Source organism: Mizuhopecten yessoensis, unplaced genomic scaffold (genome assembly GCF_002113885.1).
Source record: "Mizuhopecten yessoensis strain PY_sf001 unplaced genomic scaffold, ASM211388v2 scaffold11039, whole genome shotgun sequence".
NCBI lineage: Eukaryota > Metazoa > Mollusca > Bivalvia > Pectinida > Pectinidae > Mizuhopecten > Mizuhopecten yessoensis.
The window spans coordinates 561,739-633,827 of record NW_018408848.1 but is presented as its reverse complement, the minus strand read 5'-3'; the positions used below and the strand labels follow the sequence as shown (position 1 = coordinate 633,827).

Here is a 72,089-nt window from a genome sequence, read left to right as displayed (position 1 = left end):
TCCACGGTAGGTCTGTTTTTTTGACCGAAGTAGATGATGCTCCTCGCCTATAGTAATTAGTAAACGCTGGTATTTTTTTGTAGAATATTGCAGGGGTTATGCTTTATGGTAGTCTCCCGGATACAAATTCCACATGTGTCAAACAGGGTCGCACGTGATCTATAAAACAATTGTGCTTCAAAACATTACATACGTATATTGTCTTCAATCAATGTTGTTTTATTTATTTCAGATATACTATACACTTGTAACGGGCGAACTCTACACGTCTTTTTAAATATTTATTAGCTAAAATTCTTGGTGCACGTCTCCGTGTGGAATTTCATATTTGTGTCTGAAATTCTAGCGCTATAGTGTAATCAAAATATCAATAAACGGGATAACGGAACTATATCATGATAACAAAAACAAATTTATAATATTGCACACTCCTATAGTTCTTGAAGTCACTGTTAATGTATCGCCCGAAAAATCCAAACGAGAGTCAAATGTGACTGCCGTATTGCTTGCTTGGTTCTTGGTCAAGTTTCTACTTCTACTCATTTGAGTTTATAGTCTGATAAACTTAAATGAAGTTTTGGTTTGTATAATTTTAGTGCAGCGAAAGTATAAATAAACCAACATATTGAGTCCCCAATCAGGGAGACGACAGACTCGGAAACGCCTATCGAACATATCTATTTTAGGGTCGCACTCATGATACTATTTGGGACGTCACGACTCTGGCCCTTGCTTATACCAACGTACCCAAAGATGTAAAAATGTAATCAACACTGTAAATTTATATAATAGTAAATAATAATTATTTTTTGACTCCATGATGACCAGCATGACAGACAGGGAGAACATAGCATGTATACCGACAACCTACAAGTAGGAAGTATTGGCAATAGTGAGTACATTGCTGTAAGCATCGGTATGAGCAACGCTGCTGTACAGTGCATGCATAACAAAAATGAAAAATTGAAAAAATACTTAAACCACCATGGGCCAGTGACAATTCTGAATGAAGAAGGTTTTTGACAACCAAAGGCCAGTAATATATATATATTCCTTCTGATTTTCTATTGATCATGACACCCACATTAGCCAGTACTATTTTCAAAAGAAAATAACTATAGTGGCATTGATGCCATCACAATATCTAAATTTACCAGCTATAACAATTATGATGAATTTGATTAATGCTGTATAAAAGTGTAGTACATTACTGATATGAATTGATTAAAATTATGTGGCAAGGTTTTACAAAATTTCTAAACTTGTAAAATGTTCATTGGTACTAATTGCTTAAAACTGAACATATGCAACAATATTTAAGAAAATAAAACAACAACAACAACATTAAAATGCAACAAAGATAGTGTCTCTCATGATATGACGTGAAGTGAATTACTAAGTCTACTGCTATAAGGGAGGTAACTCGAAGAAAAGTCATTGTAACGTTACTCGGTCGATCTAGAATTGTGGGTCATATCAATCGCTTTCAGTCCAAATAAAACACCACCTCGGACAGACTTGAAATATGGGTGTTGTCGTCTAAAATGTTTTAAATCTGCCATGCGGTCATGTCGCCAAAAAACACTCCCGTCGAGGGCGGAACAAAGCTTGCTGTTTAACTCTTTTACTCTCTGGTTATACACATGACTGTCTACATCACCTCTATGAGAACGAGTTCTCAGACGAGTGAAAAGTTCAAACACTACTATATATTGCACAAATGGGGCAGCGAACAACTGTTCTATCAAAGAAATAAAGTTTTTAAACACAACGTCGGGGGTAAGTTCTGGACGGGTAAGGTCATTTCCAGCTATTTGTAGACAGATCACGTCGGGTGGGTAGAAATGAATATCGCCCATAGGTCGTCGTAATGTGTCAATGGTACAGCCTGATCCATGGACGGCAAAAGTGTCCTAGAGTATTCGTTCAAACGAAATAAGTGAGTTATAACGCTAGGTGAAAAGTCCTCACTCAAGATCAATGATGAAACCATATCAGTTGACCCCCAGCTGCTATTTCAACACTTCATCGCTGCTGCAAACAACTTTTACGAAGACCAAGCTGAGATTTTCTCAAACGAGCTATGTGGCCATCCAAGTGCAATGTTTGAATCCTCTGGCGTTATGAGATTACCACAGAAATCAACACTACTTGATTCTATATGGAATCTAGGTGAATGTAAAGCACAGGATTTAGTTACAGATGGATTTCGTTATGTCATTGATGGAGGCTCCCTTCTACATCGAGTGAATTGGCAAACTAATATGACGTTCGGCCAGATATGCCAGAAATACATCGACTACATACGGCGCATACACATAGAAACAACCGTCGTCTTTGATGGCTACAGCTCTGGCCCTGACACTAAAGATGGAATCCACCTACGACGCATCGAGGAATCGTCGGAACCAAGGTAAATTTTAACGAGAACACTCCATTCCGGTCAACGAAAGACGTGTTTTTGGCAAACAGTGAAAATAAGCAGAACTTCATTAATATGCTGAGTGAAAAGATAATTGAAAGTGGCATGGAGACAAAACGCGCAAACACAGATGCCGACGTCTTGATTGCAGACAGCAGCTTCATCTGCAACGTCAAAACCCACCGTATTTACTTGGTGAGGACACAGATTTGTTGGTACTCTTGTTGTACCATATAGACGTTACTGTACGACAGCTCATTTTCAAATCCAATCACTCACTAAATGGCAAATTGAAGGTATGGGACATCGGTAAAACACAGAGTGCAAGATACTCCCCGTGATACATGCCATAAGTGGTTGTGATACTAACTTAAAAACCCAAGCTAGTGTTTCTCTCTTCAAGCTCTACTAAAGAGCATGGCATAGCTTCTGGAGAAATTATTATCAGTACTCTGTACAATGGTTTGCCAAACAAAAATCTGGATGCTTTAAGATACAGAAAGTTTGTAAATCGGGTCATGACGAACAAAACATTCCTACAGATGCAAACCATTCCTCCAACTTCCGCGGCCGCAGCATACCATAGTTTGAGAACATACATTGTACTTACAAGTACAAACATGGATATCGGAAATATCTTTGAATCCAAGAGAATGGGGATGGATGCTCTCTGAAGAGACACTTATGCCTATCAAAACCAACAAAGCTGCTGCACCAGAGTGCTTCTACGCATCATCCGATGTCAGTGTAAAACTAATTGTGATAATAAGAGATGCACCTGTAGAAAACATGGATTGGAGTGCTCCACGGTTTGTGGGGAGTGCAGAGGCAGCAGTTGTTCAAACTCATCAAAACAAGTGGCTGAGAAATTAGAAGATGATTGATTCAATGACTGGCTGGCTGATGTTATATCGTTAGTAAAACAATGGTAGTAGAGACATGGCTCTTACGAATATCATTCTTGAACAATCACGCATATTAATCTTTATCTTCATAGTTTAGTTTCCTTTGGGGACATTTTACTAACGTATAGTTAACAGTTAAAGTATGGTTATGAGGGAAATATCAAGTTTATGATCCCTCGAGGCCAGGACTATTTCCCGAGGCGAAGCCGAGGGAAATAGTCCTGGACGAGGGGGATCATAAACTTGCTATATCCCGAAATACCAATACTTCAACTGTTTTATTATACCGATACAAACACTCCCTCACAATATTCTAAATATTATTAGACAACACATTTTCAACAGTTGGGACACTTTATGAGCAAAACAAAAACAAATCTCGAGAATTTCCATGTCCGCGATATCCAAACCCTTTTCAGTGAGGTAGCTAGTGAGCAATGTAACGGATGGCTGTATTGTGTTTTTTTATGTTCCAACTGTCTTTTGCCTCCAATATGTCCGACTTACGACGTGATTTAAGACTTACAACCAACTGTAGAAGGGTCCAAGTATAGCCACTGCATAGATACATAACTTTGGACCCTTTTTCAAACGTGTGTCGTTAAAAACTTTGTTAAAATTTGTGTTTTCTTTGCAAACTGAGAAGAAAAAAAATGTCAGAAGGAAAATTGATACTTGTTGGTCAACTCGCCCACAAAAATGTACCATGTACAGTATTCATCTGATAATTGATTGGTTTGATAGTCCTCCTAGTGAAATGGTCTAATGTTTAGAATAGATGTACTGTTTATACATCGAATGACAAAATGACGTCGTATTTCATTTGAATTGGTCAACTCGCCCACGTATAATCGTGGAACAATATTTTTTTTTTTTCATTGAAAATGTCTTGTGACAGTTTTTTGATGAATTGTTCAAATCACTAATGAAGAATTGTTTCTGAAATGATCCCAATTGCGGTGAAATAAATCACAATAAGCTGAAACACATGTTTACTAGTTTTCATTGGTTTTTATTTAGATACGTGAGTTGGAGGCCCTAATTTGTCAATTTCCCTTTAATTTCTAGATGTCGATTTTTCAGTTAAGACGTAACGGATTTACACATAGCACATCTACAGGTTTTGCCGTTCCAGCTTCCCATACATGCCTTGAAACTGACAACATCCACAGCATTTCTTGCCTCAGCCGGAAGATCTTGCCATAGTTTTGCCGCAAGGTATGAGAAACTGTTCCGTCCAAACTGTTCCGTTCTTACCGTAGGTACTTTTAGCATGTTACCATACCTGAAAGAATATTGTTCATTTTTATTAGTTTGTATTTGTTTTTTAGATACGGTGGACATATTCCATGGACAATATTAAAAGTTTCAATGGCTATTTTCCTTAGTCTCTCCACATGTAGCATGTTTGTCTGAGACTTTCTTTAAAGGACCTCATAACTTGAGTCGAAATCCTGGTAAATAAATTTCAGGGCCTTATAGTTTACTTTTTCAATTTGTCAGTGCTACCTTTATTACAGAAATGCCACACTAGGGGACAGAAGTTAAAATTTGAAAGTATAAAAGAGTTATAAATTGCCTTCCGTCCTTTAAAAGTGAGATGTTGCCCAATGCGTTTCAATACATTTATCTGTCTAGATGTCTTGTTGCAGATATTTGTTATATGTTGAGAAAAAAATAGGAGGTAGTAAATTTCGACTCCAAGTAGTTTTACTGATTCCTCACACGGAATACTAGTGTCGCCAATGCAAAAAAATGGGTTTTTGTTCAAAAGTTTGTTTGCCAATAGCTAGGGCCTGATTATTTTCTGGGTTTGCTTGCATCTGATTTACATCAAACCAATTTATTAAATTTAAACTTTCCCTTTCTAAAACTTCTATCATTTTCTGATAACAAGAATCTGCATATGATAAAATATTGTCGTCTGTATATTTTAGTAATGTTGCATCATTAATGGTGTAAAAAATGTCATTTATGAACACATTAAAAAGTAGGGGCCCAATGATAGAGCCTTGGGGTACACCCTTTACAGTGTATTCATATGTACTAGAAAAGTTACCTGTTTTCACACACTGCTTTCTGTGTGAAAGATAACTGTTTATCAGTTGTAAGGCATGTTCAGAGAGACCATACGCTCTCACCTTCTCGAGGATGATACAGTGCGGAAGGTAGTCTAATGCCTTGGATAGGTTCATAAGTATGGCTCCAACATAGTCATTTCTATCCAAGGCACACCGCCATTCCTCTGTTATAAATAATAAAGCTGATTGACAACTGTACCCCCCTCGAAAAGCAGATATGGCTCTCTCAAACAGTTTGGACATGGCAGGTTAAATACTTACTGGTCTATAGTCTCCCTTGCAGAGGGAATCCTTTTTCTTATAGACTGGTGTTACCCTGGCCAATTTTAATTGATCAGGGAAGCATCCCCCTGCAAGAGACCTATTGATCAGAAAAGTGATTGGATTTAAAACTTCACCTTTAGTAAGGTGCAATATCTTTGGTGAAATGTTGTCTATCCCAGTTGCCTTCCTAAGTACCTCGCAACATCGGTTTCTTAAACTGGTCCGAAACAGAGAAGCTCTGTTGATTTTAGTGAAGTTCGGTTTATTACAATAATACTTGGATGACTGGGCCAAGGAGGGGGAGCATTTCTTCCAATGTCATTTGCAATGTTTACAAAATAATTGTTAAAAATAGTACATACTTCATTTGGATCAGTTACTAGTGTATTGTTTTCTTGTAGCTGAACATTTCCCGGTATAATGTGGCCTTTATTTGTCAGGAAGGGTCTGATGGTGGGCCAGAAATCCTTCGATCCCTCCCCCCCCCCTTCCCCCCTTACATCTTTCCATAAAATAACGCCTAATTTATTTTATTTTTATTTTGGTGACCTTATTTCTTTGCTTTCTGAAAAGATGCCAGTTTGCATCAGTTTTGCACTTGTTAAATTTTCTCCACATTGCTTTTTTGTGGTTTAGGGCTTTCCGAAGTTCCGAATTCATGAATGGGGCTTTTGTCAATCTTTGCCTCTTTTGTTTTATAGGGACATGTTTATCTAAAATGTCGTTGTAAAGAGATTCATGTGCCCAATACCAATACACATCACTAATATCATCAAATACATGGGCAACATGAAAGGGGACGTGTTTTAAGTCTTCCATGAATTTTGTTTCATCAAGATCTTTGAATGATCTGTATTTAATGTCACTTGGCTGGGCTGTATGTACCTCGCCCTTTGTGACACTCAAAATGAGATGGTGCCAGTCGCTAAGAACAGTGTCTATTACTTTAACATTAAAGGACTTTTCTGGTCTGTTTGTAGGTATTACATCTACCAATAAGGGAGTTTTCCCTTTTACAAAATATGTTGGACTTTTCAAGTTTTTTAAGTCAAATGTATCACATTCATCCTGTAATGACTTACATTTAGCCTGTATGTTCATATCGAAACTTAAGTCACCAATAACAAATACATTATCATACTTGGTGACTGTTTTATCCATTTGTCTGAGGAAATCATTTTTAAAAACGGTATCCTTCATGCTAGGTGGTTTACAACGCCTTTGATAAGCCATTTCTGTTTGTTTAGTGTCACTTCGGCGCTTATTTCCTCAATATTTGAGAACTCAAGTTCAGGTACCCGTTTTGATGGTATGTCACTTCGAATATACATAATGATACCTCCCCCTCTACAGTTTCTGTCCTTCCTGTACCTTGTATAATTATCAACTGCGAATTGAGCACTTCGGAAGGATTCGTCAAGTTTAGTTTCCGTTATAACAAGAATATCAATGAGTTTTTCATATAGTCGCTCTTGTAGAGCAACCTATTTGTTTCTAAAACTGTTTATATTGATATGGCCAAGAACAATCTTCTTCTTATGCATCGACTTTACCTTTCGGAGCTCGGGGAAAGTGTCAGGCTCCGAACTCTCTGTAGAATCTTGTTCCGAGCTCAAAGAGCTGTCGTGTTCAGCTATGGAAGTGAGAAGACTTCCCAAATCATCGTCGACGTCGCTGGTTTGATCGGCCAGTGATGTTGTTTTGTTCTGCGGAAGTTGAAGGGAGATACATCGTGTCGTCATCAGTAGTCACTTCCGGTGTCTTCCGCCATGTTGTTTTACTGCATGACCAGTGGTCACTTTCGGGATCAGCTCACTTAAAGCATACATTTTGTCGGATGGGTTCTGATTTATGGTGAAATCTGAGCAGGTATTTAATCACTCGTCGGGTGTCAGCGGATGTCCATCACAGGTTTGTATTATTTGTCTTGCGATCAGAAAAATAGCGGTCATCTGGAGGACTCCGAAAACTCCTGCCAACTTGCCCAGAAGTCAAACGATTCTGCCCCCAAACCAACACAGTTTTATTCGCCATCGCCAAATCGAAAAACTACAGATATAACGTTACTTAAAATGTACATACAAGGGACAATTAAGACAAAAAGTCTACTCTCCCTGTCTGTTTGCTTCTTCCACAGCCGTCATTGGGGGAACGGTTCCTGTAGTGTGCGTACCGCCGCCATGTTTGTTTTTGATCCTGTTGCTGGCTCACAGTTTTGATGCATGGGAAGCTTCACCGATTGGAATCTCTTCGCGGAGAAAACAAAATGTTCGATCAAAATTACCAACCAGTCGTTCGTAAGCAAACTGATGCATAAACGACAAACCAACAAGCACAAGATGTTGAAAATTCACATTACATTGCTGTGACTGTATAATTATAGATGGCGATCTTCTGAAAAATGTTTCTTCTAAATGTTTAGCTGTCAAGTTAAGCTGACCAATAAGCGTTGACCTCTGATCTATGAACTCGGATGTGGCAATCGCCTTTTATGGGTTAGGGGGCGTGGCGATGAGCTAGCCCGCTAATGTAAACAAACACCTTGAATTAAAGCAAGATGGACAGTTCATGCAAAAACACGTTTGCAAAATCTCATTAATTTTATTTGTGATTTATGTATCCAGCTTCGGCATCTAGTACTAAAAGTGGAAACGCTACTGTTTTGTAACTGCCATCGAGACACCTTGTAGGTGGTCTATAGTAAATCACTATACTGTCACACAAAGTTTGAAAAATACCTTAACAATACTAAATTCGACTTGATAAAATTATATTCAACAGTTTGGTCATGATATTAGACCTTTGTGATATATAGGATAAAACAGAGATAACACACGTGAGCATTTGATCTATTTCGTCACGTGTACTTCTCTATACAAATTAAAGGCAATAGTTTAAATGACGTACACAATAGAACGTATTGTCGTGACATACCTAATAATGTAAAAGGGCAAAAATCCTAATCATCATATAAGACCTTACAGTCGTCACTTTCCACTGTAGCATTTCACTCACATGACAGGCGCTCACGTGACAGCTATATATATATTTATATTAAAACAGTTAATTTAAAAGACCCTCAAAACGTTATACGTTTACTTGACTATGAACTTTTGTTTTTGAAATCATTGTTCAAATGAGACAAAACATATTTTATGAAATGCGCTTACCTGGCATACACATGTGGAAGATATCATGAAAAAATAATCAAAGTAGTTCATTCTGTTCCTGTTGTTTATTTTGGGACACATTGGTAATAATGTTAATAGAATATAAGATAGCTAGGGGACATAAAGTACAACGGATGAATCGAGAAACAAATGAGAACAAGACTAAAGCGTAAAGGTATCTATTGTTTCGAAACGTTCTAGAATTGAAAAAAAACCACATTAATCTATGCTACATTGTACGACGATGTATGCATCGTTTCTATAGTCAATTTGAGAATAAATATCTCGACTAAATGTTATCGATCAATTTGAATAGATGTCAACTGTGTCGAAATACATACATATGTATGGTACTTAGAGAATATGTCGACATCCTTTAAAAATAACGTGCATTGTGAAGAGCTTTCCATGAAATATATGCGTACAGTAGAAAGCTTATTCTGTGGGATGTAAGTAAGGCACAGTTTATCATAAACTGATTGTAAAAGCGAAAAAGCTGAAATACCAAACAAACAACCCCTTCATGCAACTGTAAACACATGAAGCCTATACTAAAACTATGTATAAACGAGTACAGTAAAACACGGTTATAACGAATCCCACGGGATCTGCTTAATCCGTTCGTTATAAAGGTAGTTCGAATTACGTGTATGGCGAAAATAAATTGGTATTTTTAGATACCTCACTATATGAAATTACCTTAAAAAAACGTACACAAAAATCAAATGGAACATTTTAATTTATCTTTACATGTATGGATATGAACACAATGCTCACAGCCTGAAGATCATTTGAAAAATCATGTTATCGTGTTTTGCTGTAACTTGTCACGACGGAGAGACTGTACATGTACCGACCACGATCTCCAATTGAGCCCCGAGAAAACAATGCACATCGTTAATATAAGTATTCGCTATGGAAACACTGACGACCGAATCTACCTCCTCTCTTTCCCTCCTCTTTACTGTAAAAACATTGAGTATATACTATACAATCTAAATATATTCTTCGAGTTGATAACATCACAGTCGGTATTGACGAAATCCACATCGGCGATTGCTGTAAAAAATCGCAATTTGATAGTAAAATTACACAGAAGTAAAAGGGAGAATAGCTGGGGATTCAGAATCAGTGCGTAATACCCATAAAATCGCAATAAGCGTGTTCGTATTAACCTTGTTTTACTGTAACTGGTAAATCAGTAATAATCCTAGTTTGAATCTGTTAGCAACCGTTATAGGTACCATAATAATAATAATAATTCAAGGTTCTTATAAACCGCTTTATCACAACCTTGTCCGTAGGTCTTCCAAAGCGGTTCACAAATTATTATCCGTGGTTATAGGGCCTTTGCAACCAGCCAATATCTTTTTCAACTCCCTGGGGACCATAAGTCGGTGCTGCCATTTCGGCGCTCGGAGCTAGCATTCAACAATTCTAGCAATGCCCAACCAGGTTCGAACTCATTTACAGCTGAGTAGACTTGAACAAGCGGAGTAAAGTATCTTGTTCAAAGATACAACACAGTGCCTCGACGTGACTCGAACCCGCAACCCTTCGGTCACGAGCCCGGGTGTCCTACCACTAGACTACCGTGCCTCCAATAATATAGCCAGTATCCATGGTCCACAAACATAAGCCAAGTCGAGATTATCGTATAGAATTAGTCTTGACCAGAGCCATGCATATTTTCTTTAATTAATTATGTAAACGAATAACTCGTTTTCAAAAAGAATTTTGAGTTATCTAATAATGGACACTACATCCGTTCTAATGTTGACCTCAATAGCTGTTTTATAATCTAACTCTACTTTAAATTGTTGAACTCCTTTCCTCGCAATCGCCTGAATATTGACTCAAAGACTGATGTGTACCACTTACTTATGTGACTTTATGAGTACCGGTAACAATGAAAACTCAAAAAAAGTAAGACAACTGGCATTTTATTCGTTTAATTTTTTTTCTCGGATCTGATACTTATTCTCCTTTAGTATCAAAATCAGAACAATATAAATTTCGCCTTCTGTCACACGTTTCCCCGTCAAATAATCGTACATCTAATCATAAGCTGCCTGTGTGCAATTCGTAAATGTTGTGTTGATCATACATCGACAAGCAAAAGGACAAGAACTGAAAAAAATAAAACTGATGCATATCTTACTGAAATTATAGATCACATGGATAATACATTATAACTTCTCATGTCCAAAGGTGCTTCTAAAGAGAAAAAACGCAGTTTTGTGTATGACAATAGTAATTATTATCGGGGAAGTATCATACAAACGAAACATGGTGAACATGTGAAGATGAACCATGAACTGCGAGAACTTGTGATACATTACAGACTTAGTAAGGTTAATACACGAAAGCTGGCGGTACATCACTGATACGTAACAATACGATATCTTGTCTACAACACATACTTGGTAAAAATAACCATAACTCGCGGTACAAAACAGGCTTGGTAAAATCAATGTTAGATCAATGACGACAGCTGGCTGTTCAACACAGATACAATACAACGACGACATCTGGAGTACAACACATACTTGGTAAACGAAATGATGATGACTTAAGTACAACACAGACTTGGTAGATTTCATGTGAGTTAAATGACGACAGCGGGAGGAACAGCACAGATACATTACGACAACGACATCCGGGGTACATCATATACTTGGTAACAGTAACGATGACAACTTGCGATGCAGCACAGAACCGTTACAATGACAACATCTGGTGTACACCATATACTTGACGACAGCTGGCAATTCAACACAGACTAGGTACAGATACCAAAGACAGCTGGCAGTTCAACACATACTAGGTACAGATACCAAAGACAGCTGGCGGTAAAATAAAAAAATTGATAAAAATAACGACGATGACTGATAGCAGTACAACACGGGCTTATATAACGATAACAGCTGGTGGTACATCACTGACAACTGGGAACCGCCACATACCTCGTTAAGTTAATGACAACAGCTGATGGAACAGCAGACTTTATACGCAAAACGTCACAAATAAACGGAATGAACCTTTGGTACATTACAGGTTTGGTTTGCTTTATTTCGTTTGTGTTTTACGTCCTATTAATAGCTATGGTCAGTTAAGGACGTGCAAGGTTTTGGTGGTGGAGGGAAACCCCGATGAAAAACCAACGGCCAGTACCTGGCGACTGCCCCGGGTAGGTCTCGAAACCGCGACCCAGTGGTGGGAGCAAGTGGTAGCAGAATGTCAGACGCCTTAACCACTTTCCCATCGCGGCCCCTTGTGCATAACAGGTCTTGTACAAGTAATTATTAAAACAAATAGCGCAGCAGAGGCGTGGTAAAAATAGCAACAAAACTAATGTAACCTATGGTTCAGAAGCGATATGTTAAGTTTTATGAGGGAAGCTGATGGTTAAGAAAGCACATTGTTAAATTCATGACAGCAGTTGGTTGTACAGGACACATCTAGTACAATTAATAAACTAAAAGATATTAAACAGGGCAGAGCTGATAAAATCAAAGACCTAACCTGAGGCAGTAGCACAGTGAAAGTACAATCTATGATGGTTATTGATTGTTCGGCACAGATCTGATCAAATTTTGAAAGAAATTCTGAAGATAAAAGTGCATTACAAGTGACGATCCATTTTGATTATTGCATAATATAGAACAAAAATGTTACAAAATGAACACATATTCAAATACTAATTGGAACGCACGGTACATGTATCAAAATCGATACATGTACATGTTATTGTGCATGTTATCAGAAGATAATTCACTGTTATACATAAAAAAATCTGTCTCACAATGACACTTTATATCTCACAATTCACGTTAAGTCTCACAATTACACTTTTGGCCTTGTTGTACTTTTAACTCTCCTTATCACTTGTACATTCTATCATTTGTGAGGCCCCCAGAGTGATGTTGTCGAGTTCGTTGCCTTGATTGTCATTCACTTCCTTAGCCTCCAAGTCAATATCAGTCCGAATGTACGTCACAGGGAAAAACACCAACGTCACAAAGCCTAGCATGGAACACACGAACATAATCCACGTCATCCATCGATAGTCTGAGGAGAGGGAGATAGGTCATATTAGACAACCTCAAACCAAACAATTTATTTGTGTTGTCGTGTGATCACAATATGCTACACGCATACCATTCAGCGCAAGAAATCGTCCATTTTGTGAGTTACAGTAGTTAAAACAATTAAATGAGAGGTTGAGCGTGTTGGATAGTGGAAACTTACAACCAGTACTCGGCTTTTCAAATTTTGGTTGATTTTATTAAAGGAATCTGTGTGTATTTTAGTTGAAAGACTTGATTATCTTAATTCAAAATATCTTTGTTTAGGAAATATGTTCGAACTCTCGGGGCCTTTCCGTATAACGCTCATTATACTCACCTGATACAGGTATATACATGAGAACAAAAAAGACATTGGCGAAGATAAGGAAGATGACATCTGATATTCCATTAATGATACCGCCTGGTATAGGGAAGGACATTTCGCTGACAATCTCGTACCACAGCGGGAAGGACGCGTTGAGCAGGGAACCACCCACAATGGCGGATACATACAACTGCCCTGAAAACAACGAAATCTTAATTTAATATTGTTATATCCTATTTTTGACATTTTACTGAAAATTGTATTGGTCAAATTATATAAACACGAAAAAAGTCGGTATACATTTATATTGACAAGATTTCATGATATAAATTGAAAATTTAATTTCAGGATAAAAAAAAATGGTGGAAAGCGACGGAGGGGTATTGGAAATGAGATGAAAAAAGTAAATTTAGTTGTTTTTTGGGTAGTTGTAAATGATTTCCTAAACATAGCGGCTGCCGTATACTCATTTTTACGATGCCTGCTTCAGTGATAATTGTATTGCTCTGAATATTTCATTAAACATTTTAATATGATAATGGTGTGATTTACTGAGTAATAACCACATTATCGGATAGCTAGACTGGCTGCCGACTCCAGAATTTCGTTTACTTAAGGAATAAAACAAATACAATATTTTTGATCACTTTGATGTCAATTTTTAAGTCATCAAACTAGAGGGAGAAAGAAAGGCTAATAAATATGAAATAAATTACATCTCGGAAAATCGATCTTTATTAAACCTTAGCGGCTGGTGGTCAGTATATTGGATAACTAGTTATATTTCTATTTTGGATTTGTGTTTTAATCGAGATATGATGAAATGAGATATAAACTATTTAAATCCTGTTTTAATTTCTGGTATTAAATATACAAACATATGAATCTGACGGCTGACGAGTCGTTTCATTACTATGTTACATCACCGTTGCCCAAAAACATAATGTAAACAACATGTATTTAATAAGTTTTAAGTCATATTCACCTGAACGTTTTTATTGGTTTGTTCAAAAACAGAATATCATGTATTCGAAACATTTCTCTAACAAGGCATTCCAGCATTTATGGTAGCACTAGTGCCTCAAAATACATCAAAAACACGTATTGTACAGCTAGTAAAACCGAATCATCCAACCCAAAAGTACATGTATGTTTGACATCAAAAACACATATCGTACAGCTAGTAACACAGAATCATTTTAGCCCAAAGATACATGTATGTTAGACATCAAAAACATGTATCGTACAGCTAGTAAAACGGAATCATTTTAACCCAAATATACATGTATGTTAGACATCAAAAACACGTATCGTACAGCTAGTAAAACGGAATCATTTTAACCCAAATATACATGTATGTTTGACATCAGGCTCCTGAAAGATTCATATTAGAGAAACGATGAACCAGTGTCCTTAAAAGTAAAATGTACACAAAAGACTTACATGTAGAATAAGGAAGGATTTCACTAGCTATGAGTGCGATCCACAAGAAGGCTGTTATGGTGAATACAAACAAAGTTAATAAAATGGGCTTCAGTCGCTTCATGAATATATCGGAAAACCTGAAAAACACCCAACAATGAAATAATTTCTTCTATATTCACAAAAAAGCAATTTCATAGAAGTAAATTAAAAGTTAGAAGATGAGTCATCAATGATAATAATGAGATTCTCAAAATTTGTTTAATTCATATGCAGTATAAACCAAATCAGCCATACCAATGTTACTAAAATATTCACACAGCCTTAAGTATTGGATTTTTGTATATTTTGCACCCAATATTACCAAGCAAGGTATTACCTCTGATATCACACTTACACTGGAAATGAAAGTTGAAACACGCTAAAGCTATGTAATCGGTAAACTGTTATATTTAAAAACACTGGATTCTAATTTTCTGTTTTTGTTTATGTAGTACGTGAAATTCATGGTACGGACAATACCGAAATTTCGAGAGGTTTTACCTTGCTATAATGAACCCAAGTATACTGCCCGTTATAATGGTATAAAACGTTATCCATCCCGCGTTCAACTGAAAAGGAAATCAATAACGTACAAAATTATGATTGACCATCAAAAGGAATATTGACATCACTACAGCATGTTATTTATTCAAATTTATATAAAGATAATAAGATAAAACTAGTCATTCCTTACTGGGCTCTTCAGATTTATCCAATAAAATATGATATTGAACCAATTAATGACTGATAATACACTCAAAGAATATATCTGGCTAGCACATTCGCCCACTTTTGGGCTCTTCTTGCGATTATATTTCTTATTACACATGTAAAGCATGTATTTTGATATACTTATTTAGCATATGTTCTAGTATTATCCAAATATAGATATTTAAGATTGAGGCCCGAATTTGACTGCATAGCCTTAGCGATTTAACAAAATGATTATTTTGTCAATACCAACATTGTTTTCATGAAGGTTTTAAATACACATTAACATTCGAATTTTTCTTGAATTTATATTTTGAGAGGCTTGTTTTGAAGTCTACGTGAAAAATATGGTCAGGACCACGTAATTAATATTTTTACTCAAAATGATTTGAATTCAAGATCAAGATGGTTGCCATGATGGCTTTAGTCTGATTCCAGATTGTCTCAAAAATAACAGTAATTGTCTTTCACTACGCACTTTTCATTTTCCCATAAAGTTAAATTTATCAGCAAACTTTATTTTAGGTTTCTGATTATAACGTACAACAATCAGGATGACAGATAATTGGTTCCATCATGTGTCATCACATAGAAAACGACAGTCAACAGTTAGTAACGGATAACTGGTAAAAGATAACAAAACAATACGGAAAGGCATATCTGAGAGCATTTTATCCTTTACCACAGGAACAATGAAAGATATGCATTTAAAAAAAAAATCTTACTTAAACAATTATGGTTTATAAATGCCTTTGAGCTAGAGCCGTCGTGTAGTTATTTCACCAACCTGGCATCATCTTGAACAGGGGCAAATAGAAATTACCTGTGATATGCCCATGGGGTCGAATATGATGTCTATTACCATGATCCAGGACATGTATACCCCAACCATTATACCGAACACAAGCACCAGGAACACCAGCCGTTTGTTTCTGTAGTAATAGTATCAATGTTACAGGGGATCAGATTATCTTACATATTCATAAATACCAAAACATAAAACAGATCATTTCCTCTCGTTAATTTTAAAATAAGCACACTAAGACCACGTTGTGCTGTGGAGATACAATACAATTAGTAGTATTCTATTTATACTGACATGGATTAAGTTATGTTTGTTTCAGTCATTTGAGGTGAGTTTTTCAAATTTCTCTATCCTTCCTGTAACCTATCTAATTCAATAAATGGATTTTGTTGTTTAAGTATACTTGGTATTTTAAATGACGTATTTAAACAATATACTCCATGTTCCATTTACCTTCCTAACTAGAAAGTGCGAACAAAATATTTTCTTATTCAATAGTGTGAATATAATATTCTTTCCGTCATTAGTTCGTTCGTGAAAATATTTCATAAAATATGTTTTCCTCTTCAAATGGATCTCGAAAATGACTTAAAAATTAATAAACCCTAGCTCGCGTCCAAGACAAATTCAAACCACTGACATTGCGCAGTAAGGCAGAGGATGGACTTTGGTTTACGTTACGAGTTTCCAGAACGATTCCCTGTAGTTGAGGCTGGACATTGCAGCTGAAGTACTGGGAGCTGAAGACGGTTTATCAGGAAAGTATGCAACAGTCGCAATCATCAACACTGCCGACACTCCACACTCTGGAGAAAATATACAAATTACAACAATGCTAAGGTACCAGTTTCAGATCAGAGGTGTAAATGTAATACACATAACTGTAATATTGTCAATACCCCACACTTAATGGTATATACACACTGTAATACTGTCTACATACTTTTAAAATATGACAATATACTACATGTTGAACGCAGTATATAGAAGCACTTAAATCAAAACCAGGAAAGATATAGTTTGAACCAAAAGATGACAACTGCTAAGAGCTGTATTCCATTTGGATTTGTGCGGGAGGTGTGTCATACATCTTAGACACTTATCACATATAGACAACAGACGTGTTAGATGCCTCAAAAGACGTTGAACGCATAGCAGGTAATAAACAAATATTTTGTCTAGATAATTTGCAATGGTATCGACACATATGCCATTTATAACACATGGTCATTTAGGGAGGTGCTACATGTACTTCATAATTAAAATGAATTTGCTTCAAACATATATAAGGAGATGAACGTGATGAGGTATGTTATTCCCCATGGACTTATGAAATGTCTGTTCAACTAGGGCATTACAAAATATACATGTATCACAATATTGATTCTGATTTTGAAAGAGAACTGAAAACGCAGGGAGAGGAATAAAGGAACATATCTTGTCATATGAATCTGCAGCGATGCAGACAGACAAATATGCAACAAATAAAGAGATACGACGACCACATAAACACATAGCTTACAAAGGAAAATACTAGTAGTACAATTTAATGGTTTCGAAACATGTTTTATTCAAGCAACAATAACATGTCTAACCTTTCATGAAGATAATTATGCATTCCCTAATACGTTCTACCTTGTTATAATAAAAAAAATGAAGTTATTATTCCAATCAAGTGCTAGTAAGTTTACAATAGATAAAAAAAACTACCATAAAATGAGTGAAGAAGATATAAAAATGTGATTACAGTGATTTATTAATAACACTTTATGAACGTTATCACAAAGGTGATCACATTTTAGGTCTCGATACGTCGCACTCGGTCAATGTATGATTCAGTGCTACATGATACTCTATTTCATCTAAACAGAAAAGCAAGCCTAAAGGCTTCACTATGTAAACCATTGTTAGCATATACACATCAAAATATATCTATATGTAACATGGTACTTATGATCTAAATAATACACTCAGTAATACTTATAGATGAACTAACGAAGCATGTTGTTGTCTGATTCATATGTTTTCAAATTACCAAAGTTTTGATAACTGTTGTATATTGTACTGTTATATTTGATTTTGATGACAAATCTATTCAAACCTAAACTTGACATTTCAAATACAGTAACTATTAGCCGACACTAAGCCATTCTAAAAATAGCGTAAACCTGTCCTTTCGAACGTTTCAAACGTAAGACTTGTCAAAAGCATTCCTTTTTGTATAATAAACAGCGCTTTAATATGTCTATGGAAAACATCGAATGCTTACTCTACATTTATAAATCGGATTAAGAACAGCCAATTAGCTTCACAAAAGTTAACGAACTTTAAACCACTGTTAGACATTGACTGACAGTACACTTCGGGAATCTAAATGTAACGGCTTAGAATTGTACGAAAAGTAATCAATTATTTATAAGTTGTCTTACAATTGCTTAACAAATGTGCCAGCACACACAAATCTAGTTGAACTGTATTATACCCGACCTTTCAGTTTCTACAATAGTGCCCTTTTCTCGAATAATTGAATAAGAAAGTTTCAAATATACAACCGGAAATCGACACGTCATACATGTAAGACATTAACTTTTCGAAAGCTTGCTATTGGTTCTTGACAGTGGGTATGAAATAGCCTACATGCTGGTTAACATCACATCAGCAAATAGAAGTGGCGATATACAGATTTTCAGTGTACTTTGAATATACATAATATCTATCCCTTCCATAGGACACGTCCTCACTCAGCCTTGACTTAATAGATGAAATATAGATAAAGGGGGTATAGATGAAGGTGAAATTCAGTCTTTATCACGGATGACCTGATCTCTATACAAAAGGTACAGCAAGCAGGCTTCATCACTTTAAACACTACATTAATTTAAGTAGTAGTGCGTAGGTGTGTAGTCAATATCAGTGCGTTTTGTTACATTATAGTCCCGCTTGTTATACGTTTGAAAGATGTCTGTGTATTTCATTTTTGTTAAAAAAAAATATTTGCTTTTTGTCTTTGTTTATGTTTTTTGTTTTTGTTTGTTTTTGTTCTTTTGGGGGGGGGGGAGGGGGATGCAAGGGGAAAAGTTGTGTTATTACGATAATCTCGTTTCGGTTAATAAACTATCTTTCCCTAATCAATATTTATTATTGTTACTTTTTTTGTTAGTATCATCAAGATAACACACCTTCCTTATTTTATATATGATTGATACATGTTCCATTGTCTTAGCCAGAACTTCCGGGTACTTGTAAAATATTCAGTTACATGGAAACAAAACCTTGCGTTTATGAATTTCTATCATGCTAGGATTTCAGATGGAGTTAAATTTTAATAATGTTAATGCCATTACATTTCTGTCTGTCATCCAGCCACGAGAATGTTTCCTCAAGTAGGACAATAATCGATGTGGTTGTCAAAGACTGTGATGGAAACAAACATACGAACACATAATTAACTAGTATGCATACATATATACATTTTAGCATTTGATGAATATTGACGTACTTACGTATATAGAGAAAGATCATCACCTCATCCAAGATTTCATCGGCATTAGCAACTAGCAAGTCTACAAATAAAAGAGTTTTAATTGTCAACTGTAAAATATTAAGTTTATTTTATTACTAGTTATACGTTATAAGCAGCCGTAACCCGATAAATATTTTCTTCTTCCTCGTAGCGTATGAAAGAGGCCCGATCTTAAAAGTCTGTCAATATCACACATGATATCGATTTTTTTTATAGAAATGAAAACAATGATTATAACCTATCAGATTTAATTCATCAAAAATAGGTACTTTACCGCTTGTAGTACCATTTGTCAGTGTCGAGTCATTCGCAATGCTGAAACACAGTACAAATAAAAATCATTTACAGTAAACAAATCTGTTTTCAAATTTTTTTAAAAAGTTTCCTGTTCCATTGCCTGTTCAATGATTCTATGAAAATATTTTATTTTATAATCCAAATTTTGATTATAAGTTACCGTGATAACGGAAGTATTCAAAAAATGTAATTCTCTTTTTCAAAAGTAGAGTTTATATATAGATATATATATATACCTCATTCGATATTTAATGTCTTCTTGTCATCTTTCTGATTACCTAAGGGCTTATACTACATGTATGTATCACGATACATGTAGTATAAGCGATTTATAAAGAACAAATACATGTAGTATGTTTTGTTGATTTACAAACTGAATATAAAAGTAATAACAAATCGGTTGATCCACATAATTTTAAGTTAAATGTGTTCTGTTGGCCATTGATACATTCCTTGTGAGGTACATTTGTAACTATATAACAATTCATATGAATTCTTTGTGATAGCATTTACAATTTATATATTTCTCATTTAGAAAACTATAACTCTACCTGTTGTTGGCAAAGTTTGGTTTCTCAACAATCACTGGACCTGAATTAAGGGGAAACAATACTCTTATTAAGATTTAAAATCCTTAACCGAATGACGAACATATTTTCTACTAATATGGTTACAAAAATGAAAATAATAACACTATTCAACATTATTTTTGTATGATACCAGTTATACCAAATACATGTATGCGTTTAGGGGGCTCTTTATAACGAAAACGTCGAAATATTTCAGATTTCTATTTTCAACCATATTTTCAAATTGACAAATGTTCTTTAAAGGAAGAATTCGTTACGTCAAAATATAGCGTGAAATTTATGTACCCTGTAAGTAACGGAATTGAAACTTTCGTTATCAAAATCCTAATTGTCTTAGACGTGCTCATTGTTTTGGTATTGCATTGTGCTTCACATTCATTAATGAACGCCGCCCGTTGTCGTAGACATTGTCATTTGTGACTTGTAATCGACGCTGTAGGTATAAGTCACAAAGGGGCTAGTGGAACACCGCTACATACACAGCTTATGGTCACTCACATATGTGACACGCATTAGGTAATGACTTTCTAGAATAATTGCTGGTGTCTGTCACCTTTGATGTTGAATAAACCTTTGCAATTGTTCAGCGTATTTGTTTAACATTTTTACACAAAAACAACGGACTGTCGATGCTGGGAAGCTTTTTGTCTTACCTATGAGACTGGATAAGCCGTCCCCAACATATGCAGAAAGTACCATAATTGCTGAGGCTGTAATTCGTTCCCCAGGTGGAAACCACCTTGCTGCTAAAATAGGTGGCGCTGCGAATGATGTGACTCCATTACAACCATTTAGAAACTCACCGATGGTAATGAGTCTTGTAATAAAAATCAGTCATGTATCATAATTGTATCTATAGCAATTAAGGTTAACCTTTAGAATCAAAACAATGATGACAACATACTCGATAATTCCAAAATCATTAGGTAGATTTGTTTTGCGATGTTATGGCTTATCAAACATTGAATGTATCGATGTACTTAGGTAAGACAGATGTGATTCATTAACAAATATAGGTGGAATCCATATCCCTTTATGAATTCAAAAATCAAAATGATGTTCATCTGAACATTGGACCGCTTGTGTAAGAGAGAGAACATAACGTGTGAAAATTATATGCGTTTGTAGAGAAACTAAAACGATCTAACAGTTTAGGCATCATAAAGTCAAGAGGACGGTCATTGCTTTTAACTATTACCATTAACATACTTACATAAACGAGACTTCCTTGTTCTTGCTTAGTGACCGCAAACTATTACTTATTAACATATTGACTGAATATGTTATCATTGCAACACGTAATCCTGAAACAAAATTATTAGTTTACCTTATCATAAAAAATACACTAATGTTTATCTATTCATAAGTTTGATATTTTACAGTCAATTCATATTCTCTCTTCTTTTTGAGAGCCATGGGAAATGTAAGAAAAAGCCCAAACGTCGCTAACAGACGCATTTTGTTGTCCTTTACGAAAACCAAGGACACATATTATGTTCGCCTTCATGAACTCATAATGAAATATGCTATTTCTTTGTTTATTCTCATTAGGTACATGTATGCCATGTGTTGTTGTTACGACCAGAGTTTTAGATGTGATGACGTACCATTTCTTGGATTTGATTTAGATTTACATAACGGGTGATGTCGGTCTTCTCCTTCCGGAACACTTGGTTTAATTTTCCTTGTACTTTGTTTTCAAGGGTCGCCATGTCAATCTTTCCTATTTTCATGTTTGCCCTAGTTTTATCATTTTATTTCGAATAAATGTTATGTTAATACTTCGGTATTTTCTTGTTATTTTAAGCCATATTGCATTGTCCTAACTATCCCATACGTTAAACAAATGTATAAAATACAATTAATGCCCAAATAATGCCAATTAATCATTCAACAGACATTACTTTGGATATTTTATCACTGAACTATTCTTTAAAATGCGGGGATTATGAAACGATATTTTAAGAATATGTATTAGCTGACGTACCGGCTTTGTCTAGTAAATATGATCCGATACAGATGTAGAGGATGCTTCCCAATCGACCCATGTTGAGGATAAACACTATAGTTGTATCTTCCCAGTCATAGGCTCCTTTGGCAGACTGGGCTATTGGTCCCCACGTGTTGAGGCCGACATTCTGGTGCATGAAATGGAATGAAGACAACATGAGAATCCACCAACGCGCGCGGTAGGTCCGACTTGTCGACTCGAGTAGTAGGTTCTCCTCGCCCATGGTTACTCAACAAAGGATCGAAATTTAATTGTGGGTAGGTCTCTGTAGAATAGAATGAAGATTTCTTTTTCAACGGTGTTTGTCATATTCATTTGTACCGATGATCAATTAAAAGTAGAAAAAGGAACTTATTTTTTTTGAAAATAAGTTAAGGTAAAATGTTGGTAATTGACAAATATACGTCAAAGTTTTCGAAAAATGCATTCTATGACTATTAAAGTCACAATTATGATAACAATCATAGATCAATAAGGACAGACGTTCTTTCATTTTTTTGAATTGTCTGCCTTTGGTTTCGTCGTCGCTACACCCGGTCATCAACTTGAGGTTATGACGTCACCACATGGGTTTGCCCACGATTAACACGAGGAGTGTCGTGGGTAAGCAAAAGACAATCAGCTTTGTCTTCTTCTCGTTTTAGATGTCTCACCAAAAGCATGTACAATCAACCTATTATGAATATTTGTTATGGATTATTTCTCGGAACGTTATCTCTGAAATATCGGATGCACTCCTCTAATGTTCTTTCCTTCCCTGGGTTATTACGATCATATAAGTATTATATATATACTATGTTGGATGATTCTTACTCCTTTATACACTCTTTTTTGGTACGTTACAAGTTCAAGATCATATATTTTTAAGACAAACAGATTGTGTTTCATTTCAATAGACATACGCATGATAGACGTTTGACATTAAGATAAAATCTCACATGCTTGTCAAAGTTTTCTTACATTCAATTTATTTTTCCTGTGAAACTTGAATGCGTCTGAGGACCTATGACACCTTATACATGTATGACGTCTTATTATAATACAATAAAAACGGTAATATGAGTATTAGAAAGAATTCACTTTAAAATACATTCATAAAGAATTGTATGTTAAACGCGTAGGAAAATGACACGCGAAACATGATTTAAATAAATCATCAATTTAGCATGTTTATTATAGTTTACCATGTAAAATATCTTTAATTAGAACGTTTTCATTCTATTTCTGTTTAAAAGAATATGCATGTACTTACTCTATTTGAACAGTTGAAAAAAGGACTTAGGCACAGCAAATGAAAATTGAGATATTTTTTTCTTTCTTTGTTTTCTGTAGTAATGCAGTTTCTTCGCTGTACCAAAGTAAACTAACAAGGCCAGAAGCAAGTATGAGTATAAATTACCTCTATTCCAATGCTAGATGAACTTATAAACAAGCTACCGACTTTACATTTTTTGGTAATAATAAGTATGTTATGCTAATAATTTTATTTAACACACTTGTAAACGATGGGATAATCGTAATAAATGATTCGTAGAAAAGTTATCATATTAGACTAGTATGAATTTACACAGACGTTTTTTTAATTTATTATTCTTTAAAAAACTTTAGATTTTGAGTCAGTTCATCGTAAAAGTTGTACATGTATGTTTAGAAATAAAAAAAACACAAATGTATCTATCGAAAGAATTGCAGTCGGGACACAATATGATGTCGAAGGATTGTACACATTTAAGTTTTCACTGACGTCCTGCTTATTATGTAAATGTCAAAAAAAAAAGAAAAGCTGAAAGCACAAAACTAGATTTAAAGTGTAAGTTTTGTACTTTACGATACTACTTACATTGATTTTTTCAAGTTTCCATGTGTGCACCAACCGATCCTATATGTCATGTCAAAGATATACACAGGAAGAGTCCATGTGACATATATTGAAGTAAAACCTGAACATGAGTGTATATCGTATACCTTCCGACTGTGGTCGTCGTATACACACAATGTTATTAATATGACTTCCACCCAGTCCGTCACAGTCCTGTGCCCTGGTATACCTTCAGCCTTAAATCACACACCTACGATAGAACTGAGATATTCAAATACAATTTGTAAACACAGTTGGTGGCTACAAATGAAAGACTGCTTTTGTGTTACAATCCCGATTAAATTAGTATTGAGTCTAGAATATATATCATGCATTAACTTAGCAGTGAACATCAATTTACAAGTACGACATATTTATTTTAACATACTGAATTTGAACTTACTGAAAGCATAACAGATAGTATTTGACCTCGATGACGCACATCAAAATGCGTATAAATTGAAACTTCATTAACATAAAATTTATTAAGAACGTACAGTACCAACTTCATTAACTGATCATGGGAGGGTTTGGTGTAATTACTGAAAAAAACGTATTTAAAACTGACAATTAAAACGCAAATATTTGCTTAGGGGAAAGTAAATCGTTTTGGGTGGCATATTTGCGATAAGAGCATGACATTTACTTTGAACTACCAAATACTAAGTTCATTTTCTTAAAACATAGTGTTTATCTAGCTATAAGTATATAGTAAATCGTAGTAGACATATGAACTATGTTTGTGACGTGTCACTCTACAGCGAACTGACCAATCAGTAAGAATGTCGGTCATTTACCGCGCTCGACTTGTTTGTAGACGAGGCGGAAGTTTTGGATAGTTTGTCAACCTTTTACTTTCTCGAGTTTATCAGTCACAATACATACATCCCATTTTGTCAATATAACTACACGGTTCCCTATAGAACATGCAAAAACATTCATGTCTTCTTAATTAGAAATAGGCTGTGGCTTAAATACAGTGGATGGGGCTTAACTCCATTGAACAATGGTTCTACCGCAGATAACGTCCGTATCCAATCAAAACACACATTGCAAACGGATCCACTTAGAAAAGCGATAATCGTAGCGAGGTGGTTTGGAAAAGATTTGAGTAAAATGTTTACACCTCTGACAAAATATCTAAATTTGTATCTAGGCTATACTCTATCTTTCAATTTTCAATAGGAGTCACTTCCTTTACACTTTGATGGTGGCGATCTAGAATTTGTTTTTACCACGTAGAGACATATACTCATTTTTAAAAGGCTGCACTTGAATGAAATAAAATCAAAACTACAGTTTTACCCCAAATATATAGGGATTGAACGGCCTTTTTTAAAATTTCATTCCGGTATGAACGCAAATCGGTTAGTATAGATGTAACCGATTTGCGTTCATACCGGCATGAAAATTAAAAAAAAAACGTTAATCCATATATTTCCAATTTTACCATAGAATAAGTATTTATTTTTATCTATTTGTTCTTAAATAATTTATTGATTTACTGCGTTTTATACATGCTTCGTCCTTTAAACGATATTGACGGAACAGCCCATTTTGAATAGAATTGGCGCCAATAATTAACCGTAGTTATTTGATCGTTTGACGTAGGGGCATTTTCCACGTTATCCGAAGCAAAGCGACAATACTTTCATTGAGCAATGTTAATCTATTACGTCCTAAGTAAAGAAAGTGTTACGTCACGAGAGGTTTTGCTTTCATACTCAAATGAAATGTATGTTTGCTGTTACTGTTCATATAGTAGGTTGCAGCGCAAATGTAAATAAATAAAAATGTACTACAAATAATGTGATATTTTACCATGTCCAAAATTCTTATTCATCGATAAACCGCTATTTCTACAACATGAAATGGCAGCTCACCTGTATAGTGATAGGAACGTACTTTTTTTACAAAGAAAAAAGTTTGAATGACGTACAAAATAGAAATAAATTATATCAATGAACGTATTGTCGTGACATACTGTTAAAGGGCAAACATTCTAATCATCATATCAAATCTTACTGTCGTCATTTTCCACTGAAGCATTTTAATCACATGACAGGCTCTCAATTGACAGTTAGATATATAGATATATAGATATTAAAACAGATAATGTAAAAGATCCTCAAAAAGAAATACGTTAACTTCAGTATGTACTTCTGATGTTGAAAGCAATGCAAAAGTGGAAATAGAAAGGTTTGAATTGGATATCGGTCCAACCAGGTAATTGTTCAAATTAGACAAAACATATTTTATGGAATGCGCTTACCTGGCATACACATTTTGAATATATGTTGGAAAATAAATAAAGTCGTTCATTCTGTTTCTGGTATTTACTTGGGACACATCGTAAATATCTTCAAGAATATAAAAAAGTTAGCGGAAAAATAAGTACAACAGATGAACCGAGAAACAAAGGAGAACAACACTAAAGCTGAAAGGTATCTATTGTTTCGAAATTATAAAAAAAAAAAAAAAAAGGCAACGATCTTGTCTGTATCTTTTCCATAGTCTATTTGAAAATAAATATTTCGACAAAATTTTATCGAGAAACCTGTGTACATGTCAACATCATTCCTAAATTGTGTAAATTGTGTACTCTGAGAATATGTAGACATCATTATGGAAACTGTGAATAGTAAAGAGCCTACCAGGAAATATCTGCATACAGTAGCAAGCTAGTTATATAATAATAATAAATAATAATATACAACATTTATATAGCGCCCTATATAATTTGTAAAATTACTCTAACGCGCTTTACAACATATGGATAATAGCTATAGTAATGGTTATAATTGTAAAAACAAAAAAACAAAGGCTTACAATCACTTTTATACATTTAAGCAAGAGGTGTGCACATACTTTACCAAATAAAAGGGTGGTTTTACATAACGTCTTTGCAAAGATTCTAAAATGCAGACGTGAAGAGGTGAGTTTTGATGTCCCTCTTGAACTTGGCCAGGGTATTAGACTTTCTAATTGCAGATGGTAAGCTATTCCACAACGTAGCCGAAACCCTCCCAAAGCGTCTGTTTCCGTAGGTCACAGTACGAGATTTTGGGACACACAACAAAGATTATGACTCCGACCGCAGTGATCGTGACGGCTGATACAGGGTAACAAGCTCCTGTAATACAGGGTAACAAGCTCCTATATGTGGGATGTTAGAAAGACAAAGTTTATCATAAACTGATTTCAAAAAAGAAAGCACAATATCAAGTATTTACAATGAATGATATGAGTTCAAAAATAATTTCGAGCTATTTATGTAAGTATTAAACTATTTTTGGAAACACAGAGTCCTAAGCCTTATTGTTGAGTTATGATATAGGTCAAAGTAAAAGTTACAGAAACATAACGTCAGAAAAAGGTTTGTATAAACTTCATTTTATTTCATATTTATACAAATGTATAAAATCAGCACTAAACTTGGCATATACATGATGAAGTGTACTATGCGGGCTTCATAAATGTTCAAAACAAAATATTGGTTTGGGACTACAGTTTTGGGCATTTGCAAATCTGTGTCTACACAATAAAAGCAAGCTTTTCATGTACTCTTTTTTTGTACTCAGCACATGTGTAAATACTGTAAAAAAATTCTACCGGAATGACCGATGCTAAAACGTGAGTATTTCTGTTACCGAGTAGGCAATATTTAATTTATGACAGGGTTTAAGAAAAAAATGTACTTGCGGGGGTCAAGTTTTTGGTTAAAAATCAAGTTTTTTTGCATTTTTCGGCGTTTTCTTCATGTGGTAACCATGGTTATCACAAGTCACAAATCTGAGGAAAACAGTTTTTGAAAAAAATAAAGTCTTCTAAACATAATGTATTCAAAATGTAGTTTATAAATAAATACATTTAGCTGTGTTGTCCAGGTTGAATCCACAATCCATTTTTATCTGAGACATTCCCTTTGTGTTTAGGATCAGGCCGTTTTTACTGTACTCTGCTACCTGTAAATACGAGAATTAGGCAGCAGGCGGTTAAAACGCAGATAGTATTTGGGAAATCTACCACATCGGCGATGCAACGACACTTTTTTCTCAATCTGATTAAAATCATCTGTAACATGGCTCCGCCTGAACATCACAGTACGAAGTTAACGAAGCCATGCAACAGACGATTTCAATCAGATTGCTTCTTCCTGCATTTATAACAATTTATTAATTTGAGCCGAGGGTTAAATCATCGCTAAATGAAGTAACCTTTAAAAAACGTAAACAAAAATCAAATGGAATATTTTAATTTATCTTAACGTATATGGATATGAACACAATGCTCACAACTTGAAGCTCATTTGGAAAGCCTGGTGATCTCAAAATCGACAGCTTCGGTCTTAACTCAACATGAAGATTTTCATCGAAAACATAATTCATTGTATTAATTAGTCTGCTTATATCACATAAAAGCATTTGAAGTTATGGTAGATAAACAACCCAACACTTATTGTCATTGAAATCACAACTCACTTTTGACGTATATACGCAAATAGCTAACAGTTTCCCTTTGGGACCTCTCGGTGACGATCGAGATTAGAAGTTGGATGTTAAAATAACATTGATTCTCAACTGAAGGGGACCGCTGGTATGCTTCCTAGATAGTAATTCGCTTGATGAAATTTGCACTATGATAATAAAATTGCACGAAAGTAAGAAAGGGCTGAGGAATCAGAATCAGTTCGCAATACCCATGGAATTGCAATAAGCGTGTTCGTACTAACCTTGTTTTACTGTAACTGGTAAATCATCCTATACATAATCCCAGTTTGAATCTGTTAGTAAACGTTATAGATGCCATAATAATGATAATGATAATAATAATTCGAGGTTCTTATATACCGCTTTATCACAACCATGTCCGTAGGTCGTCTTAAAGTGGTTCACAAATTATTAGCCGTGGTTATTGGGCCTTTGCAACCAGCCAATATCTTTCTCAAATCCCTGGGGAGCACACAGCTGGTGCTGTCATTTCGGCGCTCATAGCTAACATTCTACATTTCTAGCACTGTCTAACCACATACTCATTTACAGCTGAGTAGACTGGAACAAGCGGAGTAAAGTATCTTGCTCAAAGATAAAACACAGTGCCGTGCCGTGACTCGAACCCGCAACTCTTCGGTCACGAGCCCGGGCGTCCTACCACTAGACAACAGAGGCCAGGTCGAGCTTATCGTATATAATTAGTCTTGACCTGAGCCATGCACATTTTCTTTAATTAGTTATGTAAACGAATAACTCGTTTTCAAAAAGAAATTTGAGTTATCTAATAATGGACACTACATCCGCTCTAATGTTGACCTCAATAGCTGTTTTATAAACTAAATCTGCTTAAAATTGTTTAACTCCTTTCCTCGCAATCGCCTGGATATTGACTCAAAGACTGGTGTGTGTCATTTACCTATGTGACTTTATGCATGAGTACCAGTAACAAAGAAAACTCAGAAAAAGTAAGACAAATGGCATTTTATTAGTTTACATTTTTTTCTCGGATCTGATACTAGTCGTTTTAAGTTTTAGAATAGACTATGTAAATCAGGAATCTGTAATTACTTTGAAACCTCTAATCAGACGCTACCCGCGTGCCATTCGTAAATACACAACATGGAGGATAGTAGAATCGTTGTGACGATCATACATCGACAAGCAAAAGGACCCGAACTGAAGAAAATAAAAACTGATGCATATCCGACTTAAATTACAGATCACATGGGATAATACATTATAACAAATCATGTCCAAATGTGCTTGTAAAAAGAAAAAAAAAAACAGTTTTGTGTATGACAAAAATAATTATCATCGGGGAAGTATCATACAAAGGAAACTTGGTGAACATGTGAAGATGAACCATAAACTACGAGAACTGGGGATACATTACAGACTTAGTAAGGTTAATACACGAAAGCTGGCGGTACATCAATGATACGTAACAAAAACGATATCTGGTCTACAACACATACTTGGTAAAAATAACCATAACTCGCGGTACAACACAGACTTGGTAGATGTAATGTAAGGTAAAAGACGACAGCGGGCGGTAAAGCACAGATACATTACAACAACGACATCTAGGGTACAACATATACTTGGTAAAAGTAACGATGACAACTTGCGGTACAGCACAGAACCGTTACAACGACAACATCTGGTGTACACCATATACTTGACGACAGCTGGCGGTTCAACACAGACTAGGTACAGATACCAAAGACAGCTGGCGGTAAAATACAAATTCGGTAAAAATAACGATGATGATGATAGCAGTACAACACGGGCTTATATAACGATAACAGCTGGTGGTACGTCACTGACAACTGGGAACCGCCACATACCTCGTTAAGTTAATGACAACAGCTGATGGAATAGCAGACTTTATACGCATAACGACACAAATAAACGGAATGAACCTATGGTACATTACAGGTTTGGTTTGCTTTATTTCGTTTGTGTTTTACGTCCTATTAATAGCTATGGTCAGTTAAGGATGTGCAAGGTTTTGGTGGTGGAGGGAAACCCCGGCGAAAAACCACCGACCTACGGCCAGTACCTGGCGACTGCCCCGGGTAGGTCTCGAAACCGCGACCCAGTGGTGGGAGCAAGTGGTAGCAGAATGTCAGACGCCTTAACCACTTTCCCACCGCGGCCCCTTGTGCATACCAGGCCTTGTACAAGTAATGAGTAAAACAAATAGCGCAGCAGAGGCGCGGTAAAAATAGCAACAAAACTAATGTAACCTATGGTTCAGAAGCGATATGTTTAGTTTTATGAGGGAAGCTGATGGTTAAGAAAGCACATTGTTAAATTCATGACAGCAGTTGGTTGTACAGGACACATCTAGTACAATTAATAAACTAAAAGATATTAAAAAGGGCAGAGCTGATAAAATCAAAGACGAAACCTGAGGCAGTAGCACAGTGAAAGTACAATCAATGATGGTTATTGATTGTTCAGCACAGATCTGATCAAATTCTGAAAGAAATTCTGTAGATAAAAGCGCATTACAAGTGACGATCCATTTTGATTATTGCATAATATAGAACAAAAATGTTACAAAATGAACACATATTCAAATACTAATTGGCACGCACGGTACATGTATCAAAATCGATACATGTACATTTTATTGTGCATGTTATCAGAAGATAATTCACTGTTATACATAAAAAATCTGTCTCACAATGACACTTTATATCTCACAATTCACTTTAAGTCTCACAGTTACACATTTTGCCTTGTACTTTTAACTCTCCTTATCACTATCGTTGCCTTGATTGTCATTCACTTCTTTAGCCTCCAAGTCAATATTAGTCCGAATGTACGTCACGGGGAAAAGCACCAACGTCACAAAGCCTAGCAGGGAACACACAGCATAATCCACGTCACCTCAAACCGTACAATTTATTTGTGTTGTCGTGTGATCAATATGCTACACACGTACCATTCAGCAAGAAACCGTCCATTTTGTGAGTTAGTTAAAACAAGCAATACACACATATGCATGCAAACGTTTCTCTTTAATTGAAAGAAAATGTAATTTTAAAAAGATAAATCATTAGCTGAGAGGTTGAGCATGCAATCAGGACTCGGGTTTTCAAATTTAATTGGAAAGACTTGATAATTTTAATTCAAAATATATTACTTATTTTCTTTGTTTAAGATAGACGTTCCGATGATATGAATCTTTGTGAATTTCAGTGGAAAGACTTGATTATTTTAATTCAAAATATCATGGGAAAGATGTTCGAACTCATGGGGCCTCTCCGTATAACGCTCATTATACTCACCTGATACAGGTATTTACATGAGAACAAAGAAGACATTGGCGAAAATGAGGAAGATGACATCTGATATTCCATTCATGATACCGCCTGATATAGGGAAGGACATTTCACTGACAATCTCGTACCACAGCGGGAAGGACGCGTTGAGCAGAGAGCCACCCACAATGGCGGATACATACAACTGCCCTGAAAACAACGAAATCTTAATTTGATTTTGTCATATCTTTTGTTTTTACATTTTATTGAAAAAAATGCTATTGGTTGAAGTATCAAAACATGGAAAACGTCTGTGAAAGTTTATATTGACAAAAGTTCATGATATGAATTGTTGTTTTAACTTCATGATCAAAAGATTGACGAGAGCGACAAAGGGGCATCGGAAATGAGATGAAATAAGTAAATTGAGTTGTTTATTGGGTAATTCTAAATGATTTTCTAAACATAGCGGCTGCCGTTTATACATTTTTACGATGCCTACTTCAGTGCCAATTGTATTACTCTGAATATTTAATTAAATATTTTGATATGATAATGGTTTTATATACTGAGTAAAAAACAAATTATCGGATAACTAGACTGGCCGCCGTCTCCAGAATTTGGTTTATATAACGGATAGAATAAACTAAGAACATGTATCACTAGGATGTCTGATTCTAGTCATCAAACTAGAAGGACATAAGCTAATAAATATGTAGTAAAATGTAGCTCGGAAAATCTTCATTAAACCTTAGCGAATGATAATAGTTTTATTTATGATTTAGCATTGTGTTTTAATCGAGATATAATAAAATGAGAAACAGACTATTTGAATTCTGTTTAATTTCTGGTATTAAATACAAATGTATACAAACATATGAATATGATGGCTGACGAGTCGTTTCATTACTATGTTGCATCACCGTTGCCCAAAAAATTTAAACAACATTCATTCAATATGTATTAAGTCATATCCACCTGAACGTTTGCACTTGTTTGCTTAAACACAGAATAGCATGTATTCGAAACATTTGTCTGACAAGACATTCCAGCATATATTTTTTATCACTAGTGCCTCAAAATACATTATAAACACGTATCGTACAGCTATTAAAACAGAATCTTTTCAACCCAAAGGTACATGTATGTTAGACATGTTTCCTATGACCGATCACATTACTTTAGATATATCATATATATATATATATATAAATAAATAAACAGAAAAATAAAGTAATTGGTCTAATTAACAGCTGAATCCTGTTTTCCCAAAAATGATCACATGTTAGGACTCGATACGTTGTAACCTGTCAAGATTAAACCATGTCATCTAAACAGAATAGCAAACAAAACTGCTAAACAATGTAGACTGTTGTTAGGATATACTCATCAAATATAGGCAGCAGAAATACATAATCTTTTATCGGTCAAGTCATTCATAAAATTCATTTGCATGGCATTATATGACTACACTGACATGTTCCATACAATTTATAAATATAACATCGTACGTATGATATCAAAAATGCATTAAGTGATATGTATGTTCAAGCTTACGAAGAATGTTGTAGTGTGATTCACTTGTGTTGGCTATAAATCTATCAAAGTATTATAGTTTTTTTTATCGCGATTGTATATTGTACTATTACAATTGAGTCTGATTACAAATCTATCTAAAACCCCAACTTTCAATTTCGATAACCATTCACAACGCTAATCAATTCTACAAACAGCTTAGACGTACTCCTACAGAACGTATCAACAGTAAGCCTGGGCAAAGACATCAATATTGTTATAGTAAAGAACTCTTCAACATATAAAACATCCAATGCTTACTCTATATTTAGATATCAAGTTAAGAACAACCAACTAACTTCCCAAAAGCAGACGATCATGAACCCCTTTTAGAAAATAGGTGACAGTTTACATCAGTAATCCTTACGTGACGGTAACGAAATCTAAGAGTAATAATTATTTATTAGTTGTTTTATTTCCGATTTTTCGGTTTCCACAATAGTGTCTTTTCCCAGCGAATTGTCATCTGATATCGAGACTACATCTATGTTAGATACATATACTTTTCGACAGCTTGCTAGTGGTTTTTGACGTTGGATATGAATAGGAAAGGCCTACAAGCTAGTATACATCACATCGACAAATAGAAGCGGCGACATACAGGTTTTCAGTGTACTTTGAACGTACATAATATTTATCCTTTTCATAGGACACGTCGTCACTCAGCCTTGACTTAATAGATGAAACATAGATATAGGGGGTATAGGTAGAGGTTGAGGTGAAATTCAATCCTTATCACGGATGACCTGATCTGTATACAAAAGGTACAGCGAGCAGGCTTCGTCACTTTAAACACTACATTAATTTAAGTAGTAGTGCGCAGATGAGTAGTCAATGGCAGTGCGTTTTGTTACATTATGGTCTCGATTGTTATACGTTTGAAAGATGTCTGTGTATTTTATTTTTATTATATTTTATGGGGAGAGAGCTGGAAGGTAGTTGTTACAAGAACCTCGTTTGTAAGACATACTCGATACTCCCAAAATTATAAGGTAACTTTTCCGATGTGATGGCTTATCAAACATTGAATGTATCGATGTATTAGGATAAAACAGATGTGATTCATTAACAAATAAAGGGGAATGCATATCCCTTGATGAATTCAAATGATGTTTATCTGGACAGGACATTGTAGCGCTTGTGTAACAGAGAGAAAATAATGTGTAAAAATGGTATGCGTTTGCGAAACTAAAATGATATAACAGTATTGGCATCATAGAGTCAAGAGGGCGATCAATACTTTTAATTAGCTATTGCAATCAGCATACTTACATGAACGAGACCTCCTTGTTCTTGCTTAGTGACCGCTTTTCGTTACGAATTAACATATTGGAGGAATATGTTATCATGGCAACGCCTAATCCTGAAACAAAATTAATATCTATTCATAAATTTGATATTTTATAAACAATTCATAATCCCTCTTCTTTTTGAGAGCCAGGAGAGATGTAAGAAAAAGCCCAAACGTTGCTAACAGACGCATTTTGTTGTCCTTTACGAAGACCAAGGACACGTATTATGTTCGCCTTCATGAACTCATAATGAAATATGCTATTTCTTGTTTTAATATGAAGGTCGATGTTTTTGAGTATTCTCATTAGGTACATGTATGCCATGTGTTGTTGTTACTACCAGAGTTTTCGATGGGATGACGTACCATTTCTAGGATTTGACTTAGATTTACATAACGGGTGTTGTCGGTGAAGCATAAGACACTCCTTCCGGAACACTTGGTTTAATTTTCCTTGTTCTTTTTCAATGGTATCTATGTGAATCATTGCTATCTTTATGGTTTGCCCTAGTTTTATCATTTTTATCTCGAATTAATGTTTTGTTAACACATTTAGGGCCATATTGCATTGTCCTAACTATCCCATACGTTAAATAAATGTATAAAATACAATTAATGCCTCATGTAAATGTTCTGTCATTGTATTGTAATCATTAAACAGACATTACTTTTTGTATTTTATCACTATACTTGTCACTTTCCCGTAAATGAAACGATGTTTTACGAATATGAATTAGCTGACGTACCTGCTTTGTCTAGTATATATGATACGATACAGATGTAGATGATGCTTCCCAATCGACCCATGTTGAGGATAAACACTATAGTTGTATCTTCCCAGTCATAGGCTCCTTTGGCAGACTGGGCTATTGGTCCCCACGTGTTGAGGCCGATATTCTGGTGCATGAAATGGAATGAAGACAACGCGCGCGGTAGGTCCGACTTGTCGACTCGAGTAGTAGGTTCTCCCCGCCCATGGTTACTCCAACAAAGGATCGAAATTTAACTGTGGGTAGGTCTCTGTAGAATAGAATGAAGATTTTACATTAATTTGAACATTGTAAACAAGCAACGTGCAATCACAATGCCGGACAAAACATTCTACATATAAGAGGTCTCTTACTTAATGCTGTTTCCCATATCTATCTATATCGATGATCAATTAAAAGTAGAAAAAGGAAGTTTATTTTCTTTAAAACACGCGTTAAGGTCAAATGTTAGGTAATTGAAAAATATACGTCAAAGGTTCCGAAAAATGCAGGTTACTGACTATTAGGTCACAATTATGAATATAATCATAGATCAATAATGACAGACACTCTTTTATTATGCTGAAGTGTCTCCCTTGGTTTTGTTGTCACTACACCCCGGTCATCAACTTGAGATTATGACGTCACAACATGGTTTTGACCAAGATTAACAAAAAAGGTGTCGTGGACAAAGCAGAAGAGTTTCACCTTTGTCCTCATCTGGTTTAAGATGTATCACCAATAATCAATTCACTTGCCACGATGTTGTTGTTGAAGAGATTGAATAGGGTTTAAAAACTGTACATCAGTTTAAGAATAATCTGTATGTGTTATGGACAATCTTCTGCATTACCCCTCTGCCATCAGACGCATAAACATACAACGTTTAGAATTAAGTACACATACAATATTATACTATAAGGATGACATTTATAAACCTCAATAACTTTAACTATTATATTGCAATGTTTTGACAGTAATATGATGAAATTCATAAAAGTACAAGTAGTGAAATCTGTAAACATTAACAAATCATTATGGTATTCCACAATGATAAGTATAGTAATTATATGAAATGTATACACCTCAATAAATTGCAGTACTCAAATAAATAAATAAATAAATAATCAACTTATGTATGCCTCTACAAATGTGAATGTCAAATACATTCCAATGATGCAATACTTCATCAACATTTGTTAATCTCACCAGATGTTACATCATAAAACATGATGCATATCCCCGCTGAAAACCTTACAGCTAGCCCATTTTATGGAAAATGCATGCTAACAACCTTATAGCACATTGATATAAGCCGATATAATCCAAATATTGACACGTGGATTGACTGTGTAATATACAGCTAAATGTACAAGCATAAATGTATGAGTGCAAGTATACTGGATGTAAACAATCATGTTAACCTACTTCCGGCAATACCCAAATGACATTGAAAAAAATGGCGTCACAACGTAGCTTCGCTGTGAAAAGGTGCACCACCACAAAAACGATTCCCGAAACCAGTTCGTTTGGTTCCATTTTTGTTTTTACTCCCCAGAAAACATAATTTAATATAAAAATGATGGTACTATCGATATGTAACAAGTATAACCAATTTTGAGCAAAAAACTCAGCTCAATGAGGTGCGTACAACATAAAATTGGCCTCAATTTACGAACACATGCTCACCCCTCTGGCAAAAATAAAACAAATCCTCGTTGCCAATATTGTAGTTCTACAACATGACATGGCAGCTCACCAGGATAGTTCTGTACAAACGTCCAGGTGAGGTCCGAAAGGATATCAAGGGAGTCCAAACGGAAACGATGAGACTGATTTGTACGTGGGTCTTCGTTACAGGCTTGGTCGGCGCACGTAAACCTTTGCAGTAGGCAATCCTCAATGGTATATTATAAACAAAGATCGTGGTAAGAAACTGATGTAGAAGAGTCAGTAATGTTCTTTATTTCAGGTTCAAAAAGGCATGGTCAGGACCCTCTGTCAAAATTGCAGGAAAATTCCATTCATATTTTTGAGGTAGCCAGCAAAAGTCACACTTAGTCTTCGAATTTTTTATTCTGTGTTGATAACGAGATTGACATCATCATCTTCAATTCCAGTTAAAAGTAAGTGACGATTGGAGTAGCTATGTTACCGTCGTTTGTTGTTGTTACGCCCATTTTTCCATATTCATTTAATTTATTTGCAGTCGTAAATTATTCTTTTTGTTTTTGTTTTACATTAATATGTTTTTACAGAATAACTCACATTTTTTATTGTCGATGATTTTGCATAAGCGTCACAACATGTTCGAAGTCATTGTATATTGTTACACTGAAAACTGACCAGCGTTTTATGAGCCTTACCAACCACATAACAGTCAAACCGTTAAAATGAAAAGGTGTTTTACAAGTATAATATATTTTTCAGTTCATTTCTCCGTTTTTAATAAATGTACGTAAAACAACACGTTAGTGGTTATTTGCCAAATGTTGATTCTAATGCTTTAAATATAATCCTTTATTTAAAAACGAAACACTGATGGAATAAGCTCGTAAATTACGTAGTAGTTACTTGTAAAGGATTTCTGCATAATTGTATATACGAATGTGTAATTTCAAAAAGATATATATTGTCATTATTTGCCATGAAAACATATTTCTGGTTATTGTACATTGTGCCTTATAGAAATATATTTGGATACCACGACGGGGTTGTAAGGGTAATTCAACAAACATCATGTGTGGACATTCACATTTGATTTAACAAGATAAGTGTGCGATTGCATAACATGGAATGCCAAGTTCAGGAGCTAAAATATTGAATATAATCGTATATTTTACCCTTTATTCAAAAACCTTTTTTAAAAACGCTTATCTAAATTATAATACCAACGCGAAGGTTTGCCATATAGATAGCCTGGTGTTGGTTTTAACATATCTGTATACAAGTTTGCTTAAGTCGGCTTTGACATTTTCGTTAGTGGCTGAGCTTTTGTAATTATATATGATTTGAAGTTTTAGATGTACGATATGTACCATTGTCTCTCTACCTAAGGATTTAATCATTTCTACACCATCATAAAATAAATAAATTGTACATCATAATACGATAGAGAAGCTTTTTGGCCTATGATGATGAACACCCGTGTTTGTAAACATCAATAATTATAATACAACTACGGCATTGAAGTCATTGACATTTCAAATAGAGTTCGATTTATTTCTTGCTGATAAATCATTAAAGTAATGCATAAATAGAGCTCTAAACCCTATAAAATGAATACAAAATTGCTCTGAATAGCATTGTTATTCTTTTGTGTCGCAAAGACGGGCGTCAACATACCAGTTGCTGTATTTGAGGTCGTATAAGGATAGGGGACACAACACATAAGCGTAAGCGATGTTATTAAATAGTTCAAACATCGTAATTGCTTGTTATACAAATGGAACATCCATTTTCTAGAAAAGGTTTCAACTTAAGGACATTGCAATCATAACTGATTAAACCAAGTTTGTTTCAAATTATTGTGTCAAATGTCCATGCAATGGCAAACATAATATCACTTCAAAATGTCGAAGCATTTTTAGTTGTCATTAGTGCTCAAACTTGCAGATTGTGTTTCCCCCTTCACCTTGATTTTTCATACATAATTTTGCGGAATTAGTTTATTCATAAACTTCATTATTAGTTGCGGATTGAAATTTAACGTTAATACTGTTCTGTGGACTACATACACAAACCTATGACAACGGACTACTGCTTTGTGTAGTCAGACAGTTTATGATATATGGTTAGTCGGAAAAGACATAAACGCGCACCCCCTATTCGAACAGGTTAAATATGGTAATTATTGACACAATGTGTAAGATTCACGATGGTGTGCATGTATAACTTTCCAAACACAAATAAAAAAGGAAGATAACTATAAATAGTTGATACATTTGTTAATCTATTTATAGATAAGAAATTATTAACATAACAATATACATGTAAAGAACATTCTTTTATATCCATTTGTACAAACCATTTCAAAATAGAATCATGTAATACATATATTTGAGATGTGATGGAGAGATAAAATGAGTTAACATAAATAAAAATAAAGGTTAATACATTTCCTGCAGAGATGTACAAGACAATACGTAAAAGTATATATACATGTAGTGTGCAACAGATCCTGTAATAACAAATTACGCATAAAGGAACGATAAAAAACGAGAAGTTGATATAACTAGATTTCAAAACAGCCCGAAATATTATACAGAGCGGAGTTCGATGTATTCCTGATTCACAATCAGCAGTTCATATTCTTCTTATTTTCAGTTCAAAAATTAATTGCTTCACAAAATTGTAACTGGCTCTCATTAGAAGGCTTGCTCCTAAACGTTGTTACTTATTTTGTCACTTAGAAATCGTCTGTCGTATACCATACAAGATATCAAGCGTTTTCTGGAACTTGGTTCTGTGACACATGTAAGTCTGGCTGATCTGTTCCGAGTCTTTCATAATGAGCGAACTTAGTGACACGGACCGACACGTCAAGGTCTGCCCGTCCGTTCCTCTGAGGGGTGATTAGTATGACAATACACCCGACCACACATAACACTAGTAATGACCATTCCAGCCACGAATTATCTAAAATAAAAAAAAACATGAATATTGTAACAAAATCAAAGAAGAAAAACGTTGATTCAAATTTAACATTTAAATCAGTATAATGATGCTAAAAACTAAATTTCATTAATATTATATAAATTTGGTGTTATTGCTTGTATGGTGGTATGTGAATATGACAAAGGAATCTCTTTAAAATAGCTTTATCCTATGTAAATAACAAAAAGCATAACAATGATGTATCATAAATTAGCACTTACTGTGAAGGAAAGCAGTAAATCACACAAAACATAATGAATCAATTCGGTATAAGTTAAATTTCAAAGCTATGCAACTGCTTCAGTAAAAAATAATAGCGTTTATTAGTGTCTTGAGAATAAAAGTCCTTCTCCAGAGAGTTGATTACTTAATGCAAGCAATGCAAAAGAAACAGTTAGCTGAAATTGATTGCATTTAAGAGTCTTGTTCTGAAAGGAAACTTTAATTCACCTTCAAATTCGATCAGGGAGAGTGGTAAGATATACAAAATGCCGGCAAGTGTTGCTACAAGGGCAGATATTCCAACAATGATTCCTTCTGGGATAGGGAAGGCGGCGTTGCATATCTGTTCATACAGTAATGGCACACAGCCGTTAAGGAAAGCACAGCCGAGCATAGTCGACACGTACAGTTGTTCTGTAAAATAAATGTTCGGTATTTCTAATTCATGATTTTTAATAAGCCTGATTGGTGCATAAACATTTACTCTTAGAAGTTTGGAAATATTTATAACATTATCATTAATATAAAGTCATTCTGCCTCAATGTATTTACTACGATAATAAACAGGTTTTAAAACAATCGTTGCTGATGTTAACACAGATGTTACGTTTACAAAATTGTTTCTTCATATCCGGTCACGGAATATATGGTAAAATTGGTAGAATCAACAAAAATAATCCCTTATACCTTTGTGCTAGTACCTGAATATAAATACATGAACTATATTAAGTACCATAATATGGAAACGATCTAAATATTTTCGTGAAGGCTAGTACCATAAAACTGTTTTTCAAATCATTTACTTAAACCACAGAAAATTAACTAAATTTCCTTTTCCTTTTTGTGATGCACAATTGCCGTTTGGATTCATTTATAATGAGGAACGTCACGTGTCCCGTATCACCGTACCTCTACTATATTCGATATACTGGCTACACAACAAGGAAACCCACAGGAACATCAAACTTGAAATAACCAACATCACCATCAGAATTGTCTTCAACTTCCGAGCGCAGACGTCAGAAAACCTGTAAGGATATAGTATGCGTTTAAAAGCCAAAATTTAATTTCACATCTATTTGCGAAATATGCATAAGACGAACAACATAAAACTGAGAGTTGCTCAAACAGTACATTAATAATTATCATCATTTTATAAAGCATCTTAGGACTAACAACTTACACACGTCTAATAGCAAAAAGGTGGACTTAAATGTACATAAATACACCTATTATTTTGTTTTACCGTTGGAGAGGAGGCAGAACATTTCAAGTTATTACAATAAAGTTCTGTTGAAGTTACGTTTAATGTTGTGTTTAACTATACTCAAAAGATACACAGGCGGAGGGAAATCTTACCGTGCACATGTAAATCCAACAACACTGCTTGCTATGAGGCTAGCGAACCCGAGCCACCCAGCTTCTTTCTGTTGATAAATTATTAAATCAATATCATCGTGTGGACATTCAACTGGTGTTTTTTTTTTACATTGACTGGTGTTTAAAATCTTATGTTAAAACAAGCTCTTGTTATGGTACACAAGTAAAATAGTCTCGACGTACAATCATACAGATTTGCTTCAAAAAACAAAGTTGACATAATGCTTGGGCCGCTCGTTTTGGGAAATGAATGGAGTAGGCATAGAACATCACAGTTGAATGAATTTGTCTCAAAACTAACACAACATGAACGTACAATTTACAATACTGGACACTCAAAATATAGTCATGCCTTTGAAAAGAGAGAATGCATATGTAAAATGTTGTTTTTAATGCTTGATTCATATTGAAAATTAATTGATAAGAAGTAAGTTGTTCATATTGTTTGAAATATTCAAAATTTAAAAGCGAACACGTTTACTTATGACAAGTTTATTTATTTCTATTTTGTATCAAATCTGAATGTTTCGACGAATCTAGTAGTATGTTTGCAAATCTTCCTTCAATTGGATATATTTGTCACATGCTCGTGTTATGCTATTTTGTCAAACTATTGTATTCTGTCGTCAACAACATCTATAAACGGCGGATCGGCTGTGTAACGATATAAATGTTTCCTTTGAAGACCATTATTGTCAATGTCACGCTTGACTGATTATTGCCCTGGCTTTATAATTGGTAACATTTGGTCTGCATCATGTATGTTGCAGGTAATATATGCATCATTTCGCCATACACATATTGCATTGTTTTACAATGATGGCCAAGACTCTTTTGGATTGCCGAGAAAGAAACTCCATTTTTGAAAGTACTTATCGCTTTTAAAATAAACATATATACTGTTCAACCAATCGATAACGTACACATAAGCAATAGCCGATGCCTTCTATTAACTATTGAACACTATACTTTAATGCTTATAATATAAACAGGTATTGGCAAGTCAACATTCCTTCTCAAAGCTAGGCCACATTCACGTCAAATGTTGTTATTTTGTTATTTTTTAGACCAAATGTTTACTGATTTGATCGTGTAAAGGCAGTTTGCAAAACAAAATATTCATTAAATGATAAGAAAATCTAAAGAAATAAAAGATACGAAAAACCTGATGGTAAAATCGACATCAAATTCGTTACTGTCAGTTTTGAAAGAGACCATATATTCTAATATTAATATAAATAACTTTAAATTATAGGTGTGTTACCTGGGAGACACCGAGGTGACCGAACGTTATTTCAAATATGGAAATCCACGTGGAATACATGCCTACCAACACCCCAGTGAAAAGGAGGAGCAGACACAGGAATCCATTCCTTAATGAAAATGAAACAGAAAACAACAATAATTAACCGGAATTTGTTTTGAAATATTTCATTTAACAGCCATATTATCAGAAGCGTTTGTGGCTGTTATATAACTAATAGATAATTGTCAATACTTGCAATACAAGTACAGCTAAAGGAAATGCCATGCATTCATGATAAATGTTTCCTAATAGTTGTTACGTTTTGTTTGTTCCTTTTAATTTACATTGACGTGGAAATGCAGATAAGGTATTCATAGGCAACTTATTGAAAATGATAATATACAAAGTTGTCATTAGAGATGTGAAATTCAGTTTACGAAACAACAAAGAATAAAACAAATAAGAATGAACAAATGGAAATAATATATATAATTCCTTCAACACGAGGACAACATATAGGTCGGTGATTGATTCAAGAGTCTGCCAATAGTTTTCTACAGTTAGAATATTAGTTACCATACAATATCTAAACAACTGATTTTCTTGTACAAACGTACCTTATGACGTGTAACAATACTTTGGTGTATCCCATCCTGATTGCGTTGGCACTATTTGAAGGTGGCGTAGGCGGCGCTTGTGGGACTAGAGCCACGGTTACTACCACAAATGCAGCTGCAATCACCGTCTCTGTAAACAAGCAGCAACCATTTACATATCCATAGATCATATGATTTTTAATTCCTACCAAATACGCGAATCTGATAAATCACTGGCTTTCGTACCGCTATGAAAACTGTCAAAACGCCATTTTCAGCCTATTGCACTTTGACATAAGATGTATTGCTGACGTTAAAACGTGAGTTCATCAACAACATGCCTACCTATGTATATCAGTGTCATTGTTTCCTCCTTTATGATATCTTTGTTCAAAACTGAAATGAGAAAGCATGTAGAAATATACAATTATGAAAGTTATCAAAAATACATTTTGTTTTAACATAAAGAAAGGAACATCTTTGAAAAAAAAGTTCAAGATTAATGTGAATTCATGTCATGCAAAAAATCTATATGAACAAGAGATTAGTGGTTAATGATACTGATCACTCATGTAGCTTCGGCGTTAACATAAACAAACATCTACAAAATTCCTTAATAATACTACAACTAAATCGTGATAGGCAACTTGGAAAGTAAATAAATAATCAACACAGATACAAATATATATTATGCATAATGATCATTATTTAAGGAAAGCAACTAGGAACAGTTAACACTTTTAATTGGGACATCCATAAAGTGGGCTCAAATAACGGGTGGTATTCTATTGTTTTGATATGAACATAAGAAGCGCAATAGAGGTGGTATCTCTGTCAGTTTTGATTTAACGACGTAGGACCTTCGAGGTCACTTTACTTTATGTGCAAGCTTGTTAACGCCGTTTCATAGATTGACTATTAAAACGAATTGAAAATGAATAAGTTCGAGGTAAACGTTTTACATGTTCAATAATAAGCTTTGGGTCGTTGTAAATAGCAAATGCATACTCTTCGTAAATAAACACACAATCTGTCCTTACACTCCAAGAATAATCACAATATACAATAAATGAAAGCATTTCCAATCCTTTACCATACATACCAACATTAGCCGTACTAACATTGGTCGAGTTAGCGGCAAGACTAAGGTCATGATCGGTATAGTTCGCGAGTTCACTGTAATTCAGATAATCATAAAACTGTCTATAAAATAATTTTAGATACTTATATAAATCATTGGTAAAAGTTTAACGTATGAGTAGTACAAGAACAGAAATGGTTCGTGAATCCTCAAATCAGTTAGACGAATATTATTGACTTTAACTGACAATTTCAGAATGGGTGATTAGATTGGCCAGTTCTGACTGTCATAATGCCGTTTTATGTTGTTTATACGATTCAGTAATAGTAGTTGAAGAATTGTTTTTCCTCACCAAAAAATAAGTGGAATTAGTTTACATTATCACAATGTTCATTCATAGCCCGTAGACTCGAAAATGTAATATCATTTATAATACTTAATTAAATAGTATGAAATCACACATGGAAGTTTCTTAAAATATTGACCTTGATTAGTATTGTAAGCTTTAAACTTGAACGAGATATGGTATGTGCCAGTATGGCGGCGAGATCAATATGAAATATAGGTCGAAGGGTAACAATTGAAGCACTTACTTTTTAAAATTGTAAATATATATTTACACTTTATTTAAATGTAAACATAATAATCATAGGATATCTTGTGTAACGTAACATTCACGGGCGGGACGATGATTTCGATGCACGTTTATTTTGTTCACTTTAGAATGTTTATTGTTATATATCATCATGCTACCAGTACATTTACTCTGACTTGTACACGTAACTAATGTAGCTTCGCCAGTTGCACCTTCTAACAAGAGGTAGAGTTCAACACAAAGACAATGTTTTTTAAGGAGTTCAATCAAGATGAGGAATTGGTTATGTTTTTATTTTTTGATTTATTTCTCTGATGTGATTATTTTAGTATTTTAAGGGGTACCACACACGTACATCATATCAAAGCAAAGTAAAACCTATAATCATTGAGCTGCTTTTAGCTGGCATTTTTCGTCATTATGAATTACAAAAAGGTTTCAAATATTTACATAATTGATTTTGTTTCGATTTTATTTCAATGTCAGCAGAAAGCAGTATCGAATGCAGCTGCAAATAAGGATGACTTACTTTTGATTTCGATGCGAGAACATCTCTGCACCAAATACGGGCGTTGACACGAACAGAGGATCTATGAGAAAGATTTAAAGATGTTAAATAAGGTTATTCTAAGAATTGCTAAAAGTTGTGAATTACAATAATACAGCGTCATTATTTATGAATTTATTATAATTATGATAAGCTAAGAAAAGCGCACTATGGTACTGTAACTTCAACAAATACATTAGAAATAACTTTTGTGATATTATGTATATTGTATTATCTTTAAATATATTTTTTAGTTCATAACATGAAAGAATATAACGACAAAAGACATATTACACATGGAAAACACTATACCTCGTTTAAGTTCCTGGATTCAATCATTGTTTAGGCACTACTGCAAGATCCAGTTCTGCGAACGTAATTAATTACATAGACGAACAATAAAGGAATGTAACCATTACGTTTTCAGGTAGAGTGATCTGATACGTACGGATGACATAGGCGATCCCATAGCCAAGATATGTACTCATGACTGCAATAGATGTGGCTGAGGTACGCTCTTTCGGCGGGAACCATGCAACGGACATGGCGGCTGGCCCTCCAAATGTGATTCCCATTCCACTTCCGATAACAAACTGTCCCAGCAGCGCTAGCCTAAGAAGTCATTCATTCATTACAAAATTTATATATAAAATTATCTAAATAGATATATTTAAAATCAACTATACAAGACAAAAGCTATATCTCCTGTTTTTGTAGATGCAAATGGATTATACAATTAACAACACAACGGCACAAGTCTCAATCTATTTTTCGATAAAAAAAAACAGTTGGAAAGAATTTACTTATCAATTGATAAATCGTTTATAATGATACACAGAAGTAGTTATATGTTATTTTGTTTTACGAAGTACGTACCACGTTGAAGTTGACTGGTCAATAAAACAGCGTATCACATATCCCATCAGTGTAAGAGTGGTGCTGACTATCATAACTAGACGAATTCCTATCAACAGCAAATATCATTGTTAATTGTGTTCGGAACTTAAGAACCTTTAATTTCGTTTCAATCAAGTTTTATTATCACAAAATCAAAACTTATTGTACACATTTGAATATCTATTGTATCTTAAACACCGATCTCGATTTTAAAATGATTTAAATTTAAATGTCCTGGACTTATTTCAATTAGGACACCTCATAATGGTTTCTAAGTGTTATATAGTTCCCATGCGTTTCTAGCTAAATGAAATGAAGTGAAGGCGAAATATACCAAATAATAAGTTATAAAACCTGTAACGTCACCATTGTATAATGTTTGTATGTGTAATGTAAAATAGAAATAGAATGGCGAGGTACAGTTTACCAGAAGCATATTTGTTCAAACCAACATTGATTGCAATGTAAACGTAAGGTATAATAAATATAAGTGAATAAAGAGGGGCAAACTAAGGTCACATAGTAGGAAGCAATGATTCATCTCCTTGATGACATTATCAATAAATCAATAATGAAGTAATATAGAAATGTTTTACCTTTCGTATCCACTAAGTAACTCAGCGGGATGATACTGCCGATTACTCCAATTTTTCCAACATTCAAGATGTCTGCTATGATGGAGTCGTCCCAGCCGAAACCATACTCAACCGACTGACTTATCGGGCCCCAAGAATTCCAGCCGAGCGTGATAAATATATATGCTAAACTGACGTAGATGAGGACCCACCAGCGGCGGGCGTACGTCCTCGGCTTCACGCGCAGTAATGGCTTCAACTCGTTCATTATGGTTGTTTTAAATTCTGAAAACCGTAGACTTTCTTTGAAATCATCATGTGAAAATGTTTTGCAGATACAAAAATATAATATGTATGCATATAAAGAGAGACTTAATGGAAAGCACAGGAAAGTGCTAACTTAATGGTTATATACACTTACGTCTGCCACCACCTGATAAAAATGTCGAATTCATTTCAAATATTTTGACGCAGAAATCCAACTTTTTGACCCTGTAATACTACCTTTTCGTAACCTTGCGTTAGACCGCATGTTAGTGTAATGAGATTAGTGCTGCTGGATATTTTAAATCTAGGACGCCCAATAAACATTGTCAGTATTGCGTAGTTTCTCTTCATATTTGCGAAAAGGGAAAACATTGTTATCTCTTTTCTAAGTGATATTTAACATGCCAAACCATTTAGCTTTCGTGATAAATAGACTTATTTATCTCACACAATTAACGTGATATTGACTTGAGTCAATCTAATTATCTTGCCACAAACGTTAAGTGGTGACAGAAAATGTCACACTATAAGACATTAAACCGTTGACATTCTTGTAAAACTAACTGTATACATACTCTGGTTTCTTCTGATGACGTGGAACGTTGACTGTGAAGGCAAGGAACGAACAAAAGAAATATAACTCTAAAATAAACCAAACCGAGCATGTGTCGATCATTTTATACTGTAGCTTCTTTACATAATATCATTAAATACACTCTCAGTGGTGGTTATTTTATTGCATTGTGTTAGCTTGAACAAGAACTGACCAGTTATAACTGGTTTGAGGGTTAGGGGAAGGACATTATACATTTACCTGAGTATTGTTTATGGAGATGTATGCTATTTAAACATCCTTCAGTTACGCGTGACAATTGTTCTTTTCAATTTGTAAACAATCTCATATGGCCTTGTTACTACAGTGTCGTGCACAAAAATATTCGCAGAAAATGGCGGGTGCAATTTAAGATTTGTCGCGCTTGCGACTAGCAAAAACAAGCATGCTAACTTACATTAAATACTTAAAATGGTGCCATTTGGATTGAATACATTCTATGATAGTCTTGAAATTGGTTTTTGTATATTTGGAATATATTTTATTGTACACCGTGACATATTTATGTTGTGTATGACTTAGATCAGCTGATTTGGGGGGTCATTTATTCATGGTTCAGGATCGTCCTCTTAATTGTGTGCCAAAAAATTCCAATAATATGTATGTCTGGAGACTGAGCAGTCCACAACATACAACAGATATCACTATAATGCTTATACAGTTCAACGATACCTGTCCTATATACACGGTAGCATTGTCACAAACCGCATACATACAAGCCGGTCGATTGCCACAAATACAAATACAAGTATATACCCGATTACTCCGTCCGATAAGCACTTGAGATTCATCTGTCTTCGATTTCCATCAATTGTGGAAGGGGTAATGGGGCATTTCCCATATTTTCCCTTTCGTTTTAACAGAGTGACATAAAGACTTGACGATTTCAGGGGTGGTATCAAAATCAAAATTGACCCAAATTAATGATAAACATTAAAAATTATAAATAGATGTGTGTTCATTTTGGCGACGTCTGTTATTTCAGAGAATACGTTTGTCACAACGCTTTAGATGAATGTGTCAAGCTTATGATCCTAATGTCCAGTTATTGCTGTTATAATTATTGGAAACACTTCACTATCTACCTGTAGGTTTTATACGAAATCTTGTGCCATAAGTTTACGAAAAATAATGTATCGCAGGTCTTATGCAACTACAAAAATGTATAACATTTCTAGTATTAACATTGTAATATGAATCTACTGTACATATTGTGTCATGTTTTAACTCTGCACAATGCAGCAATACATGCTAGAATAATAAAAATTCTTCAAATGGAGTAAGGATTATATATATTTCAATTCTACCAGATAATCATATATCAAGTGTTTATGGAAATATAGGAGAATGGATGCCAAACTGCCAATAAACAGAGAAACATGTGTTCAAATAAAAAGACATACCTTTAATTCAGTCATCAATATTCAACTTTAGGAAATCACTACTTTTTAAGATATCCAAGTTCTTCTGTAAGTGAACAACAGATGTTTCATCTTCCGGATTAGTGACAAACAACGATGTTCCCAACACCTTACTACTACTCTACTATTGTTGAGACTTTAAGCAAAGGTATAGATACATATCCATTCTCTTTTTCCTCACCTCTTGTTACTTCCTCTATCTCATTTTTGGCGTTCTTCAACATACGCTGTATAAACACAATTGTAGGATGGTTAAACTGGATATGTTAATCCCTGTTTTTGACAAGTAAAACGATTTCCTGGCAGAGCAAAAATCGACCCTTTACCTTAGTTCAAGGGCAGATCACTCTTCTATTTTTTTAGATTGGAATGACTAGTATTGGCTCTTCCAGAAAATAGATGAGTTATAATGTAAGCAAAGGTATAGGTATATGTGTAGGGTAGAAAGTTTTCATTAGATTGGAATTACTAGTTTGGCCCTCACAGAAAACAGGTGAGTTGTAAAATGGGTTGTAATAGGATTGGTGCAAATAACTGATGTGATGAAAAATGCTTATTTTCAATCAAAAATGCATGGAATTAGCGTACAATTGCACATTTATGTAATTGGATATAATTTGACTAAGGGGTAAATCATAGTTTTCTAATAATGTATGATGACAAATTGGATTTAAAGACATCTGTTTCAGAACTTCTTTTACAGCCGACAGATAATCATATAGTGATTCGTATTTTCGAATATTTGATGTATTTGATGAAGGCAATTATGAAAATGTATTGCGTCTTCAGAATAAAATGTGTTATCATGAAGGTAATATTGATAGAGTAGTTCACATCTCCATTCTAACTTTATTGTTCTCAATATCGATATTGCGATTGAACGACGTTTATTTTAATCGTTAAGGCTGTAGGAACGCTAGTCGGTAACATTGTAAGTATACATGAACATGTATTTACATGTATATTGTTAAGTCAGTTATGATAGGCCCTAACATTTGCGATGCGTTATTTGAAGCATAAATATAACATCAATCTCATTCATTGATGGCCCTATAGATATTAATTATGTGGGCAATGGTCATACAGGTGAGTGTTAATATATACCTACACATGGTCTGCTTGACTATTAATAGCAGTTTTAACACGTGACTAGATCATCCCCTTGACACTCCTGATTTCTCACTTAAACTGAATATACTCATTACGATGAACACCTTATTTTGATTACTATCAGGGTCGACCACTAGCGATCAATGGAAAGGATTCATTGCCAAGCACGCCTACACATGCTTATGCTGTTTAAAAGAGTCAAATAAACTAGACACAACTGGTTTAGTCCTAATCTACTACGTTCTGTCGAAATGTGTGGCCGTTTCACCATGTAATGGCCAGACGCGTGCCTCTCTACACCCCATACGGCGGGTTGTTGTGTTATGATACGTGACTAGGAAAGTCTTATTTTTGTCAGACTACAAATGTACATACAGCACCGCTTCCAAATTAAACTTTAAGGATAATCCGTTCCTCTACCAAAAGCTGTAACTATGCATGACTACTTCTTAATAAATTGTTTCTGAAAAGAAAACTTAACCTGACTGGACTTTGATGAAACATAATAAAGATGAAACAAGCAGAATACAATGAAGAACAGTAATCTGAGTTTAACATTTTGTGGGACCAGACTATAGTTTATACCCTGAACCTCAGATTGGTATTGAGTGGGACCAGACTATAATTTATACTCTGGACCTCAGATTGGTATTGAGTGGGCCCAGACAATATTTTAAACCCTGGACCTCAGATTGGTATTTAGTGGGACATGAAAGAATTTAAACCATGGACCTCAGATTGGTATTTAGTGGGACCTGAAAGAATTTAAACCATGGACCTCAGATTGGTATTTAGTGGGACATGAAAGAATTTAAACCATGGACCTCAGATTGGTATTTAGTGGGACATGAAAGAATTTAAACCATGGACCTCAGATTGGTATTTAGTGGGACCAGACAATAATTTAAACCCTGGACCTCAGATTGGTATTTAGTGGGACCAGACAATATTTTAAACCCTGGACCTCAGATTGGTATTTAGTGGGACCTGAAAGAATTTAAACCATGGACCTCAGATTGGTATTTAGTGGGACCAGACAAGAATTTAAACCCTGTACCACAAATTGGTATTAAGTGGGACCAGACAGGAATTTAAAACCTGGACCTCAGATTGGTATTTAGTTGGACCAGACAAGAATTTAAACCCTGTACCACAAATTGGTATTAAGTGGGACCAAACAAGAATTTAAACCCAGGACCTCAGATTGGTATTTAGTTGGACCAGACAAGAATTAAAACCCTGTACCACAAATTGGTATTTAGTGGGACTAGACAATAATTTAAACCCTGGACCTCAGATTGGTATTTAGTGGGACCAGAAAGAATTCAAACCCTGGACCTCAGATTGGTATCTAGTGGGACCAGACAAGAATTTAAACCCTTTACCACAATTTGGTATTTAGTGGGACCAGACAAGAATCTAAACCCTGGACCTCAGATTGGTATTTAGTGGGACTAGACAATAATTTAAACCCTGGACCTCAGATTGGTATTAAGTGGGATCAGAAAGAATTGAAACCTTGGACTTCAGATTGGTATTTAGCGGGACCAGACAAGGATATAAACCCTGGACCTCAAATTGGTCTTTATTGGGACCAGACAAGAATTTAAACCGAGGACTTCAGATTTGTATTTAGGAGGACCAGACAAGAATTTAAACACTTTACCACAAATTGGTATTTAGTGGGACCAGACAATAATTTAAACTCTTGACCTCAGATTGATATTAAGTGGGACCAGAAAAGGATTTAAACCCTGGACCTCAAATTGGTATTTAGTGGGACCAGACAAGAATTTAAACCCTGTACCACAAATTGGTATTTTGTTGGACCAGACAAGGATTTAAACCCTGGACCTCAGATTGGTATTAAGCGGGTCCAGACAAGAATTCAAACCCTGTACCACAAATTGGTATTTAGTGGGACCAAACAATAATTTAAACCCTGGACCTCAAATTGGTATTTAGAGTGACCAGAAAGAATTTAAACCCTGGACCTCATATTGGTATCTAGTGGGACCAGACAAGAATTTAAACTCTTTACCACAATTTGGTATTTAGTGGGACCAGACAATAATCTAAACCCTGGAACTCAGATTGATATTTAGTGGGACTAAACAATAATTTAAACCCTGGCCCTCAGATTGGTATTTAGTGGGACCAGAAAGAATTGAAATCTTGGACTTCAGATTGGTATTTGGTGGGGCCGTACAAGAATTTAAACCCTTAACCACAAATTGGTATTTAGTGGGACCAGACAAGAATTTAAACCCTGGACCTCAGATTGGTATTAAGCGGGACAAGACAAGGATTTACACCCTGGACCTCAAATTTGTATTTAGTAGGACCAGACAAGAATTTAAACCGAGGACCTCAGATTTGTATTTAGCGGGACCAGACAAGGATTTAAACACTTTACCACAAATTGGTATTTAGTGGGACCAGACAATAATTTAAACCCTGGACCTCAGATTGGTATTTAATGGGACCAGACAAGGATTTAAACCCTGGACCTCAAATTGGTATTTAGTGGGACCAGACAAGAATTTAAACCCTGTACCACAAATTGGTATTTTGTTGGACCAGACAAGTTTAAACCCTGGACCTCAGATTGGTAATTAGCGGGTCCAGACAAGAATTTAAACCCTTGACCTCAGATTGGTATTAAGTAGAACCAGACAAGAATTTAAACCCTGTACCACAAATTGGTATTTAGTGGGACCAAACAAGAATTTAAACCCCGGACATCACTCAGATTGGTATTTAGTTGGACCAGACAAGAATTTAAACCCTGGACCTCATATAAGTATTTAGTGAGACCAGAAAGAATTTAAACCCTGGACCTCAGGATGGTATCTAGTGGGACCAGACAAGAATTTAAACCCTTTACCAAAATTTGGTATTTAGTGGGACCAGACAAGAATCTAAACCCTGGACCTCAGATTGGTGTTTGGTGGGGCCGGACAAGAATTTAAACCCTTTACCACAAATTGGTATTTAGTGGGACCAGACAAGAATTTAAACCCTGGACCTCAGATTGGTATTTAGCGGGACCAAACAAGGTCTTAACCCCTGGACCTCAAATTGGTATTTAGTGGGACCAGACAAGAATTTAAACCTTGGACCTCAGATTGGTACTTAGCGGGACCAGACAAGGATTTAACCCCTGGACCTCAAATTGGTATTTAGTGGGACCAGACAAGAATTTAAACCCTGGACCTCAGATTTGTATTTGGTGGGACCAGACAAGAATTCAATCCCTCAACCACAAATTGGTATTTAGTGGGACCAGACAATAATTTAAACCCTGGACCTCAGATTGGTATTTAGTGGGACCAGACAAGAATTTAAACCCTGGACCTCAAATTGGTACTAAGTGGGACCAGACAAGATTTTAAACCCTGTACCACAAATTGGTATTTTGTTGGACCAGACAAGGATTTAAACCCTGGACTTCAGATTGGTATTTAGCGGGTCCAGACAATAATTTAAACCCTGGACCTCAGATTGGTATTAAGTGGGACCAGAAAGAATTTAAATCCTGGACCTCAGATTGGTATTTAGCGGGACCAGACAAGAATTTAAACCCTGTACCACAAATTGGTATTTAGTGGGACCAGACAAGAATTTAAACCCTGGACCTCAGATTGGTATTAAGTGGTAACAGACAAGGATTTAAACCCTTTACCACAAATTGGTATTTAGCGGGACCAGACAAGGATTTTAACCCTGGACCTCAGATTGGTATAAAGTGGGACCAGACAATAATTTAAACCCTGGACCTCCGATTGGTATTTAGTGGGACCAGACAATAATTTAAACCCTGGACCTCAGATTGGTATTTAGTGGGACCAGACAAGGATTTAAACCCTGGACCTCAGATTGGTATTAAGTGGTACCAGACAAGGATTGAAACCCTTTACCACAAATTGGTATTTAGCGGGACCAGACAAGGATTTAAACACTTTACCACAAATTGGTATTTAGCGGGACCAGACAAGAATTTAAACCCTTTACCACAAATTGGTATTTAGCGGGAACAGACAAGGATTTAAACCCTTTACCACAAATTGGTATTAAGTGGGACCAGACAATAATTTAAACCCTGGACCTCAGATTGGTATTTAGTGGGACCAGACAAGGATTTAAACCCTGGACCTCAGATTGGTATTAAGTGGGACCAGACAAGGAATCAAACGCATTACCACAAATTGGTATTTAGCGGGACCAGACAATCATTTAATTCCTGGACCTCAGATTGGTATTTAGTGGGACCAGACAATAATTTAATCCCTGGGCCTCAGATTGGTATACGGTCGCTCTAACTACATGTTCCTAAACTACCTGGTCAAAAGAAATGTCCTTGGCAATGAATTGAGTTAAAATATTATCAAAAACGAAATCAATGGTAGGTTAGTGTATATATGGAAAATCAAAATGGAGTTCTGTAGGTGTTTTGGCTACAGTTGGACAGGGATTTATAATTTATTTATTTCACTCAAGAGAACAGTTGTTGAAAACATTTTATAGAAAAAAAGTACAATAGTTGATATTTTGTTCGTGGTTTACAAAGATGCTTACAATTCTGATGTAGTTTAGTATGAAGGTCACTGATCACCCATACAATGACTCCTGATCACCCACTCAGTAAAAAAAATATTATGATAAGGTAAGAATTAATTGGAAAGAAAAGTCAATAGCATAATATATAGGGCAGATCTAATATCGACTATTTCATGTGCGAGATATTTATAATAATAATAATAAAAATAATAATAAAATACTTTATTTCAGGTCGATAACACTTTGAGTCAAAGACTCTTCTAACAAGTGGTCGACAGTAAAATGTACAATATTTAAAACGGGGGTACCCATTTCAGGGGTATCATTAGGAACTATATAATCCTATTCTGCTTCTGGAGGTGTTATTGAACAAGATAATCAAATTATTACTTTATGTGTACAAACATATATCAGTTATGTGAATTTTATAATTATTGTGTCTTCGATTTAATACAATGCCCAGATAATACTTTGACCGTAAGCCCATGTAAATCCTCCTTTGGTGTATTGAAATGTGTCTTTATTCATTGATTAACCGTAGGGAATACTTGTTACCCATTTAGTCCAACTATGTATTGGACAACAGGTGGTACAATTAGTAATATAGACTAAAACACAACTCTGATTCAGAGCCTATGGTACACAAAAAATATATATTTACTTCAGAGCTAAACTTAGACACAAATTCTTCCAGTCTGCTTTAAACATTTTGACCAAACTAAAGTTGCTGTCTTGCAGAAACTAGAAATGCGGGCCAGAACTGGTCACTTTTTCGTATTGTTGTAAACGATAAATCCCGGTTTGAAAATTCCTCGAGGATATGAAATACATATTACACAATTAGTTGCTGACCCATTCGTAGCCAACGAGTATCCAGGATATCTGGTTTGCAGTGAAATGATAGTCTCTCTTTCAGGATATTAGCTGATTGTGACGTATCCCTCTTTTCTCTAATCCAATAAAAACGCTTTCTTGGATGTGCTTTGAAATAACTTGTCTGTGTCTCTTCCTTGAAGGTCACGTTTATAACATGAACTATAGTAAACGTAGAGAAATTTGTATTCGTTTTAGGAAAAGGGGTCATTCCTTAATTTATATTTGTACTTGATGGGTCAAATAAAAGCAGTTCATAGAATATTTTTTACCAGTTTTAGAATATTTTAATCTCATAGAAAAAAAGTAGTTTAAGTCCATATTACACGCAAAGTCGCTGTAACAAAATAGGCTGATATTAGACAATTAATGATAAAGAATGGAACCACCTCTTACATGTAAGATAGAGAGCAACACTTTGGTCAAAAGTACATTTGAGGTCAAATCTTAGGATTTGGGTAACACCGTGGAGTGACCGACAGGTGGGCTGTTGAATTGAAGAGAGTGCTATAGAGCTGTCCATCTAATGGCGACCATGCCCGTCATCCACATCGGGTTAATACTCTGCCCAAACAATTTGTACGCAAATAGGTATATCTATGAAAAATTGATGCATATAGAACTATTTAAATTTAATAGTATTACGTTCCATTTTGCTATAAAATTATTGAAATTTTCTGGCTCACTTCTTTCATTTTAAGAGAGTTTTACATTTAATTCCTCGAAATGGTAAAATCTACCCTGAATTATTACACCATGTGTGCTCGTTCAATAAATTCACCAGTTATCTTTCAGGAAAGGCAATGAGTTACCAACGACATAATACTTTCTTTAACAATCGGATTATTGAATGGATAATTGAACTTCCTTAATTCAGTCGAGCGATATCAATTTATTCGCATGGACCCGTGATAGGAATTATATAAACAAGAGGCATTTCAAAGCATCGTCAACTGTCTTTAATTTACCAAATCGATTGACGGTTGATTATTATGGTTATTTGACTCCAATTAGTTTTCAAATTGCTTTTAGACGAGTGTGTCTTTTAGACGAGGGTGTCGTTTACAATTTGAAAATGTACCTATGAGGGTTAAGTAAACATAATACATTTTGACCAGCCATAAGGAGTTTGGGGCCAGTTTTTGTCACATAACGTTCATATTTTATCTGGAAACCGCACGTTTCCCTTACAATGAATACGTTGATGTGTTTTTCCGATAGGGAAACAATATTACGTCAGAACGTATAATGCCTTCACAAATCTTTGTTACCTGGAGTTATAATTAAAAACGTGAAACTCCATGCGTTACACTCACATTGTCCTTTGCAGCCCTGCAATGTGTCACGATACAATCGAAGACAAGCGGTAAGCTTTTTGATTGGTTTCGGGTAAAAAAAATAAAGAGACAAATCACTTGTCTGATACTTGTGCATGTCCTTTTTAAGATTACATAGGAAAACACCCAAGGCTGTTTAATTTTACCAATATGATGCCATGTTGTTCGTTCGATGTTCGTCAAAAGATAAACCTGTTCTACTTGTATCATCCACAAGGTGGCTCATACAAAGCCTTGGATGTGTTATCCCAGGAGTTCATAGAATGTCAGATAGCGCATAACCCTGGAAGTTTGAAGATGGGTTATTCCACACTGTTTATTCATTGATATGCCTGTCAGGGTCAATAATGGTTTATGGTATATGGTTGCATGTCAGATTCTGGAGTGCTATGTGTACGGTGATAAGCACTCGGTTCTGTAATATATATTTAAACTCATTGAAGAATGTAGAAAGAAGCAAGTTTAGAGATATAAATGTGACATGCAATCACATGCAGGATGTGACCCCCTGGCAGGTTATCAAATGAGTGGTACGTGAGTTAATCTCTGGTGGTTGTGGAAGACATCTGTTTATTTGAATACGAGTTTGTATGCCGACAAATAGTACTGACACTCTACTTTTGATAAGATGTTAGAACGTATTTTGAGAAAATTATTTCGAGAGGAAAGGATGGCAACCTTTTATCGATACGCTTTTTTTCATGAGTGTTTCAATCGTGGTTAGAAATATTAACAATATATAAAACACAGCACAAACTTTGTATTGAACTTTATTTTCAAAAAATGAAAAGAAAACATTTTCTACATATATATGAGGAGCAATTGACAAGTAATGACATACACTATTAACATGGGTAAAATACAATGTAAATTCCACGCAAAAGCAAATAATATGCATGACTATATTGCATATGAAAAAGCATAAAATTAGGTGTATCAGCGTACGATTATAAATGAGAAATGCAGACACTTCTTTCAAGTCGAGCCTGGATGAAGGTTAGAACTTCGCCTTTATTACTTTATTTTCTTATTACCAGTTCAAAATTGTCATCTCGATATTTAATAAATTACGTTGACATATCTCATGCGTTTTCCGGAACTGTCTTCTCTGACACATGTAGGTCTTCATGTTCTGATCCGAGTCTTTCATAATAAGTGGTTTTAGTGACACGGACGGACACTTCCAGGTCTGCCCGCCCGTTCCTCTGGGGGGTTATTAGAATAACAATACAACCGACCACACACACAACTAGTATTGACCACTCCAGCCACGTATTATCTGAAATAAGAAATATGGATATTGAAACAGAATATCGTTAAATTGAATACATTTATTCGAAAGTACGAAACGAAGAAAATGTCCATATCAGTTTGATCATACGAAACGCTTTCTTTGATTAAAAACCGTATGTCTTAGGACTATCATCGTGTTTGATACACTGAAACTATTACAGACGAATCATTCTCTTCCATAACCTTTATCACATATGTCACGTCTCAGTTCACTCATTCACTCATTTTTCACTATATACACATTTATATCAACAACATGCTTTTTATATCATATATATCTACACGTAATGTTAAAGAAAAATATCGTTAAAAGGCGTTAGTGGCATATTTTTGGTAAGAAAGTGAACAAAACAATTATCCCAAGTTATCATTTTACAAACATAATGTCGAGAAGACCTGTTTCTGCATTAGATGACACATGTTCCTAAAGGTATCAGTTTAATTACCTTCAAACTCGATGATGGATAGAGGTAACAAATAAAAGATGCCGGCCAACATTGTTACAAGGGCAGATATTCCAACAATGATTCCTTCTGGGATAGGGAAGGCGGCGTTGCATATCTGTTCATACAGTAATGGCACACAGCCGTTAAGGAAAGCACAGCCCAGGATAGTCGACACGTACAGTTGTTCTGAAAACATAGTTCTCGGTAAATATAAAGAGTATTCTTCTATCATAAATCGATAAACTTCAGAATTAAAAAAACATGTTGATACGTTAAGGTTTTCCAATGGACACTCTTCCATAATTTTAACAACATTAATTGTTGGATTCACTTAAATAAACGAGATTCAATTATTATATGTAACATGCAATCACGTGACGTCATTAAAACTTCGATGGGTATCCTTGACTTTCGTTTACTTTCCTTGATCAACACGTACTGATGATTTTTTTTCTCAAATAATCATTTGATATTTACGCTAATGTGTTACTTATGTCAAATCCTGCGCTCCGATAATTGTTGAAATGTCTAGTTTCAATACAGCTTAATTTATTGTGTCTATAATGTTTATGTGTTTGTCATAATATGAATAGTAAATATATGACTCATAGTATATTGGGCACTGAATGTTGGCATGTCAAGGCATATTTTGGCAATCGTTTCTGAATCTGATTTAAGAATGAAATACTTACAACATTTGATCCAGAGCTCGTACCCTAAACGAATCACTGATTTCAGTGCGATACATGCCGATAGATAGAATTTGATAAGTACAACTACACACTTGCAACATAAATATATCGTTTAACATTAATTACAGCCAATAGGAATTTCTAAAAGTTATCTCCTCTTTATATTGGACAAGTGTTACGTATGCCGTATGGATATGGGATACCGAGTGAGATACGTTACTTGTCTGGTATCACAGTACCTCTACTATATTCAATATACTGGCTACACAACAAGGAAACCCACAGGAACATCAGACTTGAAATAACCAACATCACCATCAGGATTGTCTTCAACTTCGAAGCGCAGACGTCAGAAAACCTGAATGAATTATAAGAATGCAAAAGTACGTATTTGACACAAAAAGCCCTAAACTGGCAAAGTTCTTCATTGAAACTTATATGATACCAGGGTATATCATTAATAAATATTGATTTGTAAAGGTCTCTTGTATATATATATACTAAGATTATCGTTATTTTCAATATCAAATAGTAGGCTTTCTAAGTAATATCTGTGGCATATGGGTATTACTGCTGAAGACGGGGATCACACGTGAAATCATTAAAATAAACATATTAATCAACTGGAAAATAGTTTTGTGTGTATTCATCTCATTAGACATAGGAATGAAAAAATCTTACCTTGCAGAAATAAATCCCACTACACTGCTTGCTATGAGGCTTCCGAACCCTAGCCACCCAGCCTCGTCCTTTGTATAACAAAATTACATTAAGGCTTGGTACATCCATTAACACAAAAAATAACTGATTGTTTATATTGACTAGTGATAAATTTTATTGAAGCACAACTGACAATCGTACTTTCCTGCATCATCTTTATTTTTCCTAGTCTAATACACATAAAATGCATGCCCAAGGGGATTCACCTATACCTGTGCGATAATAATGATAATATGCAACAACTGATAAAGCGCCCTGTGCCCTACCTCCAAAGTAGCTAACACCAGCCACTCTAAAGCGATTCACAGTACATATACATTAATCAATATTGATTTGTTTTTGAGGAATTTGAAGGAGCTGCCTTAAATGTATTAGGCGTTAACTACTAGTCCTATGCCACCTTGTTAATATATCCCTATGTGTGTATGCCTGCGTGTGTGCTTGATACGTAATTGTTCTGTTTGAAGTTGGACCGTGCTTTAAACGGCATCAGTTATAGTGTCACCTCAATTTAATGCTACAGCACAGATACCGTAACATCCACCGCAGACCAATGCATATTCCACCTGGGTTGTTGAAGTTGTGTGGGCAGGAGAAAAACACTTTCTATGAATATCCATGCGCACGACGCCTTTTTGTTTGTTCCCCATAAAGACGTCTGATTTTACCACACGTTTGTGGAAACGTACTTCTTCTAAAAGAAATTGTCTTTGTATTGGAAACTTCAGATAAACTGAACAATTACATAACGTTGTATGAGATGATACTGACTAATCACATACAACTGTATATCAAAATCATTGAACAGTTTTAATTGGTGTAAGCATACAATGTTTGCATGTCTTACAATGTATCTGTCTTACCGAAGTTAATACAAAAAGACTTAAAACATTGTTAATAACATCAGCATACAGAACCAACATTTAGATCAAGATAAATACTTCGGGAACTGTAAGTATTTCTTGTATAAGTTAATGCTAATTGCAATGAAAATAGTCCCGATAGTTTAGTATAGAGAGGTAGATTACCTGGGTGATATCGAGGTGTTCGAACGTTATCCCAAATATGGTTACCCACGTGGCGTACATACCAATCATCACACCGGTAAACAGCAGGAGGAGTGACAAATATCCACTCCTTAATTAAAACACAGCAGAAAAACAATCAAATAATTGTTTTAGAAATTGAGAAGTCTTTGTTTTCGAATATTTTATTTCCAAGAAAAAAAATAGCATTTTCCTTATTTGTAACTGCTATAAGTGCCCTAGTGAAAGTACCCTTCTTCAAATTGATTGATTTTGATGTGAAATAATCCTCTCTAGAAATAATACATCAGTCTTCTTTTGTTAACTAGCAACCTGGATTTCACAAAGATTTGTGTTTATTTTCTTCTGAACGAATGAGCGAACGAATGAATGACGCTTTACTAATCTTTGAGTGAAGAGAAGGCAGTTGAATGAATTAACTTGTTAGGTGTTTCGATCAATTAATTAATATTGTGTTAGTCCATGAAATAGATAGTGCCAGCACAAATAGAAGCATGGGGAATGAAAGAATATAAAAGAATATTTCATTGCTTATATTTCAACTATTATTACGCACTTTTATATATTTTTTCATATATATATATATATATTTATATACTATTTTCTAACCTCCAAATCAATTCATGCGTTGTGGAAAATTTATAATGTTATGCATATATATAAAAAATAAGAAAGATGTAACAATGTATGAAAGAAGTAGAAATGGATTAATGTGAAACCCCTGTGCGAGGAACACATAACAGATAGCGACAGATCGCGAGAGGCATTCAAAATGGGGAGTCATTAGTGATCTGGGTAATTAGAACATATCAATACTTTATACAACTGTTGTTTTGTGTACACTATACCTTATGATGTGTAGAAATACTTTTGTGTATTCCATCCTGATTGCATTGGCACTATGGGAAGGTGGCGTAGGCGGTGCGTCTGGGACTAGAGCCACGGCTACTATCACAAATGCAGCTGCAATCCCTGTCTCTGTAAACAAACATGCGGTCATATGCAGATAAAGTCAGCTCAGAATGTTTTCTGCAAGGATCTCTGTAATAATAATAACCTTTGTATAGCCATTTTTATGTAATAATACTTGAATGCAATGCACTACATTTCAACGTTATAAAACCAAAGTTCATGGCATAACTTAAATCTTATTACAATGTCATTCACGTACCTTATCAATCCCTTAATCAGACGGTTGAAATTGTCATGGAGCATGAAGAACACATGCTAAAAAAGGTTATTAAACGCTATGTATGTACATGCTATTATTCCTTATATATCCAACATGTTTTGTTCACATACAAAACAATTATAGGCATCCTTTTGTATTTAATATTGCGTTTTAATCATCTGAGGAAAAAATGAATTAAATAATTCCGACTGTGTTCTTTTACTAAATATTTACTTACACGCACAAGTATAATTTACACATACTGTTTTTAATTATTACCTATGTACATTAAGGTCATTGTTTCATCTTGAATAATGTCTTTGTTCAAAACTGAAATAAACAACAAAATCAAATTAAATAAAACAGCAATGTATTTTCACATCGTTTCACATAAATAAAGAAAAAGTGAAGTCTTTTTAAAAAAAAAACATTTGACTGATACATTAATATTCTGCATAGTACAATTACACTGATTCATTAATACATCCTCCAAATAGGATCGGCTCTATCCACTGTATTGAAGTGCTGATATTGTTCTTTTCATCTAGAATAACTCGTTTTAGAACAAAACAAATAAGACATTAGTTGTCAATGTACTTCAGAGGAACGCTGTATAAAATGTTTATGAGATAAAATATGACTTCCAACAGGGATATATAATGATTGATTTTGTAATTACATAATAATGTACAATGTAGCAGATATACTTAACAATTTGTAAGCAATCATAATACAAATATAATATATTTAATGACAGAATGTATTGTCATGTCAAATCATCACGGATACATACCAACATTAGCCATACTAACACTGGTCGAGTTAGCGGCAAGACTAAGGTCATGATCGGTATAGTTCGCGAGTTCACTGTAATTCAGATAATCATAAAACTGACTATTCATTGTTTCAGATAATTACAGAAAGCATTTATAAATCCGTTCAATAGAGACGGTACTTAGCCAAAAAACGAATTCGTGGTTAAATAGACCTTTTTTCTAAATCGCCAATTATAACATATAAGAGTTATATTTCAATGTTTTTGAACAAGGGTTCATTTATCTATTGAATAATATGATTTCATCGTTTTGTTATTCAATTCACATTTACCAGGGTTAGTCAGATATCGGAAGGAGTGTTCCCTTTAACACTGCAATGAGTTTCATCTGGTTTGCACAAGAATAAGTAGAAATCAGTGAGACAGGATTACAACCATATTTGTTGATCTTATTTACTTAGCATTTGTTTTTTGTTTAACACTATTCAAATGTCGGCACACAAAGGTAACCTTTGCCCTTGATGTTTCGCGTTTAAGCAAATGGTTGAATTGAACATGAAGTAATGATTATCGATTATCGATTTGATTTCATTAAATCAGTAGATAGAAGGAATTTGGTATGTTCTTAAGTGTTTGACGGTTTGATATTTTTGCTTCTATAAATATAAGGATTTATATTATATCATAACAAAGCACAGATAACCGTTTGGTTGTTTTTAGGTGACATTTATCGTCATGATGACTAAAAGAGAAACTATGATCTCACCAAATATAGCTTTGTTGTCGTTTAAAAATGTTTTGTTTCACTGCATTATCAACATAAGACTGTAAAATGCATATAGCATACCTTTGGTTCAGTTTTCGGTACGAGAACTCTACCTCATCAAATAAAGGTGTTGACACCAACAGAGGATCTGTGAAGAAGGATAACGACATTTATTTACGAATCAAAACTGTGCAAATTAGTATATAAAAGGAATGTAAAGGTTCTGTGTAGAAACCACGAGAAGTAGCTCCGACATTGCAGTCTCGAAAGAGACCTTCAAAAGTAACAAATAAGTCATACAAGAAATCAAAATGTTTTGAGTTGTTGTCTGACAAACATGAAATACATAAAATGCATTTTGGTGTTGACCGTTCCTTTTGAGAAAAATCTAGTTTCTCACTTTTCTATTGTCGTTATCGAAATGATCAACATTTCTGTTTTGGGTAAAGCGATCTACATACTGATGATATAGGCGATCCCGAGACCAATATATGTACTCATAACTGCTATAGATGTGGCAGTGGCACGCTCGTTTGGTGGGAACCACGCGACCGACATAGCAGACGGTCCACAGTATCCTATCCCATTGGCACCACCGACTATTACCTGTCCCAGCATCGCAGGCCTATGTAATTACAAAATCGTACAATTAGAACAACTGTATCGCCAGTCTTAATAGATACAAAATAGTAGATATAATTAATGAGGCCACGTCGCAAGGCGAGATTATCACATCCGACCAAGGTAAAACAAAATAGGTCGTACTATTAATGCATGCACACCGCTTGCTACAGTAGAAATAGTGTCAGTCTTGACAGATATGAACTACATGTAGGTTATAGTACCAAAAGGTCCGAAAGCAAACATAAGTAGATTTGAAAAATGTACGTAAGCTCCAACCGCCTACCAAGACTACAAAACTATGTAACTGAATATTGAACATTTATATCGTAAATGCGTTGATCATTCTGGGACTTCCTATCGTGACAGACTAAAGTGATGTTACAAGGCACATACCAAATGGAAGTTGTTTGATCGATTAGACAGCGTAGCACATATCCCATCAGTAAGATAACATTGCTTATTATCATAGCAAGGCGGATCCCTGTAGACAACAAAAAGTGTTATATGAAAATCTAAGTTATTTTAGTTTTGTTTTAGACGAGGTACATTATATTATATGCTATGTTTACACTGTATTTTATGACACTGTTTGAAAAATAATAATTATCATTCAACAGTTACATCCTTTATTCGCAATAGCTTCGATGTTTTCATTCTATTATGGCTGTAATAAAAGGACAAAGCAATAGACGGAACGAGATAATGAAATTATCCCAGATGGGGAAACAATTCGACACCATATTTGACACATGTCGCGATATTTCCGGTCAATTATTGTCCATGATTAAGATTCCAACAAGACTTTTATCTTAAAAATGACGAAGGGTACAACAATTTGCATGTAGAATAAAGGCCATGATACATGGAATACTTTAGTAATATTGATTTATTTTCGTGGTAATTAAAACTGTAATTAAAGACCGTTTGAAGTGTTAAAGGTACCTACCTTTCTTATCAACAAGATAACTAAGAGGAATGATACCGACAAACATCCCTATTCGTCCAACATTAAGGATGTCCGCTATGATGGAGTCGTCCCAGCCAAAACCAAACTCTACCGACTGACTTATCGGTCCCCATGCATTCCAACTGCCCGTCGTAAATATGTTTGCTAAGCTGACGTAGATAAGGACCCACCACCGGCGGGCGTACGTCTTCGGCTTCACGTGCAGTAATGGTTTCACCTCATCCATGGCCATTGTTTAAAATTTTGAAAATCGATGACTTTTTCTACGATATCAAGCGATGTAAGTCATGTCAAATTTTCATTCGGGTATATATTATAACAGTATGTTGTAGAGATCGAGGAAACGAACAGAAAAACAATGCGTTTTACATAGATGCTATCGTTGTCACCTACATTCATGTATATACACTCCTGTTAACTATAGACATATATACATTCTCTGTGAAAGCAAAGGCAGACGGAACTTGCGTCGAATGACAGGTAACATTATAACAAACCAATCTGATCATGCAATACAGTTTTATTCTATACGTGTAGCATATTAACATAACAACAAGGCGTGCCCATTTATAGTTATTTAATGCGTTGTGGTTGCTGAAACTAGAGAATACCGGTTATAACTGGTTTTACGATTAAGGGACAGGCATACCTCGGAATTATGTATCATGTTATATTCTATAGAAACGCATGACAGCGATTCTCTCCATATACATACAATGAAGGACATTGAGCGGTGCACCTTGATGAACACTGATGACTTGTGAGAAGCATAGTTGGTTGATATACTTATAAAATCTCATTTCCTGTATATTGTTTGGATTTCGTCTAGCGTAAACATTGAAGAAATAATATTCACTTTTTACATGTGTGGCTGGGATCTTTGTGTGCAATCAGTTCCTGATTGGGAAGAACCCATAGACTGTACTGTCAGAAACTCGGGGGTTGATTCGTTACTTTTCCCTCAGCTGCATTTGTATATATAAGCATGTATTACATTTGATTTTTTTAAAATCAAATTACAAAGAAGTATAAAAAGTCAAATGTCAAAATATATGAAACTTAATCTTAATATATATTACTTATATTCCATTTCTACCGCATATTATTTGAATAAAATGCATTTTAATATGGAAAGAGCTTAATATAGGCTTTAAGCCTGATGTCCAATCCAATTGATCATGGTTATCAATAACATTTGTTGAAATCGAAATGGAAATGTAACACATTTGTAAATAACCTTGTCATGGTGTTGTCTCTAGTCTACAGTCTTTAGTATGAAACTTAGACTATTTGATAGTCAAGCTTGCAGATATTACTGATTATATAATAATATCATTTTTTAAAGTTCATTTCATCTAAATGTATTAAGTCTATTAAAAAGACAGTACCACAAGGTTGATAGATGATCATAACACACATATTCACGTACATGTATGTGACACATCTTTCAAATTAGGAAATAGATACAGTAAATAACTGCATCAGCACTAATCGGTAAGGCTGTGGCCAAAACAGATGACAATCGAAATTGTCTAAACTACTATTGAAACAGAAGTGTAGGTGCGTAAAATCCATTCATATGAATGGGGTTTTTTTTAGAGAAAAACCGGTTGATATTTTATTCATAATCTGTAAAGTGTGTGTATTATGAACCGTGCTACTACACAAAAGAGGTAACTGCGGTAACCAAGGTTACAGCAACACTGAGGGACTTAAACATCCCCAGTAGAGTCTACTACATTGTATCGTGTAGGATGGACGTAACACAGACAAACACACGTCACTGCCGTTTTAGAATTTGGTTATGGATACAGTAGCCAAACATGAAATACATTGTATCATACAGACGTTATTAAACAGTATTATACAATGGATATAATATAAACGTTGTATTGCAGGTCTTTTGTAATGTTGTATCTTAAGACAAAGAAATTTAAAGTAATAGAGTCTTTCTAAAACTAGATATTAAGTGTATAACATGAAGGTTTATAGTTATAACTACTTCAGTATTACATGTGTCAAACAGTGATGATATGTATATTTAAAAACTCCTATCTTTTGAATTTAATTAATACTCGGTGTAGTTTTCTAGGGAATAACTGATATTTTTAAAGTTCATACAATAACATATATAATATATGAACGGAAGTTAGGAACATACATCTTCCATGAAGCACGCCATGTATGTTGACCGCCGATGCAAACAATATTCCTGAAACAGCCTGAAGTTACCTAAATGTGTTTGCTTCTTACTATAGACACAAACGTTATAATGGCATCTACAAGGTTTCAATTGCCTCCGGATATGCTTATAATACAACGATATATCTGTTTTACCAGCAGTGACATTTCCACGACATGATATCGACATCTGTCTTCGGTATTGCTGCTGTCGTAACGAGAGCATTAGTTCTAATGACACTGCATACCTCTTTTTAATTACATTCATACTAACATGGAGAAACACATATCAACGGTTGCGATAATCAAAATAGGTTAAAGTAAGGCATGCCCACACATACATTTGTATATATACTTACTATTTCTGTAACAAATATTCAGATAGACTAGACGAAACCGGTTTACGCCGAATCATTTAGGCCCTTTCCGAATATGTGACAGTTTCAACGTGTCTTGGCCAGATGCTTGTTTTTTCATAAATTAAACGTCACGTTCTGATGTTATGATATGTAGCCTTCAATACCGAAGCTGTGTACTTCTATTTGAAGAATTCATTGCAAAAAACTGTCGTCAGAAATATATTTCAAAGGCTTCAACATTAAAGCATTTTTTTTTAAGAACTAAAACGTTTGTGCTGATGGAACGTGAAATATAGTCATCATTACAAATCATTGATATCTTAATTACTGCTCATAGCAATTACATAGTTACTCGTCAAAAGAGAAATGCATAACGTTACTCGTATATCAATAACGTTTTATTGCTTGGTAGGGTATGTTTCCACAACAAATGTTATATTAAAATGAAGAGAAGATCTATGTCTTAACAATACGGTTAAATAAATACCACTTCAGTATTTGGTCTGTCCACCTCATGCATGAATTCCTGCCCGACTTCTAGATCTCCTATGCATATAATTTAAGAGAACATTTATTTGTCTCACCGGAATTTTGTTTTATTCTTGCGTCAACGCTGCAATCAATGGTACGCGGTTATTTGGCGGAGTTAGACATGTATGGATCCGTCTGTAAAGATCATTCTAAATATAAATGAGACTGTTCTGTCTAAGAAGTGGTTGGATATTCGGTTGGAGAATCTGATATCTTAACAGCAGTGATATTTTTGTTAAGTATCACTACGGGGGCTTTCACACCATAGGTGCGAACCCTTACCGCCAGTCTATGTATACATTTTTGCTAGTTCAGTCGTTATCTATAATAAATATCATCCTTATTTAAGTTACCTATGTCTTTTTTGCCAAAAAATCCAAACACTTATATCTTTGGAACGAGTAGACCATATTGTGTCCCATACTCTTGACCTACAACTCAGCTAAAAGAACATAGGTGACCTGAACCCGTTTAAACACATTTGTAATAGTCAATTTGATTATCAGACCAGATAATCGGCGTCAATGATGACTTTACTCTTTTCTTTCAGCAAATTCTAAGTACCTCCGTCCTAAAGCGTGATCCTGATGCCACGGCCCTCGGCTCTCTCTCTCTCTCTCTCTCTCTCTCTCTCTCTCTCTCTCTCTCTCTCTCATCAAGACCTGTATCATTATGATCATAGTTATTTTCATTTAATTGCATGTAATATTCGAGATCTTAGAAATTATAACTCGCAGCATCAAAATTGCCGTATATCTACATATTCAAGTACTACATAACTATTGAAACGCCTGATACAAAAAAACAGCTATTAGCTAAAGTAACCACATAGAAAATCGCGAACAATAGGGGAGGCAACTCTAACAAAATTAAGACAAAGACCCGTGTGAAATCTAATAGACTCGAGCAGTTACTCGACCTAAAAATATACTATAAGTTGTATCAAAGGTTTACCTGGTTCGCATATATTACCGTATTATGCAGACACTAGGTTTACAATCATATTTCATATATAAGTGGTCATATCTTTCACTTTTTACAAGTGTGATCACTCTAGATCGCTGCACCATGTGTCGTCGAGAACACGACAAACTCATAAATGTACGAAGATATTTGAATTTTCAAGATTTAGTGAACAATGATTATAGTAAAAGGTTACATAAAACAACCCAAACGATAAAGTTTAACAACAAAATGTAAGGACCCAGTGACAAATTCCGGCATGGCGGTCACCCTTAAACAACGCCACACATCAGCAACTATTGGATATTTCCTCATTTAAAATACAGTAGTTCCATAACAAAACATATTTCAAAAATAGCAAAAATTTGGATACAAACATTTTGATTTAAATTTGTTTTGACACAATATGATTTTTCTTACCATGAATTTTGAGATAGAAAGTGAAAGTTATAGGGGAGATAACTCTGACAGTTAAATGCTCAGCTAGGCTGAGGTATTAACCAACCAATAAATATAAACATGATTTTTGCTGCAAAAAATCAATTTAAATTTCAGTGTTAAATTTTGATATATACACATATTTGCTATGACTATATATCGGTGGTAGGTAACTAAAATGATTATAAAAGTCTCTATACTGTATCGTTAGAAGATCTGGCACTACGAAATATTTTCGAAAATGATTTATGGCGCCTTAATATATATCAAATATTTTGTTCTCGATTACACACACAAATTCAGCAAATAAATCTTTAGAGTTACACTTGATGTATTGCAATAAGCAGGGAAAAACGAAGACTTTTACGGGGCCCAACACTAGTCGTCTCGAACGACTTGAGGTGCGATAGAGCAGCCTTATTTTCCCCCAAACAAGCTAAGGTGCTTCCATATGTGAATACATTTCTGACCAGATTTTTTTTATTCCCAGTTCTTCAATGTCAACAATTATATTTAAAATTATTTTCAATTACTTGAATGATAGATGATCTATAAAAATGTAAGTCCTAATTTGTTGGAGCATATAATGACTTAATCACATGAGCTCGTTCCTAGAACATACACAGTGTTAAATGAACACATGTAACCAGGACACTAACTAACACTGTGGTAGGACACATACAAAGAAAATATACCCACACAGAAAAGTAATGCGTGTATGAATTATAGCGTTACATTTCCATTCCCTTTGTAAAGTCATTAGATAAATCTACAAACCAAAATGTTATAATTGTTAAAACCATTACACGTCATTATTTTCCTGTCGGAAATTGTTCGAGTATTTCCGTCAGTCTGTTTAAGTATTCGGGAGTAATTATGACGGAAATTCCCGAATGGTTTCCGATTGGTATTCGCCATCTGACGGAACTGGTAACACTAGAAAACACGATATTGTACAATCCCGCAAAAAATACTGTTGCTAACGTTGATATACGGATAGATGCATCTTTACAGAATTGATGATGGTATTCAACACTGTTCCGTTCAAAATTACGGCGCATCTTTGAGAACATTTGTAAACGGAACTGTGTTGCACACATCATACATTTTAAAATGATGTATTTATTACTCTCAATATATTCACTATTTGCTATTTTCTATGACAAATGTAATACAAATACCCCACCTCTTGATCTTTTCTCTTGAAGAAAATAAATCACTGAAATTAATTATTTTTTTCTACATCAATCATATACACGATAAGC

General features: G+C 34.9%; 3 protein-coding genes across 3 annotated transcripts; all 3 read right to left on the bottom strand.

Moving 5' to 3' along the window:
• Positions 1–12,061: 12,061 nt before the first annotated feature.
• On the bottom strand, positions 12,062–24,618 carry LOC110464874 (disrupted in renal carcinoma protein 2 homolog). Its single transcript, XM_021520326.1, has 13 exons — positions 24,479–24,618; positions 22,615–22,903; positions 21,841–21,931; positions 21,281–21,444; positions 20,589–20,628; positions 20,015–20,055; positions 19,721–19,780; positions 16,894–17,023; positions 16,236–16,344; positions 15,203–15,270; positions 14,681–14,799; positions 13,250–13,432; positions 12,062–12,913 (listed from the first exon to the last, which is right to left on the bottom strand). Exons 2-13 carry the CDS (start codon positions 22,859–22,861, stop codon positions 12,714–12,716), a joined length of 1,452 nt encoding a protein of 483 aa, XP_021376001.1. The 5' UTR covers positions 22,862–22,903; positions 24,479–24,618; the 3' UTR covers positions 12,062–12,713.
• A 15,135-nt stretch (positions 24,619–39,753) lies between these two features.
• Positions 39,754–48,651, bottom strand: LOC110464871 (disrupted in renal carcinoma protein 2 homolog). Its single transcript, XM_021520322.1, has 13 exons — positions 48,514–48,651; positions 47,693–47,956; positions 47,076–47,163; positions 46,648–46,811; positions 46,182–46,242; positions 45,079–45,152; positions 44,322–44,372; positions 43,998–44,127; positions 43,399–43,507; positions 42,114–42,181; positions 41,664–41,782; positions 40,983–41,168; positions 39,754–40,514 (listed from the first exon to the last, which is right to left on the bottom strand). Exons 2-13 carry the CDS (start codon positions 47,937–47,939, stop codon positions 40,318–40,320), a joined length of 1,494 nt encoding a protein of 497 aa, XP_021375997.1. The 5' UTR covers positions 47,940–47,956; positions 48,514–48,651; the 3' UTR covers positions 39,754–40,317.
• Positions 48,652–58,606: 9,955 nt separating this feature from the next.
• On the bottom strand, positions 58,607–67,039 carry LOC110464870 (disrupted in renal carcinoma protein 2 homolog). The gene is made up of 12 exons (XM_021520321.1): positions 66,332–67,039; positions 65,779–65,866; positions 65,223–65,386; positions 64,843–64,909; positions 64,014–64,087; positions 63,500–63,550; positions 62,898–63,027; positions 62,032–62,140; positions 60,965–61,032; positions 60,523–60,641; positions 59,592–59,777; positions 58,607–59,131 (listed from the first exon to the last, which is right to left on the bottom strand). The coding sequence occupies exons 1-12, from the start codon at positions 66,582–66,584 to the stop codon at positions 58,935–58,937; spliced, it is 1,506 nt and encodes a 501-aa protein (XP_021375996.1). The 5' UTR covers positions 66,585–67,039; the 3' UTR covers positions 58,607–58,934.
• Positions 67,040–72,089: the final 5,050 nt, after the last annotated feature.

Coding starts and splice junctions, on each gene's coding strand:
- LOC110464871 (XM_021520322.1), bottom strand. CDS start 47,939: ATGAACGAGTTGAAGCCATTACTGCGCGTGAAGCCGAGGACGTACGCC. Junction 46,812..47,075: donor GACCAGTCAACTTCAACGTG/GTACGTACTTCG, acceptor ATGACTTCTTAG/GCTAGCGCTGCTGGGACAGT. Junction 45,153..46,181: donor TTCTCGCATCGAAATCAAAA/GTAAGTCATCCT, acceptor TCTGAATTACAG/TGAACTCGCGAACTATACCG.
- LOC110464874 (XM_021520326.1), bottom strand. CDS start 22,861: ATGGGCGAGGAGAACCTACTACTCGAGTCGACAAGTCGGACCTACCGC. Junction 15,271..16,235: donor ACCCCATGGGCATATCACAG/GTAATTTCTATT, acceptor TTTCCTTTTCAG/TTGAACGCGGGATGGATAAC. Junction 13,433..14,680: donor AATCCTTCCTTATTCTACAT/GTAAGTCTTTTG, acceptor CGTTGTTTTCAG/GGCAGTTGTATGTATCCGCC.
- LOC110464870 (XM_021520321.1), bottom strand. CDS start 66,584: ATGGCCATGGATGAGGTGAAACCATTACTGCACGTGAAGCCGAAGACG. Junction 63,551..64,013: donor TGTTAGTATGGCTAATGTTG/GTATGTATCCGT, acceptor TGTTTATTTCAG/TTTTGAACAAAGACATTATT. Junction 60,642..60,964: donor GTGGGATTTATTTCTGCAAG/GTAAGATTTTTT, acceptor TAATTCATTCAG/GTTTTCTGACGTCTGCGCTT.